Genomic DNA, 70653 nt, shown 5'->3' with positions numbered 1-70653 from the left:
AATATACTGATTTGCAGTGGCTGGCTGTCAGCAAGGCCTTCTCTGCTGGCCTAAACACTATCGGAATTACTGACCCTGATCTTTTAATATTTTTTTTTTCCATGAATATGTATTCAATTAATCCTAATTCTTTAATTCTTTGCATTTCACAGCGTTTCTCTCGGGTTCTCTACTTCAAAAAGTGTCTGTTTTTGAGTTTTTATCCAATCAGATTGCAGCCATCACATAACACTTTGCCAACATCCACAATGTCATTTGGCCTTCAGGATTAGCAGTGTAGCCACGTTCAACGTAAAGTACATATCAGTTAAGCTGTTGATGTAATAAATCAGATTGCCAGTTAATGACTCCGTGTCCATCTTACAGTAACTGCCATTTTCACATTCTTTGATCGGATGGTGGAGAGTACACTAGTCAGAGCTTGCAAACCGAATCTGTATCAAAATGTACAAGCTCAAATATTTTCAATCAGATTTAATAGCTCATTCCACGATGGCTGACAGATTTTTAAGATGCACTTTCCAAGGAAAGCTGGACATTGTGAGGAAAGGTCAGCCAAAACATTTAAAAACTTTTGTTAATCTTTTTCTTAAACCATTTATAGTTTTGCGTTTTCTTTCCTGTACAATTTGCACAAAAACACAAATCCCCAGGAAAATCGTAATTCACTGAAAAAAATGTATGGAAACCCGAGGTCAAATTATAAGGTCAATATTGATGCTTATGTTAGAGATGATGTATGCGGCTGGTGCAGCTGTGGCTGCAGTGAAAGGAGAGTTGTTGAATTGTGTTCATTGGGTTTAATGTTTCATGGCATTCATTCCCGCTATATTAGAACCCTGTTCGATGCCGCGCTCTGTTATACTGCGTGTCTCTATAATATTGTTGGTTCCTATAGAAATGGCGGCATTAAGAGGTGAATTGATTGAGGTAAGACACCACCGAAGGCGTGATGCGCAGCCTGTTACTGCTGATTTGTAGTATAACGGATGAAAGGTAAAAAGCACCAACGTACATTTTTATTCTGATTATTGAATTCGATTTGTATGTGTGTAGTCTTGGTGGCCAAAACTTCTAAAAACATAAAAATAAATATTTGGTGACTTCCATTTGATTAGAGTTGGGGGATGAATAAGGGGCGGAGATTATCCGAGTTGGGGGCGGTGTTTGTTTCTCTGTGACGTCACGACTGTTAGAGTCTAGTCTTCAGACTGGTGTGCCCCGTGCCATTCACTGAAGATTCTCTATCACTGCCCGAGCAACACAGGTAGGTTCATTTATTGTCTGATTTCATCATATCAGTGATATGCTTCATACATGTCAGATCATATTCAGTAATCCCCAAGTGAGCACAGATGGCGTGATTAGTATCATAACACTAGACCGAGAACTGAGACCCGAGAATCTCGCCTGTAGTTTTGTCTGATGCAATCTTACACGTCAATTAGGTTCATTTTCGATGCTAGCTCTAGCTTCCTAATGTTGAACTGTTCACATCACCGATTCGTTTATTTTTATTTTTTAATATATTGAGAGTCGAATTGCCCCTTTATGCTACGGCGCATAATAATAAAGGTCATAGGAATAGAATGGCGCTTCGATGAATAGATGAATGAATGCGTGCATCCGGTCTCAGCCATGTGCTGTTGTTATTGTTATAGATGTTATCATCAGCATCAGTTTGATGTATAATGCTTTGACCCAGTGCATGCATTGTATTTGTTGAACCAGTTTGCGTTTTACTTTTTTTTCGCATTCAAAATTGCATACGTGGTAAAAAAAAAATCTGGGTGAATCCGGATTTCATAAGACCTCTTGCATCATTCTGATGTCTTTGATCATCTATTGCTTCTGCATCCAAATGCAAATGCTGCTTTCGTATGTTTGTCTTCTATTGTGTCTATTTTGATTCACACTGACTGTAATGTACAGTAATATGTAGCCATTGGTATCCTTTATATTATCATATATGTTAATGTGTCCCTATGACTAAATAACCAAGATATATACATAGAGAAGGAGTGAGTAATATATGTATATGTATTTGTAAGAAGAGAGAGAGAGAGAGAGAGAGAGAGTGTGAGTGAGTTCCCGCTCAGAGTTGCATCAGCTCGAGAAGCAGGAGATGCCAGGTCACTCTTTATATGGCCATGATATATTTGCACTGTGGTAGGCAGCTGACGTGTCAACATTTACTTGATACTCCCATTTTTCCAGCGTTGTAGTAAAAAAAAAAAAAATGTACATTTATATATTTATCTAATCATCTGGTCGCTCGATATACCTTCGATATCGCTGCTTTGTTCATAACTCCATAGTGCCAGACCCAGTTGTGCCATGCTGACATTTTACTTCACAGACTATCCAGCTAAATTAGTTTATAACCACAAGCACATTATCCATCAGTAACCCAGGCTCTAAATGAATGTAGGTTAGATCAAATATCCCAGAGTTTAATCCTCTTATACCACAGCAAATTGCCAATATTTGCAGTTACCTGAAGAATAGCACGCCATCATTTCCTTGCTTGTAATTTGTCATTTCCAATATCGCTTATGTTATAACAGCTGTAATCATTCGCATTCTCTTTCGCTTACTCGCAAAACCTACTGATCGCACTACAGAAAACCTTCCAAGTCCGTTCCCATGATAAACAAAGCGCTAACACTGAAGACTCCTTTCAAAAAGGAGTCTGTTTCTGATCATGTATTTAGCTTCAAGGCAGGAAAGTGACCTATATTTTATTCTTGTTAGTATAAGGCAGGGTTTGGGCGGCGATCACGCTCAGTAATCTGAAGGTGAGGACAGATGGCGTGATTAGTGCTGCGGTTAATACACCAATAACAGTAAACAAGAACCTCGCCTGCAGTTCTATTTGATGCAGTCTTGCATGTACTTTGTTTCAGGGCATAATAGTGACCTAGTTTAAGACAGGATTTGGAGACTAATGATTATAGTAAGGGGGAAAAATGCAACACGAACGTTTATGCACGATGTCCTTTTATTACTCAGATGTAAAAAAAAAAAAGAATCCACCAATTTACTGATGCGCCACGTCTCAAATAAAACACCAAAATCCGCCATGGTGCACACATCCGGCAATTAAAACCGTCTGTGTGGAAACAGCAAAAGTTCCGTTTGGTGTCCTGATGATTTACTTGATTTAAAACACCATAATTACTTTAAAACATGCACAGGACTATTTTGTCTTCATTTTCTATATTGAGTATTGTTTCACTAATAATAAACATACATTTGCATAAAGCATCCATATTTGTCCATGCTCATGTTGATTAGACTATTAAAAAAACATTTAGAACAGATAAAAAATGTGCTAAAGTTGTGATTAATCACGAGTTAACTCATGGCAATCAAGCAATTAATTGTGATGAAATATTTGAATTTATTGACATCCCTAATATATATGGTTTGGTTTATTTTGTCACCACAAAAACTGTTTACTTTATAATTAAAAAAAAAAAAAAAAAATAGTGTTAGATTGAAAATAGTTAGATTGTTGTGGATACAGGAACCTAATCATGTTGATGTTCGATTAATAATGTTTGACTTTGCTTTAGTTTCGTAATGACGCATGAAGACACAGGAGTCGGCGATGTTTTGCGACACGGGCGAACCACCCACGTTACCTGTAGGAACTCTCAAAGCTGTAGGCTACGTGTTATGTTTCGGCGACATATTAAGTCATGGGCTCGAGTTACACAATTTGTAATCAAGATTTTGATATTTCAGGATCACAGCGTAATGATTTATGGCGATTTAGGCCAATTAAAAATAGTCATTTGTTGACATTTTTACTCAGTTATTTCCATCCAAGACGCCTGCAATGGTTCCTCTCTCAGTTGGTCACTCTTAATAATTTTCCATATCTTACCATGTCATTACTGGATTATAAGCTTTAGAGTTTGGAAAGGCGTGTAATGCAGAGGAGATTAGAAAGCCCCCCTCTGGACATGTTTCTGGCGTCGTTCTCGGGAATACGTGCGTCTACACATCTTACCCGAATCAGGGTTACTTTCCTAACTTTAAACAGCTGAGTGCTTGTAAGATCATGAATCAGGCTCTCATGCTGTTTGCATGTAATTTGGTACCAAATGCAAATGGCACCTGCGGCTCTCCAAACAGTTTTTTTCCAGCGTAACAAAATAAAACGCAAATAAAATCCTACGCGTTCTGTCACGGCACAAGGCTCACGATGGGTGTGTGCTTGTGCTCGAAAATGTCACGGCCTCGTATTTCTCTGTGTCCTGAGTTCGCCCATGAGTTCATCGAACATCAGTGGTACGGTCTACTGAGTCGAGGCATTACCGGCCTCGATTTCTGGAGAATCAGACTTTAGAAAGCAAGTTCCAGTGTAGGATTTGGATTATCCTGTCTTGCAAACATACTGCATCAAACCTGAATGGGCAATTTATATACAGCCGCATAGTGTTTGTTTTCCAACCTGTGAAAATGGTGAAAGTGTGTTCTTTAACCACGTCTTTTTTTTTTTTATGCAGAAAATTTTTTGTTCCCCCTGCAATAACAATAATGTTAAAAGGGGCTTTTCGTTTTTTGTTTTTCGTTTTCTCCAATTTCATTCCGATGCAACTGGGTGGTTTTTGATAGTAAAGGTGTAGGAAAAGGAACCAAAACACAACCCGAAAGCTCTTGTTTATAAAAGTCCAGCAGGTGGTTCTTTATGTAATCAGCTTAAAGGTGTATTGCAGTATTTATTTTGAGCAAAGCTCATCAATGAGGCACTCTACAAACTCACCCCCTTCTCTCTTTTTTTTGCACGCCATCCTTATTTACTCAAGACATACAGCAGCATCTGTACTGACCATTTGCTTTCTATTCATTCTAATTTTCCTCCACATACCTGACTTGCAGGTTTACTATTGTAGAGTAGCAAATGCACCATTCGCAGAAGGTCGGAATCGTAGAAATACAAAAGACGCTTTGTTGTTAGGGTAACGGGGGCCGTTAGTGGGTATTGTCAGTTAATTGGAACAGTTTGATGCATTTCTGAAGATCAGCATTGACTCTGTGGCACAGTTTCTCCCGGCGCCAGGCGTATCAGCTGGATGACCTCGTGGAGAACACAAGAAAGAGATTAGCGCCATTGTGCCCTAGTGACGCACTGTGGCGCATCAAGCCCCCCACCGTATTTCTTACAGCAGAACGGCCGTACCCCTGCGAGAGCCTCTCACACGCCAGAGACTCCTACTGAAAAGAATTTCTCAAGGCTTTGCACAGATCCCTGACTGTGCACTCCCTAACCTTTAGCTCTAAAATCACAAAAATTCAAAAAGCACACTACAGGATCATTTGTATAGTCTAATGGAGGTTTTGAATATTAATAATAGCATATTACGCAGATTGTGTGCGTTCAATCATGGCTGCCTTCTCACTAAACCAAGCGAGCCAGTGAGCAGTGAATGAAGGCAGTCATTGTGCATGTTGTCTGTAATCCAAGTGGTGTTTTTTTTCTAAACACTAAGCTCTTGCCTTTACCAATTTAGTTTTCTCCAGATTCTCCGCCAAGGTAAGCAGTCCATCAGAGATAGATAAAAGGGGTCTATTTCAACCTCTCCATTGTATGCCGAATTACGGAAATGCTTTTGTTTCTTTTTTTTTTTTTTTAGAAAAATTCCTTCTTTGTCCCACCTGTCTTTGAAGTATAAACACAGAGTACAGATGCGGTACTGTACGAGACATAATGTTTAGGTTTTCACATCCGCACCTCGGAACAGGTCATGTTAGGTTTTTGTTTGATTGACCTCCATATTTTCCGCAGGAAATCCGATTATTTTATTTTTTTTTCGGGAAAAATGGCAGCTGTGTTTGTATATCTCCAACAGTACCTGTTTAGCCCCACCCATTCTTACTATTCCAAATAATTTTGTTTTTGGAATGGGACTTTCTTGATCTTGGTGGAAATCTATATCCCAATCTATCTATATCTATGTCCCAGTCAATCGTTGAAAGAATGACGCACAGGGAAGGTGTGTTGCTATTATACATCGACCCTGACCGTGCCCTACTATTGTAAATATCAACACCAGGAACATGATGGCCTTGGTTTGGAACTAAGCCCTCTCGCTTTCGTATCAATTAGCGAAGACTTGAGATAACACAGCTGTGTCAAACAGCTTCTGTTCACATTTCCCATCCTTGAACCTCTTTATACAAAAAACAAAAACGCTCACTCGCTCACTATTATCACAGAAAAGAGTGTGTTCACTGATAGCATGAGCCAGGCCTGGTGTTAACGTCAGCGTTATGGTTCCACCTGATCAAATATCTGTGATGAAAAGGTACACCGCGTTGTGGAGACTGCCTTTGTAGCAGACTGCTCAGGTGACACGTCGAGTGCACTTTTTTTATGAACGTGAGGTGGATTATTTGTTTTTATGGCGAAAAAAACCCATAGTGTCTGACAAATTATTGAAATGTACAATACAAATCAAACTCTTGGGTTATAATGGCAGTGGTTTAAGTTTAGTTAAAGAGTCAAGTTTGGTGTGATTCAACTCTTTGGCTGGAATTCGGAACATTACAAACTGGCGGCCAGCCTGGAATTAGTGACGCTGATCCGTCATTCATGTGACGACTAGATCCGTTGTGTGTTAAAAAAAAAAAAAAAAAAGGCCCATGAATCATTTAGCAAATGACAGGCGTTCACACACCGCCTACACACCCACACTATCTGTTTCTTTCTTCATTCCTAGGTGTGTATAAACGAGCCTAGAAGTCTCGAGTACATTTTTCTTCATTCATTCATCACCATGGTGGATAAAGTGGCTTCTGTCGGGCGCATGCTGCTGCGGCGCCGCATTCTGGATTGTTCCAGTGATGAGACCCGCTTCGCCCGCTGCCTATCCACCTTGGATCTGGTGGCTCTGGGGGTGGGCTCTACTCTCGGCGCTGGTGTCTATGTGTTAGCTGGAGAGGTAGCACGGGAGAAGGCAGGACCTGCTATTGTTCTCTGTTTCCTGGTGGCAGCCCTGTCGTCCATGCTGGCTGGACTTTGCTACGCAGAGTTTGGGGCTCGGGTGCCAAAGACAGGCTCAGCTTACCTGTACAGCTACGTGACTGTTGGAGAAATCTGGGCCTTCATTACTGGCTGGAACCTCATCCTGTCTTATGTCATCGGTGAGTTGTGTGACTTTAAGGGAATGCTGCCTTAGATTGATATTTGAGACAGTGACATTTGAGAACAGGTCTCAATGAGCATCTTGTGATCTTTAGGTACAGCCAGTGTTGCCCGAGCATGGAGTTCCACCTTTGATAACCTGATAGAGCAGCGAATCTCGAGCTTCTTTAGGTCAGCCATGGCCATGAAGGTTCCAGGCAATGTCCTCGCTGAGTACCCAGACCTGTTTGCTCTCGTACTTATTCTACTGTTGACTGGTGAGTAAACTATCAATATGGAGGCTTGTTTTTGTGAATGCATGCAGAATGTCACTGAATTTCTGAATAATTTTCTTTATAGGTCTGCTTGCTTTTGGTGTGAGTGAGTCTGCGCTCGTCAACAAAATCTTCACCGGAATCAACCTGGTGGTGTTGAGCTTCGTTATGATCTCCGGCTTCGTAAAAGGCAATACAGCAAACTGGAATCTCACGCTGGATACCTTTGTGAATGACACCAACATCACAAAAATAGAGTGAGTTCGATTATGTTCATGATGCCGTTTAGCGTCTTTGTTTTTTTACACATTGGACGTGTGAATTCTATGCCCATGGTGTATGACTTGTTCTGATATCCTCAGAGATGTGGAGAAAACTTTTGGAACTGGCGGCTTCACACCGTTTGGCTTCCAAGGCGTCTTGGCTGGTGCGGCCACCTGTTTCTACGCCTTTGTGGGTTTTGACTGCATCGCAACTACAAGTGAGTCATTATATTTGTCCGGTTCTTACAATGTGTGGCTAATTTATCACACAAAATGCTCACTGAACTAACTCCGAACCCCTTTTTCTGTAGGTGAGGAAGCTAAGAACCCGATGCGCTCCATCCCTGTGGGGATTGTTGTCTCTCTGCTCATCTGCTTTTTTGCTTATTTCGGTGTGTCGGCTGCACTCACGCTAATGATGCCCTATTACAAGCTCAATACACAGAGTCCTTTGCCAGAGGCCTTCAGCTATGTAGGCTGGGCTCCAGCACGATACATAGTGGCTGTGGGTTCGCTATGCGCCCTTTCTACCAGGTAAGACGACCAAAAAGTTAGAAAAGGGCTTTGTTGGTGTGGATATTTGCTTTGAATTTAATGTTGTTATGGGATTTGATGAGGAAATTACATGATGTGGTAGATCGTTTAAAAATCTTACAGTGAGTGTCCGCTTCCCGTTTTGCTGTCATATCATTAAAAATTGAATTCGGAGAATGTTTAGGCTGAAGGTCCTGCACCTCTCCTTCTTCTTCTTCTTCTTCTTCTTCTTCTTTCGGCTTCTCCCATTAGGGGGCGCCAATCATCCGTCTCCATACCCCTCTGTCTCCTACATCTGCCTCTTTTAAACCAACTATCTGCATGTCTTCCCTCACCACATCCATAAACCTCCTTCATGGTCTTTCTTTTTTCCTCTTTCCGGGTGGCTCCATCCTCAGCATTCTCCTACTGATATACTCCATGTCCCTCTTCTGCACAAGTCCATACCATCTCAATCGCGCCTCCCTCACCTAGTCTCCAAAACATCCTACATGCGCTGTTCCTCTAATAAACTCATTTCTAATCCTGTCCATCCTCGTCACTCTTAACGAAAATCTTCAACATCTTCAGTTCTGCTACCTCCAGCTCCACCTCCTGTCTTTTACTCAATGCCACTGTCTCTAAACCATACAACATAGCAGGTCTCACCACAGTCCTATAAACTTTCTCTTTTACTCTTACAGATACCCTTCTATCACAAATCACTCCTGTCACTCTTCTCCACTCACTCCACCCTGCCTGCACTCTTTTCTTTACTTCTCTAACACACTCTCCATTACTTTGCACTGTTGACCCCAGGTACCTGAACTCCTCCACCTTCTCCATCTCTTCTTCATGTAACCACACCACTCCACTGCCCTCCCTTTCATTCACACACATGTACTCTGTCTTACTCCTACTGACTTTCATTCCCCTTCTCTCCAGCGCGTACCGACAGCTCTTCAGGCTCTTCTCAACCTGCTACCTACTCTCACCACAAATCACAATATCATCTGCAAACATCTGCACTACAGAGCTTAATTGTAAACCAAGGTGTCACATTGAACACTTTAACTGCCATGAACCTGATGGTTAATATATGGTATTATGGAGAAGCATGCCATAAGACTTGTTTTAATGGCCATATACAGTTAAACTGTTTTGTTTAAGGACAATATCATTATTAATGCTGTTATTACTATTATTGATACGTAGTAGTGTTTTTTTTTTTATTTTGCAAGGGAATGTTGTCCATGCTTAACCTGGATTAAAAGTGTTTCATCATGATTTGTTTGGTGTGGGAGTGAAGCATTGTGGTGGGAGGGCGGAGCCACTGGAAGGGGGTGTTGATAAGAATCTTGCTTAGGGTCCCAAAAAGCCTAGAAATGGCCCAGAGTTTAACAAAGTTCTCTACGATGTTTTTTTTCGCCATGCTTTAGTCTGCTGGGCTCCATGTTTCCCATGCCACGTGTAATCTACGCCATGGCTGAGGATGGGCTGCTGTTTCGCTCTCTCTCCAGCATGAATAAACGCACCAAAACCCCACTTCTGGCAACCATAGTGTCGGGCTTTGTAGCAGGTGAGAAACTAGTGCTAACGCACTTTGTGTACAAATTGGATGTTGCAATATCATATAATATCAATAGTGCTTGTAAGAAAGGATTCCTACTCAGTTGTATTTCCAGGCTTCACCACTAGAGGCAGACATACAGTTTACCAAGCTATTTAATTGGAATTTCTAATAAAGTTATAGATTTTCATGCCACTCATATATGATGCCACACTTATATAATGTTAATATCTTGGGCAATTATATGCAATAATTTCAGTTAAACAATAATAATTGTTACATGTGCAATAACTTGTATAACTATCATTGTAGTCTGACTTTTTCTGCCATCTGTTTCACTAAGGCTACACATTTATTTCACTTCAATCTTTACTTTAATCTTTAGTTTCAGCTGCAACCCAACAATTTGAAAAGGAATAGGATGATTTGGTTATAAAACTTTGTACAAAATCCTTCAAATTTTTTTTTAGACATTTAAAAAGCATCAGTTTTTCCACTTAATTTTAATGACTGTTTTTCTAATTTTAATTTTCATATTGTGTATAATGGAAATGTATTTAAAATATTAACCCCTCACCCATTGTAAAATGGTTTGGCTGCAATGATTTAATGTCCGTCTTTGACTTTTTTGGTAGCGCTCATGGCCTTCCTGTTTGACCTGGCTGCTTTGGTTGACCTCATGTCCATTGGGACATTGCTGGCCTACTCTCTGGTGGCAGTGTGTGTTCTTATTCTCAGGTAAGCCTCAAATTCAAATCCGTTCGAACCGTATTCGTTGAGTATGTGAATTGACCGGCTTGTGTGTTTGTGTAGATACCAGCCGGGAATGCTTATTTCCTCCAGTCAGAGCGAAAAACTGGTGGAGCTGGTGGGAGGTGAGAAAGTGGCAGTGGCAGGAGACAGCGGAGATGAATATGGTCTCGACTCCGAAGATCGTCTACCCAGAGAGAAGTTCTCCTTTAAGCTGCTCCTGGTTCCCTCCAGGGACACGCCGACTGAAATTTCTGGATTAATCGTCTATGCTGTAACATCAATTATCTGTAAGACTTGCTGCGATTGTTTTTTTGGTTGTTTGTTTGTTTTTTGTTGCGACCAGTAACGTCAGAGTATGCAAATGAAGTTTTTTAAATATTTCGCATGCAGCCATTCAGTGACGTACATACGGCTTTAAATTACAATACGGATATCAATTGGTAACGTTATTAGGTATCAGTTATGTTACCACAGTTTGCCAATAATTAAATAAATAACTGGGTGGACGGGTTTAAATGGATGGAATAATTGGGTGGAGAGTTGATTTGGTTCCGAGGACAACTTGATAAACAGATGAAAAGAATGCATTGAGGCTGTAAAGGTGGAAAGAAAGTGTGGGGGCTGATTAGATAGAGGGATTGAAATGATAAATGAGGTGATTCGAGGGGCAGGATGGGTGGAAAAAGGGAGGGAATGGATGCACGGATGGATGGGTTGAAGTTGGTGATGGAGATGACAAGACAATGGAGAAGTAGATATAGTGTTAAATGGATATAAAGATCGAAACTTGGTTGCTATGGGTTCAGTGTATGTTTTCAGAAAAATACAGACAAGGTTTAATTGATCAATATAAATAGAAGTTTAGAAGAAAAGCAGAATTTGTTCTGACTTATCATGGCGATGAGATGTTGAATGTAACCTGTGTGCGTTCTGTTCTCCTCAGCCGTACTGATCACTGTGCTCTGTGCCGTTTTGGCCCAGTGGCTGGACGAACTAATGGAAGGTAATGTTTTGCTGTTGCTTGTGTGCATCCTCCTTACGCTGCTGTGCTCCTTCTGCATCATCATCATTTGGAGGCAGCCTGAGAGCAAAGTAGCGCTCACCTTCAAGGTATGATAAACAATTCTATAAAATTCATTATGTCTGTGTTGTTCAGTAGTAGTGCTGATAACCTGATGCTTTTTTTTTTCCTCTTTGCAGGTGCCCTTTCTGCCCTGGCTGCCTCTGTTCAGTGTTTTTGTCAATATCTACCTCATGATGCAGCTGGATCTGGCAACGTGGTGCCGCTTTGCCGTTTGGATGGCTATTGGTGAGCTCTTTATTTATTGGTTCAACGTTGCACACTCGTACACTACACACTGTAACTGTGGCATGTTTTTTATTTGTTTCCTCACAGCCTTGCTCTCGTCCAGCTTATAACAACTACATGAAAAATACTGACATAAATAAATAATAATAACAGTAGCGATAATAATATAATGACTGTTATAGAGACATTATTCTCTGGAAATATCTGTCTGAGAAATAACCCCAATTGTATTTCATATTTTGTTCATTTTTGCTATACACACACACACACACACAATCACACACAGGGACGTTTTCCTAGCATTTTCTTTTAGATTTTTTTTTCTTCATTTTACTGCGATGTCTGACTTTATACCCAAACTGTTATAAGTTTTGTGCAGTTGCTATTTAGGAATGAAGGAATTGTTGTGGAGATGAATCAGTAGCAAGTGTAGTAATGTATTAACTGATAAAGCCACGCTGCTATAATTAAGCTATTTAAGCTACTAAATTAAAATGAGAATGAAAAATGAAAGCCTGTTTAAAAGCAGGCTTGTCTGGCTGTTCCTAGAAAGGACATGTGTGATTGCAGGCCACTCTCCCTTAGCCTGTTCAGGTGTGACTGATTGGAATGAAAGCCTGCTCCCACACAGACACACACACACACACACACACACACACACACACACACACACATATTAGACCAGTCTATTCTATACACACACTCAACACATATATATACATATATGTGTTGAGTGTGTGTATAGAATAGACTGGTATCATGGAGTATATATATATTGGTAGTTCCGATCTTACGATTTTCCAATTACAATAACAATATTTTAAGCTTCACGCGGCAGGCAAAGTAGAATAGCAGTACAAGAGCGTTTACTGTGGTGTTTCAAAGCCCTATTTTAGCTCTTGTTTCTGATTAGTATAATCAGCTACAGGTGTGCTTCTTACCACTCGTTTCATCCGGCTCCGCCCTCCACTTGCGTACCGCCACTCGTCCACGCACCCACTGCCACATGCATATATACCGTATAGTTTACAATTTACAGTACTGTACTGCTCTGTTTTGCTATATTATGTACTGTAACTTGTTAAATTAATACCATACTAAATATATTTTATTTTATCACTCTTATATGTAATTCTAGGGCATTCACCCACGTCATTATCCATGTATCGGTGTTATTGTTGCCACATTTACAGTGTAGGTGGGGTTCAGTATGAATGGAATGTGTATTTCAGCAGTTCAAACATTAAGAGTTTGAGCAGACAAAGGCACACAGAAAGACAAGGCACCTGCTGACTTCACGCTAGGAAGTAATTAAAAAAATGTGAGCAATGCAATGGAAAGTGAAAATCCGGTATAAAAAACAGGTTGATTTCAACTGAATTTCATTCAGGAACTTTCCTAGATAGAAGTTGTTCACGTAGTTGTTGTGAACACGTGTCACAACTACTCCTTTGGCTTGTTGATTTATTCCAGACCTCCTGTTGTTTTTCATTTTTTCAGGCTTCATGATCTATTTCTTCTACGGGATCTGGCACAGCAGCGAAGGCCTGAACAGCACCCAGCGAAAAAAGAACAAGAAAAGCCCCATCTACTTAGGAGGTGATGAGAGTGAATTGGAAGGCATGGCTCCTTGATAAGCTCAGAAGGCAGTTTATCTCTAAACATGAAGTACTACACAAAGGCTACAAATTCAGTGTTATACAATTGAACGTCTTTATTGTATTGGTTTTTGTTGAGCGTTTTGTTAAAAAAAAAAAAAGAAAGAAAAACAAATGTGTGAGAAAGAAAACAAAAAACAGACTGTTCTCAGTACATTAAATGAGTATGATGTAGAAAGTTTTACTTGACGTCGAGGGTCTTGGTGCATGGCAATAGAGGAATACAGTAGCGATAAACATCTAGCAGATGTACTCTTTTATACAGTAGAAGCTGGTTTGAGTATACAGGGTATTTGTGAACATGTAATGATTTGTGAGCGGGTTCCATAATCTTGTCATTAATACAACGTCGTAAAAAAAAAATGAATATATAAATAAATAAACACTGCACACTTTGGGGACAAAGCTGCTACGAAGACCAGAGTGGGGTCCAGGCACATTGAGTGTTACTCGATGTGACGTTACAGTACCCTCTAGTGGCTAGTGTACAAAATGCAATGAAGAAAACAAAATCACTACATTTCGACTTTACTTGTTTACGCTTTAACGGTAATTGCTGAGAGCAGGCAGTGTTTATGCATTTTTTAGTATTAAGGCAATTTTTTTCGATTATATGTTATTTGGTTTCCTTTATTCTGAAACAGTAAGATCTATTACTGAGTTAGTACCCTAGAATGTGTGAGGTCACTGAAAAACAACATATGTTCTGTTGTACAATAAATTGATAATCTTTTTTTAATGTTAATGCCCTTTTATAACCAAAAAGTAAATATGTAAGAGATTAGACAGACTCTTCAAGGGGTTTCAGTGGGAAACTGGGAAGTCACAGAAAGAGAATGAAAGGAAAACTAATACAAAATCCTGCACTGGTATTTTTATATTCTTTTTATTGTTAATTTTGATAGCTATCATATTTAAACTGAAATGAGAAGGACTAACACGTGTGTGTGTGTGTCTACAAGTTGTGTGTATATATATATATATATATATATATATATATATATATATATATATATATATATATATATATATATATATAGAGAGAGAGAGAGAGAGAGAGAGAGAGATACATTAATTTCATTGGTTGGGAAAATTGGAAAGAACTACTCATGCTTTAGATCTCTCCCAGCTATATCCTGGTTCCATTTATCATCTTGGTCAGATAAACTAATTATGACTAATTATGATCTTTAAAAAACATCCCCCTAATTCTTTTTTCACTCAGATGTGTGATTTTTTTTTTTTCAATTATTATCATAATTTAACTTTTTTGTACAGAAAAGTTTGAGCTTTTTTTCCCCAAGCAGAAACGGAAAGATCTCAGGAGTGAATTTGTTTAATTTTTGGACCAATCTTTTGTTGTTAAGACTCTTAAAAGCACCATATTTTCCATTTTGCCTTTTTTTGGCCAGGAGCACACACACACACACACACACAATATATGTATATTTATATATATATATATATATATATATATATATATATATATATATATATATATATATATATTCTACATATAAACCTCTGAAATGATTGGGTATTGACTGGAATGTCTATTATATCTCACAGTAAAAATACTTGTGAGGGAAAATATATTATATATATTTTTAGTTTCCATTGAAACTTTTTTTTTTTGTTGCTGTGGTTGAATGAATCTTTTTCCATTCATATTTTTTTTTGTAGAATTATTTCTAATGTAGTAGAGGTGTAGTGTATGTCTGTATATAAATATATATAATAAGCTTTAATATTGTAACAAACTCTTTTCTTGCTTTGTCTATATTTGATGCACTAATTATTCTTGCTTTTATGTATTTTAAGTTTAGAAATGTATTTTTGTATAGTATTACCATCTTACTGTATGTACAATATATAAAATGTGTCTATTTACATGATCTATACATGTAAATGTTCAGTGTTCTGAGATACATTAGTGTCAGGAGTTTTCAGATTGGATACAGAACAGTGCCTGAAGTTTAAATTCCTCCTTGTAGATCCTCGTGGCTGGGGTATGGCCTGGCATACCAGCCATTTGCCTTTCAGCATCACTTTAAGTGTATTTTATTATATCTTTACTACAGTCTCTACTTTTGTTTGTCACTGGAATTTTGTACACTGTAAATGTCATGTAAATTTTTTTTTTAAATAAAAATGTAATTCTTTAATGGACATATAAGTTCTAAGGCTCAAATCTTTTTAAAGTCAATTTTGGGGCCAAATCTGAGATTTTTGTGTCTTTGTTAGACGTACAGAGGGTGAATGGACGGTTCCTAAATGTGTGGTTCCCAATGTGAACCATGAAGGAGTGATGGTGTGGGGGGGTTGCTGATGAAGTGGATGGGGAATTGAGGGCACACATCACAGCATTTTGCAGAGACACGCCCTCACATCTGGTTTGCACAGTTGGTTTTCCAGCAGGATAATGACCCCAAACACACCTCTAGTTTATGTAAGAGCTATTTGTCCAAGAAAGAGAGCAATGGAGTGCTGTTATCTAAATCCAAATGAGATGCTTTGAGAGTGAACAAAAAGCATCCAACAAGTACTCAACTTCTCTGAGAACTCCTTCAAGATTGTTGGAAATTCCAGGTGACTACCTTGTGAATCTGAAGAGAGAATGCCAAGAGTGTGCAACGCTGTCATTAAAGCACCCAATCCCTGAAGCCCAATAAACAGCTTGGATCGGATGTAGTCTTTCATTAATAATCTTTCATGACACATTTTTTATTGGTATTACATTTCATCTTTCATACAAGAGCAATAAATACATAGCTAATAGTTGGTTCAACCTGTTAAATGACAATGTATTGGTTAATAGTCAAACAATAAATTTTTTTAAGGATATGAAAGAGTTAAAGCTTTAAAGAAGATCCCATTCCGAATGTTCGTTTTTAAAGACTGGATCAGAAAAGAAATGAGACGAGATGCTAGAATAATAATAGTGAGGATAAATAAGACGCCATTTTGTGTAAAATGTCTGTCAGATGACCTGGTGTTTGCTTTACACTGTAGTCCTTCTTCAAATGCCTGAAACGTTCCAACTCACGATTAATAGTAAAAACGTCAGAGGTTACTGCAAGCGAGGGAATCGTTTACGATTAACCAAACGATGGCGTTTTGTATTCATAGCAGTAATGGAGTTAGATATGCAAATCAGACTCAGTGGAAAGCTCACTGCATGCTTTCTATAAAAACAGATGCCATTTATTAAGATGATTAAAATGAAATAAATAGAGAATAGATGATGATAATGTAAAACACAACATGGCAACCCAACCTATGGTGATACTTTGACATATATGATTCTCCCCTTTCACTTCTCTACAAATCATTTAAATCGCAGGAAAATGGGACACCGATGTCTAAATTTGTCTTTTGTTCGGGGTTTAAAAGACCACGACTAGGTCAAGGAGGCAATGCATTCACTTATATAAGCATTCCTGACTTTCCTGTGCATAGTCCTTCCAATTTAGTCCAGAGCTCTTCACTTTGCACTAACAAACAGGCTTTTGTTAACATAAAACAGATTTTTGAACAAGATCAAGGCCTGGGTTTTGTGCAGAACTACTCAAGAGTGAGGTCGAAGGAACCTAGAACGTGTCCTAAAATGGATCTGGGTTCTGCTATGTACAGCTGTGTACAGGAGCTCACCGGTCAAGAAGGCAGTGTAAGAGGCCAAGCTGAGGGAACACAATATGACTGGGTTTGCAGAGGAGAAGCATGATGCAGCTGCAGGGCATGGTCAATCAGCACAGGCAGCGGCGATCACTCTTGGTCACTTCCTCAGACGAGTGCACCACATTGGGCACAAAGCCACTCTTCACCCCCTCCCAGCCTTCTTGGATGGTGATGTCGCCCTGCTTGACGAGCTCGAAGATGTCACGTGTCAGCTCGGTGAAAGCCCGCTCGACGTTAATAGCGTCACGTGCCGATGTCTCCACGTAGCGCATGCCGTAGGCCGCTGCCAACTTCTCCGCTTCCTGCTGGCTCACCTGCCGCTGCGGCTCCAGGTCACACTTGTGGCCCACCAGCAGGAAGACGATGCTGTGTGGCTGCACATGGCTGCGCGCCTCCTCCAGCCACTCGTGGACATTCTGGAAGGAGCGTCGATTGGTGATGTCGAACAACAGTAGGCCACCTACTGAATTACGGTAGTAAGCTCTGGTGATAGACCTAAAAATAAAAGGGAAGTTAAGAAGATCAGAACACAGAGTGGAATTTCAAACAAACGTTAATCGTTTTTCCACTTATAGGATGAAGAACCAAGTCAAGTCAAGTCAAGTTTATTTGTATAGCGCTTTTCACAACAGACATTGTCTCAAAGCAGCTTTACACATATCAACAGTGATGGTGAATGGTGTGAATTTGTCCCTGATGAGCAGCCGTGGCGACTGTGGCAAGGAAAAACTCCCTTAGATGTTATGAGGAAGAAACCTTGAGAGGAACCAGACTCAAAAGGGGAACCATCCTCATCTGGGCGACATCAAGAGTTTGATCATATCACCAAACTGACAACAGCCAGGTACAGATTAGGGATGTAACCTTTTACTGCCAAAACAGTCCTGACCCGTCGAGCATGAACAACATTACTTCTTCGGACCACACAGGTTTATAAGTGTGTACAAATAAAAGTAGACCCTTTTAAGTATTGCTCTTATTTTATGAGGAAAAATGCGTTTTGCTTTTTTGCTTGACTTGACTTGGCGCATCAGTAAAACAAATGTTTAGTGATTAAAAATGTTTCTGTGGATTTTTTTACACACACAAGTACCTAGATGAACCAAAAACTCATACAACTCATACAAGGGGGCACAGGATTGCACAGATATAAAGATTGCAGGACAAACAAAGATCATGTTCATCATCACAGATATACAGTCTCTTGTCAAGAAGTGAAAATCAGATGTTCTCTGGCTGGAAGGGATGGCATAATGTCTCTCCTGACATTCACAGTGGCCCTGAGCGTATGAATTTGGAAGAGGTATCTAGCACTTTATTTCAATCGTGTTACACCCTTTGACGAAACATGAGCAGCAGTGCAGTGGGGGTTGTCTGGCTTCATGTGTCTGTGAGGAACCACGTGATAGCCTTCAGCCACCCCAGATGGTAGCTGTTGTATGATAGGGGAGAGCTTTGTTGTATTTCAGTGGGTGAAAATTGACAGGTGATCAAAAATATAGGAGAAAATGAAGATTTAAATGGAGAATTGATCTTTACAGCGTTAATTCGTTCATCTTTAGTACCTGACTGGTCAGGGTCCTGCTGGGTTTAACTGGTATACTATTTAAGCAAACAAATCTTTCTGTTTTAAGGACACCCACTTAGGGTTTATATAAGAATACAGATTTGGTTCTTCAAATCACTGAACATATACAAATAATGACGTTTTACATCCATAGAGTAAATCTTAGATAAGCTTAAAAGATCTTACAAAATATTGCTAGAATATTGCATATGTCTGGCTTTTCACCTGCAGTATTTCCAGCAGTATCAGGAAACCATATTGTTTTTTGTACTCAGGCTCTACTAACAGTCATATATATAATCAATATCCTTGATGATGCTCAGTCATACCTGAACCTCTCTTGTCCAGCTGTGTCCCAGATCTGCAGTTTGATGCGTTTGCCTGGTTCGATCTCCACCAGGCGGGAGAAGAAATCCACTCCAACAGTGGGGTCCGACACCTGTGCAAAACGCCCCTCTGTGAAACGTCTGATCAGACAAGATTTGCCCACGGTCGAGTCGCCAATGACAATCAATCGGAACTGGTATAGCCATATAGCTTCCATATCTCATGAGATCTAAAGATGAAAAAGAGTCAAATGTGCTTTTAGAGTAATATACAGTATTGTAAATGAATCTTTTTTTTTTTACTTCAATTCATTGATCAGTAAACAGTACAATCAATAAAAACTATATTACATTCATTATTTTGGATTTTTTTTTTATCTCTTAGACCATTATCTCATAAACCATCAGTTTGGATGTGGTTAAAGTATTTGTGCAGAAAATCTTAGACAGCCTTGATTATGATTTCATTAGAAAAATGTCAATGATTTAGTATAAAATAAAATGAAAAAGAAAAAAACATACATTAACATGAACCTTTTCTTTATTAATACATCAACCATAAAAAAGACCAAATGCATTATTGCATTTGTGGTTTTCAGAGATTTTTCTTCTGTATGTTCTAAAATTAAATTCAAATGGGAAATATTAGTGTTACATAATCACTCATCAAGAAAAAGCTGCAGTACTGGGCCAGTTAAATTAACCTGCCAAATAAAAAATTATCCATTGGTCCATCGGTGAAATGACAATGTAACCTCTAGTTCTTTTTTTTTTATTAAGTTTGTCATTTCGCCTCTTACTACTAAGATATTAAATAATTTTACACTATAATTCAAAGGCCCAGATGAACTCTTTTGATGAACTTTTAAACTATCCATCTCTCTCTCTCTCTCTCTCTCTCTCTCTCTCTCTCTCTCTCTCTCTCTCTCGCTCTAGTAACTACAAGCTTTTCTACATCGGAAAAGGTTCCAAAGAGAATCCTTTAGGACTCATGGTGGCTCAGGTTTTGGGTTGACGATCAGAACTTTCTCCCCCTGGTGTGCTGTATCATGACTGACTAAGATTAACTTCGTAACAAGCTGGTATGTGCAAAATGCTTAATATGATTATTTTCAAATAGAATATGTGTCCAAATAGGCTCCTGAAAAGCAAAGATTTGAAAAGAGTGCACAATTCTTTCCTACTGCTATTTTTAGTTACTAAATAACAGAACAATAAGCTGTGAGTTTAAGACATTGTACATCATTGTATGTGTAATCACGATCACCGGTGGACACTCCTGGGTTCTTCTGTTTATTGATTTATTGTTGTTGTTAATTTTGTTTGGCTTTTCTCTTTTATTTGTACTTATTGATGCCTGTTATATCTTGACACAATAAGCTAGTAAACCTGTGTACAATACCATTTAGATAATCTATTGACAAAAATAGAAAATAATTCAAGGGGGAAAAAATACAGAGGTAACAAAACAATAAGAATGGAGTGCATGTAGAATAGCCCAATGGTCCTGAAGTGTCCTGCATCATTTCTCTAGGCTTCCCCAGATTTCGAGCTACAAGCGACCACTAATCTGCACCAGCCATGTTTTGGCTTGAAGATCAACCAAGCATCAGTATCAGTAATGGCATTGTAAGTGTTGTGATGAAGCTGCTACACTGGAATGATGCTGCAATTTATTTCATGCATCAGTCATTCTCCTGCAAATTGCAGGCGGTTACACCACCACAGCACTGCCTATTCCACGGATACCAACAATTACCCGCGGATGGGGTGGGTGGGTGGGGGTTGAGGGGGCACGTGGCCCTTTGGTGAGTAGATAACACTGTATTGTCTCGTGGAGGCCTAGGAATTGAGTGCAAATCTGTGAGTCTTTAGCATATTCTGCCAGGCTAAACACCACACACACACACGCGCTACACACGCACGCACAAACGCGCACACGCACGCACGCACACGCTTTTTTTATTATGTCCCACGACCCCATAATGACACGCTGCAAATACCTCAGTCGAGCTTCTTAATGTCTTGCAAAGGCCAAACCCATGATCTTCATTGTGGGTCGGTGTGCAAAACGAGCGGCGTCCCTGAAGCCAAGCATCCGCACACACACACACATCCGGGCACGTTTGGTTACAAATAAAAGCCGATGCTACTAGTTTCGTGCAATCACTCCACGAGAAGCATAAACACTAAACAAACGGGTGAGCAAATATTCTCAATTTCGATCAAAAATCCATGTACCCAATCGAAATCTTCGACCTCATGATAATGGATGAAAGAATGTTTGTAAAAATTTGCTGATGAAATGGCAGCATCATCAGCATCATATAGCCTGACTCATCCCTCATCAGTACCACTACCGTAAAGCGCCGAGTGATGGCGCAAAACGCGGGGGCGCGCACTGGGGCGCTGGCGGCTGCTGCGCGCACACTACAGCCTTTACAGTGTGTAGGAGGATCTCGACGTCCAGGCCTACTACAAGAGGGTCTCCATACACCAGGAGAGACGGAGGAGGCTCTGAGGAGGTGCAGATGGTGCAATCAATACACGTTTAGACGTGTCCTGTGGGTGCAGGGCTCATGAACTGTGCATTCATTCACAATTAGCTGTTTAAATAATGGATAATAATGAATCATAGCTGATTTCTGTGATTAAGAAAAGATGCTCCTTCTTTTGGTCTCTGTACAGTAACAGTTACATTGATCAAATTGTTCAAGCATAAATAATAAACTGGGAAATACATATCATTTTTTGTGTAATTTGACAAGAGTGCTTTGTGTTTCACAAAACAGTATATTATTTAGTAGTTATTGTGTTTGCCTATGTACACCTACTCATTATTCAGTTATTCAATCAGCCAAGAACAAAATTGTGAGACTATCATGGGATTTCTTTTTTTTTTTGGTCCTGATAAGTCATACCAGATTCCTGTTTTTGTTTCAGGACTGGAACCCGGTGTCTAAAAAGGTCTCCTGCTGTTGTAACCAATTCATTCTAAAATCCATTGCTTTCTGCTCAAGATGGTTGTATAGAGGGATTTATTAAATTCCTGGGAGCTCAAACTAATTATTTAATCCTTTGACCTATGTTATCAACAAGTTGTTTCCACCCACAGATCTACCACTCAGTCATAGGGTTTTTTTTACCTTTTCATGTGTAAACTCTAAAGAAATGTTGTGTATGGAATTCCCAGGAGATCAGCACATTCTGGAATATGTGAACAAACCCATTTGGCACCAGCAATCATGCAATGATTCAAGTCACTTTGTTCTCAACCCATGTTTGAAAGGATACGTGCATAAATGTGCAGGTGTACAAAAGTATGTGCATTTAAATGCATGGTGTTAGAGCAGGGAAAACACTGCAATACGCAGAAACAGATAAGGATGAAGAGATGTCATTTTAAAAGAAGAAAAAGATGAGGAAGAAGAAAAGAAGAAGAAAAAATAAAAAGGAAAGGGAAAAAAATAATAATAACAACAACAACAATAATAATAATAATAATAATAATAATAATAATAATAATAATAATAATAATAGTAAGAGATAGGAAGAAGAAGAAACAAGAAAACAAACTAATTTATAATAATAATGTTATTATTATTTACAATAAAAATAATTACAGTAATATAAAAACTAATAATAATAAAAGTAGATATGATATAAAAATAAAAATATGATGATGATGATAATAATAATAATAATAATAATAATAATAATAATAATAATAATAATACAAGGAGAAGAGGAAAAAAAAGTAAAGAAAAAAAATTAATAATAATACTAATAATAATAATAAGAGATAGGAAGAAGAAGAAAAAGAAAACTAACAAACAAATAATAATAATAATAATAATAATAATAATAATAATAATACAGTTTTTCTCAATTGCTAAAACTCTAAACCCTATTGTCTGAACCAAATGCTCAGTTGCCTGAACCCACTGATTGAATTAATCACTCTTTTGGCAAAACCATAAGCACTTTTCACCTGTTTAGACACAACTTGCCAACACATTTTCATTGTGATGCACCCGTGCTGCATAATGGTGAGCACAGGTGACAAAAGTCAAACACAATTAAAGCACAAGTGTCACCACTTGAACACAACAACTCAAAATGGATCACACTTGTGGCTAATGATGTGAGGAAACATATGCAGTAAGCCAGTTCAGAGAGCACTGGTTTGTGAGACCCTACAATGGATAGAAATCTGAAAGAGTTCGTGTGAGAGGAGGTCGAGGTGGTCACCAAAGACAAGGAACAGTAATATCTGATGAAATCAGAGCAACTGTGATTGACCATGTTCTTGTCCATGGTATGAGCATGAGGGAGGCTGGACAAAGGGTACAACCAAACATCAGTAGATTCACTGTGTCCACCATAATCCGAACATTTAGAGAAGAGAACAGGTAATTACCTTTTTTTGACATTATAGTACAGTATGTAAATGTTGACAGCATTTACTGTATGACATACTATATACTGTACCACAGTATACTGTAAGTAAATATATGTTTCAGTACATCACTGTACCAATGTACTGTAGTACTGTAATGGAGGGTTGGTCTAACTGTCTGTAGGCCTAGTATTCCATGTATATTTTTTGTAACTCCATGTTCTCTTTTTGTAGAATTGAAAGACTGCCACATGGGGTGGGAGGACATGTATGTTCTCCCCCCACCAAGAGACCCTAATTGTTGAGATGGTCAATGAGAACAATGCCATTAAACTAAATGAAATTCAGCAGAAGATCATTGAGGACCATGCAAAATTTGAGGGTATCAACAGTGTCAGCCTCTCTACTGTTGATCGTGTCCTCAAGCGCAACAGACTGCGCATGAAACAGCTATACAGAGTACCCTTTAATCGCGACTCAGGCAGAGTCAAAGAGCAAAGATTCCACTATGTACAGGTTGGCGTATATCCAGACACATTCAATGTTGATTACTCTAAGTAGTGATTTACTGTAGTGGCCTAAATCACTTTTTCCGTATCACTTACAAAACTATATCTATTTCTACAGAGGGTTCTTCAACTGGATGCAATGGAAAGACCCCATGAATACATGTACATGGATGAAGCTGGGATTGATCTCACCGAAAGGAGAAGAAGAGGCCGTACTGTGATTGGCCATCGAGCCATTGTTGGTGTTCCTGGGCAGCGTGGTGGCAATGTCACATTATGTGCTGCCATCAGCAATCATGGAGTTGTCCACCATCATGCCAACCTGAGGCCCTACAACACTCACAAGCTCCTCATTTTTCTCAATCACATGCAAGATGCTCTGTTAGGGCAGCAGGATGAGCATCCCATCTATGTTGTTGTTTGGGACAATGTGAGATTTTTTACAGAGCCCTTCAGGTTAGAGAGTGGTTCAATATGAACCAAGGTTTTAACAGTCTTTGCCTTCCACCGTACTCCCCTTTCCTAAACCCCATTGAGGAATTCTTCTCCTCATGGCGATGGAAGGTATATGAACGCCAACCTTACACCAGGGTACATCTCCTGCAAGCCATGGGACTTGCCTGTGGTGACATAGGTGTAGAGGCATGCCAAGCCTGGATACGGCATGCCAGGGTTTTTTCCCCCGGTTGCCTGGCCGGACAAAATGTGGCCTGTGATGTGGATGAAGTCCTGTGGCCTGACCCAGTACGGACACATGATGCTGTGGCTAAATAATGCACTTATTTGTATATTTTTGTACTTTATTTTTACATGGGCTTACTGTACACAAGTGGCAAACGCACAAGATTTCTGTTTGTTTTTACAAGTGCTACATGTAAATGCACAAGATTTCTGTTTTGTCTTTTTGTACAAGTGCTAAATGCACAGGTTTTTTTTGTTTTGCAACATGCATTTATCCTACAGTGAACAATAAAACTTTATTTCTCCAGCTTCATGTCCTGAGCATTGTGTTTTCTATTTTTCTACGTAGTGTTTAGTGACTGTTCCGTAGTGATTTTAATTTTGATTGACTCGGGGCACGATTTGACAACATAGTTCAGTTTTGAGCACAGATTGAACTGTTTTGAGGTGAAAGTTTGGTTTTGCAAGAAGTGTCTGAGGTTTTGTGAATGTAGCTTGAGAATTGGGTTTTGTGTTCACAGTTTAGAGAAAAGGCGAGCAGCTTTCAAAAAATGTGTCTTAGCAATCGAGAAAAACTGTAATAATAATAATAATAATAATAATCAAAGACAATAATAATAATAATTACAGTAATATAAAAAAATAATGACAAAAAGTAGAAGAAGAAGTAAAACAGAAAAATAAGAAGAAGGAAAAGATGATGTTGATAATAATAATAATAATAATAATAATAATAATAATAATAATAATACAAGGAGAAAAAAAAGGAAAAGGGTCAAAAATAATAACAGCATTAAGAACAAAAGAGGAAGAAGAAGAAAGAGAAGAAGAAATGAAAAATAAGAAAAAATAAATAGAAGAAAATAATTATAGTAAGAATTACATTTTTTAAATAACTTTTTTTAATGAAGAAAAGAGAAATAAAAGGAAATAATTATAAAAGGAAAAAGAAAAGAAGAAAGAATAAAAGAAAGAAAATATTAATACTATTAAGAAGAAGAATTTAATTTATTATTTTTCACCATGTAATGTGTAAAGTCAAAAGATGAGAGAGGGAGAGAGAGAGAGAGAGAGAGAAAGAGAGAGAGAGAGAGAGAGAGAGAGAGAGAGAGAGAGAGAGGGGGGACTGAGAGAGAGAGAGAGAGAGAGAGAGAGAGAGAGAGAGAGAGAGAGAGACTGGGGCTGCTCCGCCCCGCCCTCAGAGTGCACGAGACCGCAGGACGGGGTTTGGCTGCTACACACTACGGGAGCCGTGAAGGTTCACATTCCTCTGCGCTCTTCACTACAGCAGGGTGGAACCGCACTTCGGGGAGAATGTAGTATTTTATAAGAGCTGATTGCTTCATTTAAATAATCAGTATTTAAAAAGTTTTAGCTTTATTAGTTAGAGGTTATTAGTCTCAGTGCTGCCAAACGCCAAGTCAAATGCCTGTCTGACTTAAAGTTGTTTTTTTGTATATTTTTTCTAATTGAGTGAAGAATGTATAAGTTTATACATTTTGCTGTAATGAAACAGTAAAAGCGGTCCAGAGCTCGTACTTGTTGTGGGAGTGAATCTGGGAGTCATGCAGCGTGAGCATTTATTTAAAGTTCTTGTGATTGGGGATCTCGGAGTTGGAAAAACGTCTATAATTAAGCGATATGTTCATCAGATCTTCTCTCAGCACTACCGAGCCACCATCGGAGTCGATTTTGCGCTCAAAGTATTGAACTGGGACAATCACACAGTCATCCGCTTACAGATGTGGGACATTGCAGGTGAGACTGGTGCATTTATATAACTTTAATAACATTAAACAGTTTAAAAAATGTTCTTGGTAAATGTCAGTCATTACATTGTATCTGCATAAACACTTGATCTGTGTTTATATCCTGGTGTCTTGTATTCCTAAAAGCGATCAGTAAAGTAGAGGCTTATCTATGTACCTTTTTTACATGTTAAATGGTGAAGCTTTTCTCTGAGTTACATCACATCACCTCATGCTGCATCATATCATCACAACAAGACACATCACATCAAGTCACACCACATCACGTCATTTAATCACACCAAGTCACATCATGCTTCATCACATCATGGCATATCATCACATCAAGCCACATCACATCAAGTCACATCACGCTACTTCACATCAAGTCACAGCACGCTACATCACATCAAGTCACATCACGCTACATCACATCAAGTCACATCACGCTACATCACATCAAGTCACATCACGCTACATCACATCAAGTCACATCACGCTACATCACATCAAGTCACATCACGCCACATCTCATCAAGTCACATCACGCTACATCACATCAAGTCACATCACGCTACAACATATCAAGTCACATCACGCATATCATCACATCAAGTCACATCACGCCACATTACATCAAGTCACACCACGCCACATCACATCAAGTCACATCACGCCACATCACATCAAGTCACATCACGGCATATCATCACATTAAGTCACATCACTCCAAATCACACCAAGTCACATCACATCAAATCACATCAAGTAACACATCATGCCTCATTACATCATGTCACATCATGACACATCACATAAAGTCAGATCATGCCACATCACATGAAGTCACATCACGGCATATCATCACACCAAGTCACATCACATCACATCAAGTCACATCATGCTACATCACATCAAGTCATGCCAAATCATGCCACATCAAATCACATTACACCACATCACATTACTCAACATTACTCACACAACATCGTATTATGCCACTTCACATCATCACGCCACACTATATCACATTAACTACCGCCACATCACATCACATCATCACATCACATCACATCAGGTCACGCCACATCACATCAAGTCATGCCACATCACATCACATCAAGTCACGCCACATCACATAAAGTCATGCCACATCACATTACATCAGGTCACGCCACATTACATCACATTAGGTCACGCCACATCACTTTACATCAGGTCACGCCACATCACATCACATCAAGTCACGCCACATCACATCAAGTCGTGCCACATCACATTACATCAGGTCACGCCACATCACATCACATTAGGTCACGCCACATCACGTCACATCAATTCACGCCACATCACATCAAGTCGTGCCACATCACATTACATCAGGTCACGCCACATCACATCACATTAGGTCACGCCACATCACGTCACATCAGGTCATGCCACATCACTTTATGCCACATCACATCACGCCACATTGCTTGCCTAAATTCATCTTAGGAATGTAGAACAATAGTAGATATGTTTAACCTCAGCTTGTCTCATTCTTTTCTAGAGTCACATGAGAGTTAGGAATAAGAGCCAAGGGCCATTTTTCCCCTCTGTGCCCCTTTGTCTCTCTCTTTCAGTCCTTCTCTCTCCTTGCCTCTCTTTTAGCGCGTTATAACATGAGTATGATTTCAAACTAAAATTTAAAGCCATAAGTCATTGCTTTATTTTATTATTTAAAAGGTTGATTCAATGTGGGTCAATTTTATAGCATGGCGTTCTTTACAAATTAGGTCTTATACATCGTATTAATATAATATATGTGTAAATGTAAAAAATAGAATACACTTTTTAGTTAATGAAATATAGTTGACCTATTTGTAGACTTAGAAATATAGTAGTATAAAACAATACTTTATTGCAAGTGAATGGCTTTTTGAATGACTGTTTAACCCACAATTAATGAACATTTTTATTAATGAAATTAAGTCATAGTTTATACGCTCATACTTCTGAATGCTGTACTGTAAACATATTTTACTCTACAGTGTCCTTGATTACCAGGAAAAAGCTGCTTATATACACTGTTATGATTATTTTAAAGAAAAGCAGTGGATTATCACGAATGTAAAATCATTTCATTTCATTATACTTAAATGGGGTCATTGCTTTTCTTTGCATGTGCATAAGATTTTGCACAGTATGAATAACTTTGTTTCATGAATAAGAAAGTTTGAATCAATGCAGGTTAACAGTCATTTGTTTTTATTTAAATAGTTGTTTTATAACACTGTGCTTTTCCCTCTCCAACCATTTTAAAAAAAAATCCTATCAAACCTGCTAAAAAAGCTGGTCTATGATATCGATAGTAACTGTCCACTTACAGATCACCATCCAAGTGGTCACATGACAGAAGTGTGTTGTCTCAGGCAACTTTACACACATGCTACACTGCATAACAAACAGTACTCTGCTAAACTCTTAGGCACATGCCAAGAAATGCTGTAAAGCAAACATGCCTCCTTTAAAGCAGAGATGCCCAAAATAGGGCTCGTGGACCAAAGTCGGCCTGTGGTGACTTTTTGATTTGGCGCGCCATGCTAAACATGAGAAGAGAAAAAAAGTCACTGGTACAGATCTTCATTTATAATTTAATACTTACTCTATGTACCATATTTTGTGCTACATTGACATGTAAAGTAGAGAATATAAGCGAATTTGAAATTAGTCCTCATTTTTAAAAAAATTTAAACGATTTTTTTAAAATAAGGAGCAACTTCATTTCTCTCATTAGAGGTCACTGATATTAGAATCATCTCGCTTATGGCCTGAATAACTGCATTAGGGATTAAACTCCATTGGGATAAAAAAAAAAAAAAAAAAAGGGGATTGTTTTTAGGTTTATATTGTAAACTGTGTAAATTTCATTGAACTAGAAAACATTTAACATAAAACGGTATTAGAAGCATATTAAAGAGCGATGTTTTTAAACGTATTGTTTATTTCTAAATATTATGAAATCATAAACAAAAATAATAAAACAACATTTGAATAGAACACAGATAAGTATAATGCTATTTTGTTTACTTTCGGCCCATGGCTGTTACTCATGTTTGATTTTTGAACTGAAATGAATCTACAGTGTAAAAACTACTACAGAGAACATAATGTATTTATATGCACCTTTCACTTAGTTACTATAAGTAAAATATATTATCATACACTCAATGAATTATGTAGAAAAATGAGTAAAGATAAAGAAGTAGGGATAAAACTATAAAAAAAAGAAAAGGGAAAATCCAGGTGCGTAATTCCCACTATAGCAAAAACATTGTGAGTTAAGCAATAAAGGGCTGATGAAATAAAGATAAGATCTGCCACAGCACTTCTCTTTTTTTGGTTATAAAAGGCCCAGGGTTTTTTTGTTTTTATTTTATTTAAATTTGTTATTATAAAATGGTACATTACACTGATTCAATAAAGCCGAAAATAAAAAAAAATAAATGTACAACAGGTACAGCTATTGCACTATTGCACAGCGCTATATGTCCACAAATCAGATCTGAATTCAAATTTTTTTAAATCCAGTCCAAATCTGTACACTTTTCGAACATTTTAAGAGAAATAAAGCCCAGCATGCCTGTTATGGGAAGAAAAATCATAATATTGGTGTGATGTGGCCCAGTGTAAAGCAGATTTACTGAATGATTTCTTTTAACAATTTGCCAAAACCTGCTTCTTGGTTTTTTTTTTTACTGATAAATAACTACTTGGTTTTAATGATAATTGTTTAAATTTAATGTAATGGAATGCCTGTGAGTGAGGTTAGTTCACCTCATCCCTCACCTGCCTTTTATCACCTTCTTGAAATCATTAAAAAAAAAAATGCAGTTTGTCGTGTGACTGAGTTTCCACAAATCCCTCGATCCTGAAAACCAAAAGTTGCCTGATGCATGTAATAAACACAGTAACGTGTAAATCAGGATTTGCCCCTTTTTTCTAGGTCAGGAGCGCTACGGCAACATGACACGTGTGTACTACCGCGAGGCTGTAGGAGCTCTTATAGTATTTGACGTGACCAGAGCAACGACGTTCGACGCGGTACCAAAGTGGAAAGATGATCTGGACACAAAGGTTACTCTCAACAACGGCAAACCCGTCCCGGTTGTTCTGCTGGCCAACAAGTCTGACCAGTCACGGGACGGCTTGTCCACGCAGATTCCCAAACTCGAGACGTTTTGCAAAGAAAACGGATTTGTAGGCTGCTTTGAAACGTCAGCCAAGGTAAGTGGAGGATAATCGCGCATGCAAGGAAACCGAGAGTGAGCATTTCATTCATTCGGGGTTTATAAGGTGCTTCACAAGGCAATGTGTGTGTTCTTTTGTAAATAACATCCAACCAGGTTTAAGCTTTTATATATTATAACCAGATAGAACGATTCAATCCTGGTTGTTTTTCCCCCATATTTGGTTGAAATAGTGAAATAGTTTCGACTGATCTTTCCCACATGTTGCCGCACCTACAGTATAATTGAAGCTTGCGATTGGTCTGGCAGTTCCGTGTATTGACACTGAGATGACTCAGAGGTCAGTGTTTGATGAGTTTGTGTGTGTGTGTGACTGTGATATGAACCACATGGACACATATCACAGTTTAGAGAGGGCATGGGTTTCAACTCGCAGCTCCTTTCTAATTAAATACACTGGGATGTGTGAGACAGGAACTGTATGAACAGGGCCCGAAGCAGCTTCTCAGATAAATATTAACACCCTGCTGTGTGAACTCTGGATGGCAGAGCTGCTTCGAATCCAGTGTGCTCTGCACTGCGGCTTCTATGGCTTATATCTGAAATATAACGAGAGTAAAAGGTAAAATTATAAAGTTGAATCATAAAGCAGCATGAATCAGTACAAAAGTAACACCATGCTTGCTGGTTCTTATACCATGTGACTTGTCTGCTGCTTAAGTGCTGCGGAAATTGCTGTAGTCACATGATTGTCATATAGACGGACTGGTGTTTATGTAGCACAAGTCTGTGATTCATTCAGCACAGAACACATGAAGGCAGAGAGATTAAATGTCAAGGGTGAAACACTAAATTTGTCATGCTTGGTCTTAGTATCATAGTATAATCTGTAGTTTTTTTTGCCACAGACCAAAAAAACCCTGATATATTACATTGTGTAGCGTCTATGAGAGTCACGTGATAAAAGAGCGAACAACTCGAACCAGAGAACTCATGAGATGAACTACTCAATTCTGATTCCTTTGTAATGCACTGCATAGTGTATACGGGAGTCACGTGATCAAAAAAAGAACGACTCAGACTAGAAGAGTCGAGAGGTAAACTACTCAATTCTGTTTCCTGTACCTACACTAACCTACTGCGATTTTTGCAGTGCTTTGCTCATGCGTGTCCAGTAGAAAATGAACCAATCACTCGATTGATACGAATTGTTAATGAACGACCCACCACTACTCCTGCATAGCATCACATAAGCTCCGGTTAAAAGCCTTACTCTCACTGTAGACTCCTGACTGTCATTTGATTCTCGTAATAAAAGACGTTCTAAGATAGCTCCGTTTCCCCTCAAGAACTTTGTTCCTTCCCTTTCCTTCCCTCCCTGCGGCAGAGAAGTGTTTTCACATAAAGCTGTAGTCACGGCTGCCAAGTCCATGACAAGTCCAAAACCAGGACTAGTCAAAGATCGATTCTGAGCGAAAGCATTGTCGTATTTCTGCAAGAGTTTTATGAGTATGTTTTCCTCCCTTACGCGAACGGCATTTATTTTGTGTATGTGGACAGAGTTATGCCAAAAAAACGTAACTGATCATGTAAAAGAACCAAAAATATTCATTTCCCTCTGATTCGGACCCCTGCGTGTTACCTAGCCTGCTTCTGTTCTTCTCTTTATGTGCTGTGTATCTGCGCAGTGGCCTTCAGCATCCTGAGACGCATTTAAAATTAAAATGCTATTCTAATTATTACATTAGGTAACTCCCAGGTTCTCGCAGCTTTTATTTGTCTCCTTACATAAACATAAGAATGGGTAGAGTTTACTGGAGACTTGTCTTACTGCAGGTTTAAACTGCTTTATAATTAAGTACTAAATCCATAGCTGAAGTTTTATGTGTGATTTTTGCCTGTCGTAGGAAAACACCAACGTTGAAGCAGCAATCAAGTGCCTGGTGGAAAACATACTGGCCCACGAGGAGAACACTCCCAGCAACTCGGACCCAGACACGGTGACCCTGTCTGGCAACAACAACACCAAAGATCGTGGCAAAGCCAGATGCTCTGCGTGTCCAAAATAGCAAGACTGATGGCGAGGAAAAGCAGGAAGGAGAAAGAGAAAGAAAGAAAGAGAGAGAGAGAGAGAGAGAGAGAGAGAGAGAGAGAGAGAGAGCATGAGAAAAGGGCATAGAGTTACTGGCTTTACCCTTAAAAAAGCAATTAAGATAAGGCACTGCAGTAAAGCATCAGAAACAAAAAAACACACTGCTGGTTTATATTCCTATAGCATTTCATCTACAGTACCGACCCAATAACTGCTGGAGTGTGTGCACAGCAGGCCCAAAGACCAAAAGAGCACTGTGAAGAGCAATGACAGAGCTTATTTTCTTTCCATATTTGAGATCCGCATAAGGATTGTACAAGCTAGTGGAGCAATACATCAATGATTAACCCATGAATGCATTAACAGTTCACCTCATTTGGTAATGCAAAATATAATAGAGACAATTGAGCAGGTCAGGTCCAGAGGATTTACAGTACTTGTGGACCGAACAGTGGTATTTGACGGTGCTGGAAATTGAAAACCAGGAGCTTAGTAAAACAATGAAGTTACTAAAGTTACTACTACGTTACTATTTCAACTACTATGAAAAAATATGATAAGACAGTATGAAAGAGTCAGACATGCATAGAACAAGAGTTTGGAAAAATTCTATGCAACTCTATAGAAGTGTTTACTGTTTACTACCAATTAATTGTAGGGCTTTATGCAAAGACATATTGAGGTTAAGGCAAATTAAACATGATGGTGGAAGGAAACCATATTACCCAGACGATACTCACATGGACATGAAGAGTCAGCATAGACAGTAACTCCAAGCTCAGGATCAGACCAGTAATAATAATAATATTCTGAATAATTATTTGTGCCTTTTACAATCTTAGGTGTGCCTAAACTATCAATAATGGGACAGTAGTTACAGAAGGTACCATGAAAATCCACACTGCCACAGCATCATGAAAACACCAAAATCTAAAGCACAATCATGTGGAGACAAATCGGAATGTAGTGAACAAAGCAATAACACTTGCAAATGCTTGATTTTTGTACCAAACCCCAAATGTGGGTTTATATGTATGAAAAAATGAAGGCTGTGAGAGGTTTTAAATGGTGCTAGGGTGGATAGAAGTGCAAGCGGGCCTGATGTTTTTTATGATTTGTATGCAAAAAAAAAAAAAAAGGTTTTAAATGCAAAATGTTTTAAAGGTTTGTAGATACAAACCAGGACACAGTGTTATTTGGTTTGTAGGATTACGAATCTATGGTGCGAAACAGCTCGCACTAGAACTACGGTATGCAATAAAACAAAGCAGAATGGGGCAGTGAGCATGCAGCCCCACTATTACACAAAATCAATGAGTTTTTATGTTTGATAAATAATAATTAGCTATATTGTTTCTTGTGTGTGTCCTTTTCTTTATTCTTTGCTGATATGCTGTATTTATTGCATTTATTTATTGTGCCACACGAATTGACATGGAACCGAATTGAAGAGTTTAGGATGGAAGATGCATGTAGCTGGAATTGAGCTGAATAAAGGAATCTGAAACCCAATGAACTGGTAATGAATGTTTCTTGTGTGTGAGAGATGTGGCCCTCTGGGATGGATTAATTGAGTTTTCTAGTGCAGAGTGAAAATTTCACTTTAAGATGCCCACCCCGGATAGACAGACCTCCTCCTTCTCCCTTTTCTCCATTCTCCCTTCTCCCTACTCCGCCTCCTCTTTCTCAGGTCACCTGATTCTGCCATTTTGCGTTGAGCATCCGGCTGTGAATTTCGAGGCAAAGGCAGGATTTCTTCATCTCTGCTATCATGATGCTGAAATGCTGAGATTTGGCTGCGGATGGACTTTGGTGTGAGTGCGACTGGGTGAGGTTTTGGATGAACTTGTGCACGTTGCAGTATCCTCATGAAGTCGGCTAAAGGAATCTGACAATGATAACTGAACAGCTAGCCCGATCCTGATCCTGAACCTGATCCTGATCCTGAACCTGATCCTCTTCGTGCTCTGCTCTGCTCTGCTTTACGACTTACTGATTTTATCGGGCCGTCCTCCTGCTGCAAGCTTCAACGATTTTTACCTGCAAGGAGAAGAGGAAGAAGAAGAAGAGGATCGCAAGGTGGTATCGGAGCAGCAATTACATGGTTAACCGGCGGCGCGGGAGGGTAGCAGTCACCATAGTGATGTCCTATTGCGGGTAGTAACGCAGGGTCTGCTTGCAATTAACCGCATTTCGATCGCGCAGTTCAGGACTCGGTCGTCCTTGGTCGGTACGTCGTTCGTCTGAATGTCAGCGCATCCTTACCGATATCTGCACGCATCCAGTTGCGCTCTCTCCACCCCTGCAGTGAATACGTCCATTGATTGAAAGGCGCTCTCTCTCTTGCTCGCTCTCTCTCTCTTTTTTTACATACACACACACACACACACACACACACACCGAAGAGCCGATCATGTCGGGACAGTCCATCACGGACAGGATCGCCGCGGCGCAGCACAGCATGAGCGGCTCGGCCATCAGCAAAGCAGTGTGCAAGGCCACGACGCACGAAGTCAGCGCGCCCAAGAAGAAGCACCTTGACTGTAGGTTAAGTCCATACATCGCCCTTCACATCGCCAACATTCATTCATTCATTCATTCATTCATTCATTCATTCATTCATTCATTCTGTATCCTGGCCTTCACATGTCGTTTGTGCATTTTGCTTTCTCTCTCTCTCTCTCTCTCTCTCTCTCTCTCTCTCTCTCTCTCTCTCTCCGTGTTTCTCTCTTCTCCCCGTTTTCTTCTTTCTCATCTCTTTTAACATCGCGTCCAAACGATCATTCCTAGGCACCAATTATGATCCTATCCAGGTCTACTCAAGGTCAGGCTAGCAGAGCTTTTTTTTTTTTTTTTTTTTGAAGGACCCCCTTTTCAGTAGGCACACACTAAACACCCTGAAAAACACCAACCAGGCCTCACTGCAACACTGTAAATACTGATGCTTAGGAATGTCCTGCATACTGCATTGGTATATTTCAATAAGCCTCAGATTCTGATTGATGCAGTTGATGTGTGTAATGATGATGATCATGATAATGTACATTAAAGCCTGTGTGTGTGTGTTTGTGTGTGTGTGTGTGTGTGTGTGTGTGTGTGTGTGTGTAAACGAGTTCAGATCCCCACACATATACAAGCTGCTTGATTAGAGTGAAATAACAATAGCCCAGGCCCACACCATGAAGGGCATATGGAAATTAATAATTATATGATGTTTGTATATGACGTGTCATTGAGGATTTTGTTTGTTTGCTGCCTTTCATTCTTCTGTGCTACCCATAAGCAAATGAATATCAGTGCAGATTTGAGGGTTTATTCTTTACTGTATATCTGTATCTGTTAATGCTGAAATACCCAAAAGGTATTTCTTTTACATTTAATGCCGCACACTTGCTATTCAGGGACAAATACCATGATACAATCCTGTCTCTCTGCATAGTGAACACATTTCTCATGTTAAGGAACCACACTAAGAATTTATGGCCGAATGCAGTTTTAAGGACTCCACCAACTTTAAAAACGTGAAATGTTCTATAGGTTATTTTTATATGTGCAATGTGTTGGTTGATGCTTTGTTGTTGTTTTTTATACTTAGGTTTCTAAAAAATACATAAAAGAGCACCATTAATATTCATTTCCATTTTGCAAGTTCCAGTATGCAGAATGGCAGAGATTCACTATCAGCAAGTAGTGTATAGTAACTTTTGTGGATCACGTAGGAAAGTAGTGACCAACGTATAATAGAACAACGTGTTGATCAAAGAGGTTTAAGCTAAAACTAATGTTTCAATATATATGTAGGACACTATAAGAGGCCTTGTGGGAAGGTTGTAGTTCATTGGTTAAGGTATTGGACCTTGAATCAGAGGGTTGTTCAAACCCCAGCACCACCAAGCTACCAGTGCTGGCTCCTTGAGCAAGGCCTTTAACTTTCAACTGTCAGTTGTAAGTTGATCTGAATAAGGGGTTTCTGCCAAATGCTGTGAATGTGTTACTTATAAAGATATGCAAAATGTTCAGAATAGGTATTTTATTTAGGATTGGGTAGCTAGGTATTTCTGTTCTTTTAGGAGGTAATCATATTTTAAGTTCTTTGAGGAACTAGGAGGGGAACCAGGAGCTATTTAGGATCTACCATAAAGCTTTTGCTTTTGGAGCATAGGTCAGTAGATCAATTGAAAAGCTGTACTCAGGGCTTTCACTCTCAAGCTTGGTGACAGAATGCACCTGTGCTCTTGGCTGTTGGTAGAAGATTTGGGGTTATAAGGTCCTGCTTCTTACACTGTGGAAATAAGGTTATGTGTTTGAGTAAGATCATTAAACCTGTAAATGCTTCAGGGTCCAAGAATATTGTAATGTTTTTCCTTCTTTAATTCCTTTGGCCTCTGAAAAAGTCCATAATCAGTGGCTGTTCCATGAATAAATAAACCTTAGGCCAATTTAAATATTACTAGTCATTCTCCAAGAAGGAACCTGTAAGATATTTCAGACCGGTAGCTGGCCAGAGTAAATTAAATCTCCTTTTAAAAAATGTAATTTTCACTATTCACCGATGGCATGACTAGAAGAGTCGGCTGTGGAAAACAGCATCCACTGACCTCAGGAGGCAAGATGAGTTTTCCTTTAATTCACAAATAACTTCTGAGCATAGTTGATTAAGGGGCAGGTAATCAATTAAGTGCTTAGTTAACACGTTTAGGACAAGCCTTAGGGACATTGGAAGGGAAATTTGTGCTGGTGTTCTCAGCAAATACACCAAAATATGTATATGTGTGTTTTTTTATTTTCCAAAAGCATCCTTGAGTTACTGTTATGAAGCGAGTTTTATTTGTGTCTTTGTGTAATGCCCAGATCTGATGCATTGCACCAACGAGCTGAGTGTGAGTATACCTCATCTGGCTGACACGCTGATTGAGAGGACATCCAGTCAAAGCTGGGTTGTGGTGTTCAAGACCCTTATCACCACACATCATCTTATGATGTATGGCAATGAGGTAAGAGGCATGGCTCTCTTTTTTTATTTCATTGTAATTGTATTTGTAACCCTATAATAACATTAGGATAACATTAGGAAAATTTAACTTATATTATTATTTTCTTCTACAGTCACAAAATTAATTTTGAGATTTCTTTGTTTGTAACATGCACTGTTTGAGCTTTGACCTACAATAGGTGTCACTGATACATGACAGTGGGTAACAGTTTTCATGAAACAGGGCAATTAAATTTAATTTAATTTAATTAAATAAAATAATGCTTTTAGCAGTAAACATTGTCCCAAAGCAGCTTTACAGAGTTAAATAGATTTCAAGGATAAAGAGGTGTGGATTTAATCAAGAAAAGGCCTATTTTTTATTTTTTTAAACATCATTCCACTCTATGAAATGTGTTCTATGTTTATTGGTTGTATTTATGTTTACTTGTAATAAAAAAAAATACTATAAATTACACATTTCTTAACTTAACTTGTCTTTTCTTAATTAGTCTCTGAGCATATTCGAGTGAGGTTATCATACCAGAACTATTTAATCAACTTCTTGCTTTTAAGCGAAATTAAGCTAAATTTCTCAACATATATTCTTTATAGTTATTGATTAATAGTAAAAAAATGGGAAACTGGAAGTACTTAAGAAATGTGGGCCCTTTTATTGAAAGGTCCACACTCTAGACAAAAACTCCACATTAATAATGACTATTTTACCCTTTTCAAAATCCGTTATCTACACCCTCCTTTCATCAAACTGATCTGAATTGCTGATTCGAAAACTGAATAAGGCATTCCTTTAAAAAAAAACACAATGTAGCTCAGTCACATTTACTGTCACAGAGATGCAAAAATGCACGTCATATGTATTCCCTAATGCACACTTATTTTTCTATGCGGTTTCTTAATCCAGTTGAAAACCACCATTTTTAATTACTCCACATGCAGTGCATCGTAATTATCGTACAAATCATAGTGTAGCAGAAATGATTATTATTTTTTTACAAATGAGCCTTTTTGGCATTTAAGTACTCAAGAAATACTCACCATGCTGTCCTTTTGACCATGTGTCATAAAAGCTAATAGTGCTTGTCTAGGTTGCCATGGTAACCAAAGAGTTTAAACAAGAGGCAGGAAAGAAAATTTGGATTGCATAAACCAGTCCATTTATAGGTCTGTACAGGGTTAAGTAACATTTTTCAGGATTCAGTTTTATTTGAATTTGTGAACATGTTGGAAAAGATGTAAATAATGATATCAGTGTCTTTTTTTCCTCCAAGCAACATTAAATTGAACAAATTAACCAACCTTCAGAGAGTTTGACTCACAAGTGTTATTTTGTTCCTTCGAACAGAGGTTCATCCAGTACCTTGCCTCTAGAAGCACACTCTTTAACTTGAATAATTTCATAGATAAAGGGGCATTACAAGGTGAGTATGAGTTTAAATCACCACCACACCCGTGATGTTTATCCTCAGGCGAATACAGAACAAAATGCTTATAATATATTTCCTATAGGTTATGACATGTCTACCTACATCAGACGATATAGCAGATATCTTAATGAACGGGCAATGTCCTACCGGCTGGTAGCAGTTGATTTCACCAAGATGAAGAGGGGGTGAGTAGAGATCAATTTCGTTCTTTGAAAACCGAACGAGTCAGAGGACATACTTTCATTTACAGCTTTTTGTGAGAGCTCCTGTAAGTTTTCACTGTTTCCGTAGGGTCGATGGGGTGATGCGCACCATGAGCACAGAGAAGCTGATGAAGACCCTCCCAATCATTCAAAATCAGCTGGATGCACTTCTGGATTTTGAGGTAAACTTTCTTGTAGTGGTGTGGATTAAAACTTAATTGAGGAAAGGAGTTTGTTTTGGTTGCAAAACAACAAAATTGTGAAAGAACTGATTGATATCTATGTTGTTATTGCATAGGGTACAACAAAAATAAGTTTCAGTCCTTATGCTGCATAAAAAAAATTATAATAAAGTATTCAAAATTTTACCATAAGTGATCAGTTAAAATGTTAAGGTATTGCAGATTCAGGTTGGGATATTGCACATTTAAATATGGAGATATTGCACATTTAAAATCTTACAGATTGTGGTTGGGATTAAATAAATATGAGGTAGACGTTTGTGAAGTGCATAAACGCAAGTGTGTGTAGTGCAAATAGTTCACTGATAGTGTTCCTTTATGTTCAGTTCTCTAGCTTCAGGGTCAAAACTATTCCTGAGTCTGTTTGTGCATGATATAAATAAAGATTTATACACAGTGTGTAATCAAGATTATATGCAGCATTTACAGATCTTAAAAACATATCTTAGACATTTGCAAGTGGAAAGTCGTGCATAGAAATTGTGATTGCAATGTAATAAATTATTAAAAATAATGTACTGTATATGCACATGTTTACATAATGCACCTGAATGTGTTTAGGTATATACATTTTTTTACTGATGTGAGTTTAAGTGGGCGTGCTGACTTGCCTAGGGGAAAAAAGCTGTTCTTGTCTTGTAGTTTTGACGCTTGGTGCTCAGTAGTGGCGGTCATAGGGGAGCAGTTCAAAAAAGTAAAAGCCTCCTCTATTAGTTTGTCAAGAGTGGGCAGAGGAGCACCAATAATCTTCTCAGCCATCTGGGCTGTCCTCTTTAGTCTTCTAATGTCTGATCAGGGGAGCTAAACCAAACCAGACAGAAATTGAGTGTACACAGGACAGATTTAGTGACGGCTGAGTAAAACTGTATCAGCAGCTCTTGTGCCAGGTTGAACTTAAAAAAAAAGAAGAAAATACTATACGGGACTAATAAGAGTAATGAGGTGGTCATTGGGTGTTTCTGGTCCACAGTATATACTGCCTATATGAATTCAATGCCAAAACCTTTAAACATTTACTAATGGGCAGAATGACATCTGTTTTCTAATTATGAACAATTGTCTTATTAGCTGTTTAATAAAGACATGTGTGTAATGCCTTAAAAATTTTGTGAGAGGGCTAGTAACAGCAGTGGAATTATCAAAACAATGTGATCCAGTGTGATCTAGTTGACTATCATTGTAGTGGACATAATATTCCCAGCACCACTGAGCTGCCACTCCTTGAGCAAGACCCTGAACCCCTTAAACTGCTCAGTAGCTCTGGACAAGGGTATCTGCCAAATGCTATAAATGTAAAAGTAACTGTGGAGTAGCCAGAAAAAAAATGTAGTAGGCCTTGAGCGGAGAAACCATGATGGAGCATCTCCAAGTCAGAAAGTTCTGAAATCAGCATCTGTTGTAGCTTCATAGCAGTTTATATCCTAACTGCATCCTGGTCATTTAAATGTTTCAGATCATTACCTTGGCCTTAGAGAGTGACCCTATTATACTAAAAACATTCTTAAGAACTACTTATAATTACATGTACACTATCTGACCAAAAGTATGTCACACCTAACCATCACATCCATATGTGGCCCTTTCCCAAACTATTGCCACAAAGTAAAGCGCACACTTGTATAGAATGTCTTTGTATGTTTTTGTATTAAGGAACTAAGGATCTCAGACATGTTCCAGATTTACAATGCCCCTGTGCATTAAATAAACTCCATGAAGACATGGCTTGCCATAGTTGGTGTAGAAGAACTTGGGTGACCTGCACAGCCCTCTGACCTCAACCCTGCTCAACAAATTGAATAAACTAAAATGCACTGCACCCCACACCTCCTCACTTGACATCAGTGCCTGACCTCACTAATGCTCTTGCAAATACCCACGTTCTGAAATCTAATGAAAAGCCTTCTCAGAAGCATGGAGGTTATTATAACATCAAAGGGCAACTCAATCTGGAGTGGGATGTTCAACATTTTGACTGATTGATTAATACATCATGTATATACAGTATATAGGGTTTTGGGTTTAAAAAATGAAATAAAAGAAAATATCTAGAAAAAAGGTGGGCCAGAAGCTCTGTATAATCCAAGAGACTAAAATGCCTTTAAGCAGGAATTGTAGTTATTTGTCTTCTTTATTTTTTCCTAAGGACATTCGCGATCCTAAATTTCTCACCTAATTGTATTACTTTGATGTTCCCTCTAGGCCAGCTCTAATGTACTGACCAATGGTGTGATCAATGGTGCCTTCATGCTGCTCTTCAAGGACTCTATCCGCATTTTTGCTGCTTACAACGAAGGTGTTATTAACCTTCTAGGTAATATAATACATTCTTATGGTTCAATGTGTTGTCATTTTAGTCATTTCCTGTGTTTATGTTGCCGTTCATTTAAAATACATCACCAGTGACGAGGTGGTGCGATGCTACCCGACATGAAGCAAAGTCACTCATACCGCTACAGTGTAGATTCATTTAAATAAAAAGTGTTTTATTCCTCTTATACCACAGCATTTTCCCTTTTCCATCTTTTTTACGTTTATAGTAAAATTTTAGGTTGTGGAACAACTACAAAAAACGTCTACTGCTGACATTATAGCAGCTGTAAACAGTTATTATCCTCTTCTATTTTTTAAGAATCCTGTGGTGGAAAAGTTACTGACACTGGAGACCCCAGTAATACCAGTGTAAAATAGTCATTCTTTACAGAAATCTTACTTAAAAAGCAATGCTTGTAATTTTATTTAGATTTAGATGTGGAGCAGTTGCCATATAACTGCCGATCAGCTGTTATTTTAGAAATGAGAAGGTAAACTTTTTAAAATAAGTTCAACAATATAAGGCTGTGATTTGCTGTGAAATTACTGTCCGAACTACTGTTATAGAAAATGAATTGACACTTTCTGACCAATCCTATTCGAGAGTTTGACAGTGCTGTGGTATAAGACATGTTCATGCAAATGCAAATGTGTGTATTGGAAGCTTGTGTGCTGATGCAAGAATTGTTGTACTAAATGCCTTGTTTCGTTTCAAAGAGAAATATTTTGATATGAAGAAGCACCAGTGTAAAGAAGCCCTGGAAATGTACAAGAGGTTTCTTATCAGGATGACCAAGCTCTCAGAGTTTCTCAAAGTGGCAGAGGTAAAATGTTTCTGAATATACTCAATGCATGGGTTTGGTCGGGGGCTCTTCCACACAGGCCCTTTTTTTGATTACTGCCCTTCTTGGCTTTCGGTTCAACTTTTACCTAAGGTTCTCCCCTTCATTCTGCCTGTTCTGCTGCCTGCACTGCATGCGTTAGCGAGATGTCTCTCAGTCTATCTCAGCAACAATAAGAACAATGATGTGTTATTCAAATGAAGACCAATTATTTCAGCCCCTTGGCTTAAGTTTGCAGAGACAAAAAAAACCCAAAACAGTTTTGCAGTCCAAATGCAGGGCACAGTTGTCAACGTGGAATTTTCTGATTGTGATCAAACATAATTGAGGACTTTGTAGTGTTTCGTATATAAAAGGTTGATGGATAAAGCTGCAGTAATAGTGTCCTCTGCCTTTGGAACATGCGTATGCATTAAAGCAAATACTATTTCTTGACAACTGTGCCAGAATATAGTCATTCCTTTTATTTATTTGTTTATAAAGCATAATGTCTTGCTGTGTATGGAGGTATTTTTTGGGAAAAAAAAAAGTCCTGCACATCCTGCTTGATTTTTAGATTATGTTTTATTTTTGTCTTTTTTGGCTAAGTAAAATGTCTCTTCAGGAACTGGGTGCAGTGCTATCCAAAAACAGACTAAAGTTGACTTTAAGAGCGCATTTCTTTATTTGTATAACAATGTGTGTATGCCATTTTTTCTTGTCCTTTATTTTTCAAAGTCAACATTAGTTGTGTGTTTCTTTTGGATGTTTCTCACCTAGTCATAAATATTTCATCTTCGTTCACATGATCAAAAGTGACATTTCATTGTTTTCTCACCCATTAAGCCAACATCCAAATCCTTGTTGTCTATCTCTTTGTACATGCAGTTGTCCATATTTTCTTTAACACTCACACAAACGCCGCATGGAGTAATGGCTCTTTTTCTTTATTCTTCCTCCCTCCTCCACATACCTCTTTTCTGGTTTTTCCTTTGTTTACCCCTTTTGTTCCACATTGGTTTTTTTTTTTCTCCTCCCTCTTTTTCCTTTTTTTGTGTCACAGCAAGTTGGAATTGATCAGGTTGACATCCCAGATCTCTCACAGGTTAGTGGCACATTTCATCTCAATTTCTGCCATGTGGCTTCACTTGAAATTCTCATCACCACCTCACCCCATAGCCTTCCATCCCCAGCCTCCCCATTTCCTCTATGTTTACCCCTCATCTACCAGACTTTTAGGATAGGGGCCTCCAGAAACTTACTCCATACCCGCGCTCTTCCTGGGAATCTGATGTGCTGTTTTGCGTTTTCTGTTTTCATCCGAGGTAAATGGGTACTAAAAGCTGGTCACCTTTGACCTCAAAGAAGCTCTCATTTATGAAGCCTTATGCCTTGAATTTTGCCTTGAATATTGTATTAGCACAGCATTTTTTTAGTAGGAATGAAAGGCCGTTCAAGGCTATTGAGGTTTGCGGTGTTGTCACGTTAAGATTAAGTGCTTGCTCTTCAAGCCACCATTTCTTACTGGTAAAATCCATGAGAAATTTACAGCGCTTCTATTTCCAGTGCAGACTGATATATGGCTGAATGGTGTTTGTGCTTAAGGGATTGTGGGTAGAGTGTTTAGCTTTTTTTTACGCCGCAGCCACTCACCATTGTCATATATCTCTGCATTGGTAGGGTATTTTTTGCTTTAATAGCTTTTGGGAAGAGTTGTGAATGTGCACAATAAATAGAATGCCTTAAAACTGGAGCAGGGGACAGAACTTTGCCTGGCACCATCTGAAGTTTTTTAGTCAGCAACTATGCCAAACATAGGCATCCAATTTATGCTGGTCTTTGCATTTCATGCCAATTACGCTCCATGCCGACTGACAGAGGGGTGCTGGGCACACATCTCCCCCTTCAGTTTGCCACCATTTAGCTTTTTTTTTTTTGGTTGACATTTTCATTTACATCAGACAGGGACTCCTGAAGGTGTTGGGCTGGCATACTACAAAGTGGTACCTAACCATGTCGAAAACATTTTAAATGGAAGGAGTGCCTTGTTTACTTCTGCTGAAGCAGTATTCAGAAGGCCTGCATAATGTACCATCATTATTAACACTCAGAAGTTGTTCTTCACCAACATTCATTCAAAAGAAAATGCTATATAAACAAATCCACAGGTTGACTTATGTTGTGAAAGATAGTATGGCCTTTTGTACACTCCTACAGCCATGTTATCGTTTCCTTAACTTCTCGCTATCTTTTCGTTTCTTTCCTTTTTATTAAACGCTCTATTGTTTCGTCGCGTATGTTTCGGATTTCTCAGTGGGCTTTTCCTTATTTTGTCTCCTCTTAGAGTGTCTGAGAAATCTGTTCCTTTGTTATTCATGGAAATCCTCCTTCGAACTGGCATGCAGAGTGGACCTGTCTAGTCCTTGAAAGGCAAATGTTGTGTAAGAACAAAGCCATTCTCTTGAAGAGTGAATGTTCATTGTCGGCCAGTACAGCTCATTGATTATAGCCTATAGAGGACAGAAAAATGCATTTCAGTGAGCGAATGCACAGACCCATGTTCTCATCCAGCATTTGCCTTTCTCTGTATAACCTGCTTTGGCTTCCAAATGTTTTTTTATTTATTTCTTCTTTTTTTTTATAATAAAAGGGCATGTGTTTGCTGAATTATTCCAAAGACACAGAATATGTCATTTTGCTACATTGCAATCATGAAATTGAACTCCAAGTGGAATCCAAAGTTTAATAGGTTGTGCTTTTGGCTTTTTTGTATTTGTGCTTTATAAAGTGCTCTGCATGGTCAGACAAAAAGGTCTCCCTTTATTTTTTTATTTGTTTGTAGAAAATCTAGTAATTTGTGTCTCCCACTTTGAGAAGTCCTTGATCTCAGTTTGCTTCACAAGCCGTGTATGAAGTGTCAGAACACTTGCATGGGAAATAACACATGTTTTGCATGTACAAGCATCTCCTATTTGAATCTTTTTGCTTTGTCTTCCTTTTCTTTTAGAGGCTCATGAACACTATTAGGTTATGTCAGTAATGCAAACCTTCCCTTTGTGACTCTGTATGTGTCTGTTTGTCTGTCTGAATGTATGTGTGTGTCTGCTGTCTGTGTGTGTAAGTGAGTGAGTGAGTGTGAGGTGTGTATGTATGTCCATGTGTGAAATATCTATGTTGGTTTATGTGTGAGAGCCTGTGTGAGTGTATGTCTGTGTGTGTCTGTGTACTTTTGTGTTGCACTCATTAGCCACACATGTGTCTAAAATATCTCTTTTCCTCAACCTGCATCGCTTCCAGGCCCCAAGTAGTCTCTTACAAGCTCTTGAACAACACCTGGCCTCTCTGGAAGGCAAGAAAATCAAAGAACTGTCCTCCGTCAACAGGTACCTTATGCATGTTAGAGTAAAAGGTTCACCCAGTTATTCTGATTTTTACAGTTGTACCCACTGGTGCTCCAAAATAATATCTATGTGGCACAGTACAATGTTATTAAAAGCATCTGCTTATTAACAGATCTCTACCAGACAGTACATTTTTATTATGCCAGTATGAAAGTCCTGCAGAGACTCTACATTTTTTTTTTGTTTTTTTATTAAACTGTCTACCCCAGAGCATTTACAGTGGAAATGATTTACACCAAACCTCCTCCTTAAAAAGCTATTAATTTTTATCTCTTTTGTAGAGCTACTTGTTTAGCTTCGATTATAAAACAAATACAACAGATGCACAGAAATGCAATTTAAAGCCACTACAATATATGGACCACAGAAACAAACAGTTTCTTATAAATTTTTTACATGTACATTATTATGGTTAACTTGGATCAATGCAGTCACCTGGAGAGCTTCATTAAGAACACATGTACTCCTGGTCATTTGTGCAATCATGTGACAGCTGTACAATGTCCATGACAAGCAACAGAACACGAAATAAGCCAAGATCAGTGATCCCAGTGATTTTGACTATTGCAGTAGTACCAGATGGGCTGCTTTAAGCATTTCAGAAACTCCTGATCTCCTGGGGTTTTAATGCACAGCATGTCTCTAGAATTTACACAAAATACTATGAACATGCTTAGTGAGAAGCAGTTCTGTGGGTGGATTCACCTTGTTTGACCTGTTTGAGCTGACAGGAATTCTATGGTCACTTAAATGATCACTCTTTACATCTATAGTGAGCAGAAAATGCACAGGATGCAACAGCAGACAAACATATTAGGTTCCACTGCTGTCACCCAGATGATACAGTTTAATTCAACTAAAATGTATTTGTATAGCAAATTTACCCATTGTCCCAAAGCAGATGTATTGAAATACATTTCAGCATCATAAAGTAGTCCCTATACATTTATCCCTAAGAAGCAAACCAGACTCAAAAGGGAGCCATACACAGGCTCACCAAACACCACCTTTATCCAGTTAACGCTCCAGTTTGTTACTCAAATTACCAAAGCAGCCTATCTAGCACCAACAACCATGCCATGGTCATGCCAAGTCACTGAGATCTCTCTTTCCATTGTATAGTGTTTGACATGAACATGTTTAGATGATCTATTTATTAGATTTCACAATATTAATCACAACTGTTTATTACATTTCCTGTTTGCAGGGATGAAAAACAGCAGGCTCAGGAGGCTGAGGGCAATAGATTACAGCCTACAAAGGTGGGGCAACTCAGCGATTTTATATCTCACTGTTTTGTTTATATTTATAGACAATATTTAGCTTTTACAAAATGTAGTACCTGGTGACTTCTCTTAAGCCCAGGTATCAAAACACATTATTTATTTACTCATTAATAAATATTATTTGTCTTACAATAGTATTAATACACATTAAATATACAAATAAAGCAATAATTTTTTTAGACTTAATACTGAAAACACGTGACATATTGATAAAAGTATATGTTGCACAATTCAATGGATAAAAAATGAAAAACAACCTCTTTCCCAGTCTGAAAAGTCTAATAAATGAAAATAAGAACAGAATAAATAATGATAGAGGAATATAACAAAAATTCCAGTTACAATCGCTTTAAATTGCAGAAGTTATAATATCAGGAAAAAAAGGTTTTAATAAAAGTGTGACATTTTTACAGAGTACCGTTCTTATTGTGTCTCGTTCAACCTCACCACAGGGAGTACAGCTCAAAGATATTGGCATGCAGACTCCAACAGTGTCCCCCAGCGGGCAGTCTGTGGGCAGCGCCAACAGCAGCTGCACCAGTAGTGGTGCTACCGAGCTCCTCTCCAGTCCACCAGATCTCCCCATCACAAATGGGTACTGTTTACTTTATGACTTATGGGATGGCTAGAGATTACTGTTGCTATGTTGCTATCCATTTCGTAGCTTTTAAATAATGATGTTAACCTTAAAGGTGTAAAAATGGTGTATTTCTGTATCTCTTGAACCTTGAACCAACAGAGTGCACAGCTTCCCCAGTGATCATTTTGACCTCCAACACAATCACACCACCCCTGTTCTGACTAGCACCCTGCCTGCCACTAACAACGGCTGGGGAGGTCAGATTTACATCGTCAATTTGATCATACATCATAATACACCAACATAAAGTCACACACGCTTAATGAGTCAATATATGTCTTACTGATATAATCTTTACACAGTATGTTTGCCATATGATGTAATATTTTTCCTTTTTTTTGTTTCAATTGCTGTGCATGACCGGACCTTCTCTTGGTGAGTCGATGATTTATGAATGAATGTGTAGAGTTTATAATGACTGCAAGGACAAAAATTCTATTTCGTATTCTTCTTTCTCCTGCTATAGGTTGTGTCCCCTTAGGACCCCTACTCAAACCGTCTTCACAGGTCCACGGCCAAGGCACACAACTCTATAATGGAGGAAAGTTGCTGACTAATGACCTGGACTCCTCTTTGGCCAACCTAATGGGCAGTAGGTCTTTTATTCAAGTTGCCTTTATGTAGATATCATCATAATTTATTGCCTGTCTGATCAGGATTGTTGTTTTTCTCATAGATTTGCACTTTGGAGCACCTCTGGCCAAAAAGTAAGATATTCTCAGTATACTCAGTTTCACCTCACCGCCAGATACCGTATATATCTACTCTGTCTACTCTACACCTGTATATAGCCTAGCTGCTATATCAGATGCCCTATATCTATCCCATCTACCCAAACAGATGCCCTATATCTATCATGTCTACCATATTTTAGACCGTACATTGTATAGATATCAGTATCTAACATCTAACTAATTAAATGTCCTACATCTCTCTTATCTAACATTTTAGATACTATATACAGTATACAGTATTGGGTAGATACTCACATATCTACCCATTTAGATGCCCTATGTCTACCTTGTCTACCCAATCAGATATCCTATATCTATAACAATAAGCATCCTATCAGCATTATACTTTATACCTCCCATGTCCATCAGATACCCCTTTATATACACCTATATTTATAACCACATTATGTGGCCTGTATCGAATCAACACACGCCAACAGATATCCTATATTTACTCGATACCCTATATCTACCCTTTCAGATACCTTATATCTACCCATACTGTAGGTGACTACTGAATATACACCCATATGTGCATTTCCCAAACTATTACCACAAAGTTGGAAGCAAACAATTGTTCACACTGTCCGGTATGTGAGCAAACTCAATTCGCCTGCAAAAAAAATTCTAACCTTAACCCCACTGAAGTGAACTGGAACATCAATTTCACACCTGGCCTTCTCACTCAACATCAGTGCATGAATTTATTTGTTCACTTGACTGAATGAACAAATCCCCATATCTACATTCCAAAATGTAGTGGAAATCCTTTGCAGAAGAGCGAAGGTTATTAATATGGCAGAAAAAATAGGTGTGATGGTCAGGTTTAATGTTCATCTATGCTTTCTTATTAGGCCAGAGATGCAATGGACCCACCTTGAGAAGAAAACCACAGGAGGATCTCACTGGCAGTCTAAAGCCATGAGTGGCACTGTACCATGGGGACACACACCCCTAGCCCCTGCCCCTATTCCAGTACCACAGATGGTAGGAACTTTGAATTTTTTAAAAACCAACCATCCGGTTTCTCTGGGAATACAGACGGTTTCATAAACAGTGCAAAGTGCAAACAAAAAGCTGCCTTAATGGCTAACTGTACCATTTCTTTTCCTCTTCCATCTGTTCACTGCAGAATGGAATGATTTATACTGGCTATGTAAGTCTCGTCATTATATCTTTGTGGGAAATCATTTTGCAGTCATTTGTTTTTCATATTGTGTACTGATTCATTTCTTTTTCAGGCACCAGCTCCGGTAGCATTTCCAATGACAACCCCCCAAGTGCCTGTATATGGGATGGTACGATTACATGTTTAAAAAAAAAAATCACCAAATGTTTGGATTTAGAAAATCATTGCAAGGGAGAGTTTGGTCAAATTTAGATATGTACACAATATTTTAGATTTGTACATTTAGATATTTAGATATGTATACAGTTTAGATATGTACACATCTTTTTTACTTTAGCTCATATTGAACATGTTCAGTGTTTATTATGACAGGGTAATTGTCTGATAATTGTCTTTTTGCTGTCGTGTATTGTCCTAAATACCTATATAATATCACACTTTCAGAGGTTACATGACATTTGTTTGCTTCAGAAACACCAAACATTATAGGTAGGAATGGATGTGCTGTTATAACAGGGTAGTGTGAGACTAAAGTGTGAGACTTCAGCAAACTAAGTGACTCCACTTATTTATGCAAGTCAGCCCTAAATGAAGATTATTAACTCCAAATATTGTTCCACCATGACTGATGATCATTTGGAAGTCTGCCTGAGGCTGGCTAGCAGCAGCTACAGTTCAGACTATGCAACACTGCCTGATTTCATTAAGTGCAAGTTATCAGAAAAAGTAGTGACCATAAATGTATTGAATTGTATTGTGCTATAAGGGTTAATGCATATATAATGATTATATAAGATATTATATTATTTATATTATATATATATATAAACTTTCTTTCGGCTTCTCCCATTAGGGGTCAGGGAACCAACCCCAGCCATTAGGGTTGCACAAGTCAGTGCACTCTTAGTGCCAGTCCCAAGCCCGGATAATTGGGGAGGGTTGCGTTAGGAAGGGCATCCAGCGTAAAAACGTGTCAAATCAAACATGTGGATAATGAATACGGATTATCCGCTGTGGCGACCCCTAATATAATTATATTAGACTTGGGCACTTTAAAAGGAGCTTGCAAGCAGAAAAAGTGTGAGTACCCCTGATCTATATAGTGTTGGTACACTATATTGCCAAATGTTTATGGACACCTGATCGTAAGTATAGTATGCGCTTTTTGAGCATCGCATTCCACTGTTAGTTGCTCTTATAATTCCTTTCACTCTTCTGAAAAGACGTTCCACTAGATTTTGGAGTCTGATGTAGGATGAGTAGATTAGAGTGCAGTCAGTGTTACAATTCATCCCAAAGGTGTTCAGTAGGGTTCAAATCAGAGCTCAATAGCAGGCCACTCAAGATCTTTAAACCATGTAAACCATATCATCATGGAGCTCGCTTTGTGCACAGGGGCATTGCCAGGATGGAACAGCGTTGGGTTTACAAGTTCAAATGAGAGCCCAGTGTATTTTGGCGCAAAAGTACATTTGAGTATATTATTATTAAAATAAAAAGAAACTATACTGCTGTCATTTTCAGTTATTTCTCTGATAAGATTGCATTGTAAAATATTATGGAAAGTCAGTGTATATTTTGCTTTCTAATAGATCCCTCCTCCCATGGGCCAGATGAGTTCAGTACCCTTGATGGCACCCCAGCCTGTGATGTACAACCAGCCTGTTCTCCGCACCACCAACCCCTTCACCCCTGTCCCTGGGACTCAGGTACTGCACTCATGCACCCATACTTTACATAATATTCATTTCTAAAAATATGTCTTGAAAGTCTTGTTTTTCCATAGTTTGATTTTCCAGTGCAAACAGTATGCTGAAAAATAATTACTGAAATTTTTTCAGACAGATATTTATTTCAAATATTGCTTTGAGTAGACAGATGTTTTTTCCCCATATTTCCAGATGCACTTCATGTAGCGCTAAGGGGGGTGTCAGACTGACAGTAGCGCCAGAGGAAAAACATCAACCAACCCAAAACCAAATATGACAACAGAGATGTGAGAATTGGTTGAGAGACTGACATGTTCATGTGCCATTTTTGCCCCCTTGAGCTGTGTGTTTGTAGCATCCCCTACCCCCGAGAGCATAACATCGTCCTGTCATTTTACACGTTCTCTTTAAGTTCCTTAGTGTCAGATCTAGTGTTTCTAGATGGCCCTCTTAGATGATGTCACTGGCTGAATGTGAATGGAGTGACAATGTATAGTGATTATGCGGTGGAATGAAACAATGTCATGATGTCAAGTCCCCTGCCCCCCGAATTCCCCCCGGTTTGGAGAGTTTGTTGTTGTAATTGTGTGCACTTGAATCTTTAATGTTTATAATGTCTAAACCAAGCCACGGTTTTGTATGCACATTGCCTGAATAGTGTTTTGAATCAACCACTGTCAATGTTGATGATCGTGCCACAGTTGATGGCCTTCTGAATTCTTGAATCCTGGAGAAATGTGTACAGGTCACTTTTGTACATTTGTCTTGTCCCTGAACATTTTGGACTTCACCTTACAAGTTGAAGCTGTGTTTATGCATACAGTAACTTGTAACATTTCATTCAGGTATGGTTAAGGTATGGCTGTATGGATTAAAAACAAATACAGCATTGTGCTTGTGTCTATATATATTTTTTTCTATCTGAAGATATCGACTCATTAATTTTCCTTACTAGCAAACCTAATTCAAGCCTAAACATATTAAACAGTTTGCTCTTATTATAATACAGATTATCCCCGAGTTACGATGATTCGACTTATGATTTTTTCGGCCTTATGATACAATTCGGTAGCGATACAACAAAATTGTAAAAATATAAAACATTTCGTGCAACAGGTACAGGCAGCAGCGTATGATGTACGGTACGTTGGACCTGCAGCTGGGATGAGCGTATCTCTCGTCCTGTGAGATGCCCTACTCTCGCTAGCGGTTGACGGAGTAAAGTTGTCTCAGTGTGTATTTTTTTCTGTTTTAAACGGTTTCATTTTAGTGCTAAAAGCATGTCTGGCAAAAACCCAAGTATGTCTCCTGCATGTAGTAAAAAAAAGAAGAGGAAAGCCATCAGTTTATAGCAGAAAATTTAAATTATGAATCAGCATGAAGCAGGAAAGACTGTCACAGTCATGGCACCATCTTCGACGATATTTGTGACTTACGATGGGGTCGTTGTAACGTATCTTCATCATAAGTAGAGGACGACCTGTATATCAAACTGTTTGGGAAACTTTTGATGAATATGCAAATTAGACCATACAAACTCCACCCACTTTCCATGGTACTATGCATGGTCTGCTTTTGCATACTGTAAAATGATTTGGCTTTATATGCAATGGCATAATAACACTTAATTTTTAAGATATTAATGAGATATTATTCTTTTTTTTTAATTAATGGGGAAGTAACAGTCTGTTTATTTTTTAATCAGTGAGATCAGTATAAAAAATAGCTCACATTCAAAATCTAGAAGTCCATAAGCAAATCTGGGTGTTGTGTTTTTCAATCATTTTATTCAGTGATATACTGAAATCACAGGCTGAGTGTGTCACTGAAGCGAGCAGGCCCCAGTTGGCAAGAATTCATCAACATACACAGCTACAGCTTTAGACAGGTAGGTCATGCTCCCAAACCGGCCACTGGGTGAGCTGTCATAAAGTAACCTGCAGATACCGTTGGACTGATCCCTTTCCAGAAGTGTATCATCTGCTCCCAAGTCTTTCTGTAATAGAAGAGACACAAACATATGACAGGGCATTTTGTGTTTCCTGAAAAATGTCCCAATGATCTACTTTCAAAAATATAGTAGTTTTCAGAAAATAACAGGGCTCAATTGTATGTAATGTTTTCATTCTTACATAGGATATAAAAATCTTTTAGCATATAAAATTAAGCATTGGTAATATTTTAAACAGACATCTAAAACATTTTGATATAAATTTGCCATGGTTTATAATCGTGTTTGTAAAAAAGGCCAGAATTTGGTTGTCTCTGCTATTTCTCTACAATCAATGCCTGTCTCTATATTTGACCTCTGCTGAAAACAGCATTTACAAGTGCCTCTACAATGGTTAGACATTACAGATAATGCTTAGTTCTCCAAGGGAGGCTTTATTAATTTTTTTTTCATCGGTGATATGTACTGTAATGACACTAAACACTTCCCACGTTTAGTTAAAAAAAAAAAAAACCCTGCATCTGCAGTATCCTATTTATGCACCAAAATATTTTTTTTTTCATGAAAAGAAACCTGATCTTTGTAGAACATGTCGCTGGCCATGTGCACAATCTTTTCCACATGAATGATGTCTCCTATGCTATTGATGTCCACTTCAGCCAGCATGGTCAGGACTAGGATTGCCTCCACAAGCAGCTGCCTGTACTCAGGCTGTGAGACACGGTTCAGCACACTTTCCACGCGTACAGCAAACTTGATCTCACCGGGAGTCATCTGGTTACGTTTTATAAAGAAAAAAAATCATTATGCTAATAAATAATGCCATAACTAATTACAGTATCTAATGAATATGCATGAAAACCAACAAATTCCACTTGTGTATTACCTCTTTTGTAATTGATGATGAAAGGACACACCCTTCAATAGACAGTCCATGACACTTTCAATCAAAAGGGAAAGAAGTTTCAGTAAAAAAAAAACCTCCACAAAACAAGTGTCAGTGTTCACTGAAATATGGATATGCAGACCTTTTGTAGGATTTTCCAGACCTTCTGGTAGAAACCAATAGGCACTCTATTCAGAGCTCCATCTAATCGACGACGGCGAAGCCACTGGCCTTGTGTGCTGCCCTGCACTGTAGCTCCCAAAGCCCCTTGAAATGACTCAATGCATGGAAGTCTATACCTCTGACAGAAACATGAGAAATGAACAAGAATTCTTAACAACATTAGTGAAGAATAGACCTTAAAGTTTTATTAATAATCTATTAAACTCTGTAAAGCTGCTCTTGGACAATCTACTTTGTTGTCACTGTACAATTAAAACTAATTTAAATTAAATTATTCAGTACAGTTCTCTTTGAAATACTTATCATGCACAGTACTTACCCCTGACTCGATGTTGTCAATATCCAAGGAATGCACCGATAAGGGCTTAAATGTTTTTTCATTTAAAGAGGACAAAATTAGTTTGGTTTCTCAGCCAGTAGACGGAAAGTTAAAAAATGTTGCTAGTTTATATATTATACCAGTTTAAGGTCATGCTTGAGCTGTGAGCTTGCTATTAATTGACCTTTTGCAGAACCGGATTTGCTCTTGTCTTGAATAGAAATGGCTGGACTTATTCCAGTTCCAGCTGAGCGGACTGAAACACACATATATGCTAGCATCAGTACAAAAATGTACTCTAAAATCTGATTAATTAATCAAACAAAAGAATTGTCCATAATTCATTTATATTAATATTTATACATGAAATTTTATATTAAAATCTTGTTAGTTTTTCTTGTTAGAAAAACTGTTAGCTTCTGAGTTGGTGTAAATTTACACATAAGGACACAATAATGTAAAAATGAATCTTCAAATAGGCGATTGCTTACTGCAGTTATAAATGTAAACAACAGTGTCAAGTTTAAACATCGTATTTATTTCAATGACACATGCAAATTGTATGTACATGTAAATGACGATTTAGTGAATTTTTACATAATTAAAGATGTATTAAAATACGGAAAAACCTCATCCAGGACTAAGTGATAGATAAGTGAGCAAACTGCTGAGTGTCAAGTCACAATGTACTGTAAACTGCCTAGTGTTCTGTGTGCCATTTTTGTATTAATCACTTCTTTCCTGCTTTTCCAGCATGGCATTAGAGGAATGCACAAATTTCAGTTTGGTTTGGGTTACAAAAATAATTTACACTGTACTTTACTAAAAATGTATGTACGAATAAGGTAAAAGGAAAGCAAAATTATGAACAAACTCACCACTTCTCTGCACTCGAAACTCTTTGCCGCTGAGGATCTGAAGGAGAAGATTCTTCAGTTCAAATGGACTCAAGTTCATCAGACTTTCAGTAGCCTCTTCACCTAATTATAAAAATGACATCTCATGTCTCAAACGTGTAAAAAAAAAATTGTGTGCGTGTGTGTGTGTGTGTGTGTGTGTGTGTGTATATATATATATTTACCAGTAGCCAAACAACAACAAAAAAAAAAGCTATACATTTCCTACATTAGCTAGCATTTGCTAGGTTGGAAAGTTAGTATTTAGCTTAGCACACAATATTATGGGCCATATGGGAATCACAAGAGTCACAGCTCACACATTGTGTTGTTCACATTTTTATGTTTTTTCCAAGTTTTTTCCCCCTATGGTTATGTTTAAGTGTTTGTTTTTCCAGATGGAAGTTTAATATATATTATTTGAGCTTCTTGTGATTCAAAATGCAACTTCATCTGTTTTTCCACACATGAATTTGATGCTCAAATAATCACATCAAAAAATCATTATACATAATTGCAATTTTAATTTAGAATCAGACAGGGAGTGGGAGTTAAAGCATTTATGTCAGCGTAGGGATATTTTAAATAAATCTTATTTAATAAACTCAAAGTAACTTTAATACCTGCAAAGCACTTAATATTTTATTGGTCAGTAAAAACAGAGAAAGCAGTGTTAATTCTTTACTACATGCTTTCCATATTATGATATGAAATTATGACATTTTTCATATCATGGTACATGCAGGTCTCTAAGTAAGGACTGATTTAGTACCAGAGCAGCTGAGTGACTGTGCCAGTTCAGTGGCCATGACCTGGATAATGAGGCCAATGCGAAGCCGGAACATTTCACTGAAAAGTTTCGGCTGCGTTCTAATACACATGGCCAGATACACCATAATCTCCTGCCAATCATGAACATGGGTGTCAATACAAACACATTCCAAACATCTTTAATTGTATTATTTAAAAAAAAAGTTTATAGAAGATGAAGAAAATGAAGCAAACCTGAGTGAGGATTGCAATCGTGAGATTATTCTCACTCGCCTCATCAATAAGCCTGGCCAGCTTGTCTGGAGGCATGGGGCTATGTGGAGACAGGAAAGACTTATGCAGTGGTATTTGTATTCGTATGGCAGCTTTATCTGGCGTGGATTATTTATTCTGCAGACGAGGCAATATTGTTGGTGAAGAGGCTGTTGTGTTGATTTTGGGTAATGCTGTGTTGTGGTGTACAATTTGATTTGTATTTTAGGAAATAAAAACTCACAAAACAGTGACCTTTGACTTTTCACTAGCATGTCTTGGTGTTTAGGACTAGTGCATCCTTAAACCTACATTCAATATCGGTCAAATATCGGCACACTATATATGATGGTGTGTAAAGCAACATTGCGTGCACAGGAACTCACGCTGATATGGTTTTCTCTCGAGGCTCAGGAGGAAGACCCACTGTCAAGTGCTTCTGATGAGCAAGCAAATCTGTGCAAGCCTGTTATTAAAAATGGACAAAACAATAGTGTGTTACATAACATGCTAGTATCAATGTTCTGCATATATTATTATTGTCTTTTTTTTTATAGCATCAAGACTGAAAAGGTTCTGGCTAAAAAACATATCACAGGTTTATATTAATGCACATAAGTGTCATTGTTTCTAAAGTATTTAATTCAAAACAAAAATATTTAGCAAAGAAAAAATGTATACTTGTCAAAATCGATACGTTTTCTGTAAGGCGATGTTCAGTTAACAGGTTTCCCCCGGGAGTCTTCAGGACAGAGTACTTCCTTTTTTTTGGTAACATTAAAAGCTGTATATTTTTTCTTATTTTTATATCCAAGAGAGAATTTAATTAAGGTTTGAGAACAAAAAACAGTCTGTTTATCGCTGCACAGGGTAAAGTGTTAGCTCACATGTTGAACTTCTAATCAAAAGGTCATGCTGTCAAATCTAGCACCACAAAGCTTGATTAGCCACTTCTGGGCCCTAGAGCAAGGCCCTTAACCCTCAAATGCTCAGTTGAATAAATGAGATAATTACAAGTCACTCTGCGTTAAGGTGTCTGCCAAATATTGTAAATGAGTAAAAAGTTTTGTGGATGTTTCATGACATTAACTATGAATTACCCAATGCATGTCATTATTTAATAAATTAAGCATTGAAATCATTTGGGGAGTTGCTGCTGTATAAGAAAAATTAAACACAAGAATGGACCTGAAATATTTTTCTATTACAGCACATCTTTTTTTGTTTAATTCCTTATCTATGCTAGTTTGTAAATGTAAACAAATTCATTTAACATTGATGATGTTTGTGTGTGTGTGGATATATTCTTTTGTAGAGAATGACATTAGGTTTAATAAATTAACTCAACAACTAGATATCATTTGATAGAAGTTGTGTTCAAAATGCCGGTCACCTCATCTAGTTCTTCCACTTTCCTGCGGAGCAAGCCACAGACCATCCGGACAAGTCCCCAGTGTCTCAGGCTGCCTGCTTTCTCATACAAGTCACTCAGGAGTCGCTTTACCGTCCAGCCTTTTCCATGCAGGTTGGTATCCCAGTCCATACCTCTAACAACACATTTACTCAACATGTTTACTCAAATACACACGTTTATTTTTTAAACTGCAATTTCCTGTGAATCATTCAGACTGGACAACACAATGTCGCATATTGTTTGTCCATTGCAATATTTGCTATTGCAGCATTGATATTACCATAATCTGAATATGCAAATTAGTAGTGAACAAATCAGGTAATGCAGGTTAGTTTTCTGTGGGTGTTTTTGTTCAATCGCGGTAAGTTCATTCGTCTGTGTCGTGTGGCTACAAACAAGAACTTCATAAACTATTCTTTTACTTCCCACAGAGGGTCGTGTTCGTACTTGTCCTTATAAAAGATGTACAGGATATCAGCCTGATCTTGAAGGTTTTGGGATTGTTTCAGCATCTGCACCAGGGCTAGATAATCAATTCCACCGTGCACATCTCTGGGTAGATTCACTGAAGCAGGAACTTCGACCTGATCGATGGGAAATGATTTTATAATTAAAAGCATTATAGTGCCATTAATCTATTGTCCCTCTACAGCATCTGTAGTGCATGAGACATTTTTCTGTCATGAGAAAGGACAAGGAACTCAGTCCAACAACTGCCCTTAAACTTTCTTCACTACCAAAACACGTGTTCCCCTGCTTGCTTCTTTACAGTGTCAGAATTGTTTAAAGAACCATATTAAGAGCTATTAACCTATTTAGGCTTAGTAAGTTCCTTGTATTTAGAGACTGGTGTATATACATCACATGCGTAAGTTGATTTTCAGGGTGCTCAAGTCCCACTATTATACTTATCCCACTTACTTACTCACATGTAACCGCACTCTGAATACAGACCCAAATGTGGTTATAGTTTGGTTTAAATGGAGTTTAAAGAATGTTTGAGTTGCTAGTGTAATTATTAAATCTTGTTATTAACTTCCATGTACCTGAATTTCTTTAGTTGAATGGTGGAGCACTGGTGGGTCACGGAACAAATTCGTTGGGAGATACAGACTCACATCTGTGAACAAATTATAATAAATGTGATCTTTAAAGAGTTCTATCTTGAAGGTGTAAGCGCTTGTGAAAAAGGCTGAACTCACTATGTATGTTCAGCACTTTGGCTTTGTGCACCAAAGAGAGCATCTCTCGAGTTTTATTCGCTGCAGCTCTAAAGCGGTTGAGTCCTCCTTTAGCAGTGCGGATGGGACTCTGCTGGGGAATGGCAAGTAGCTGATCGAGATACTCTGCCAAGTCGTCCACCTCTGTGAAATCCATTTCAAGATTGAAGAGGGGAAAAAAGCAGGCAATCTTGTAGAAGCTAGTCTCTTTTATTAGAATAGGTTTTACAATGAGGAATGGCATGATTTCATTAAAAATCCATCACAGCTGAAAACCAAAAATTCCATAGCTTAAGGACACTCATCGCAAAATGCAGAAAATTGAGTTCACTTACCACAATCCATAAACGTGAGGTGAGTGCAACAGGATGTATCCAGGAATGAGTCCAGTTTCCCAGTCTTCACTCTAAATGTATGAGACATAATGCTTAGGATTCATTCAAATGAAAACTTAAACTAAAATTCAAAAAATATATTTATATTGAAGTATTTATCCGTATGTGCTCAGTAAAGTTAGCAACACTGGGACTTATTTAAAAATGCCTTTTTGTAGTCAATGCTCTTATTTCGTTATTCCTAGGCAAAGAGTAGATTTATTTATATAATTGCAATAACAATTTATTTTAAAAAATCCATTGCAGGAATGAGTTATGGCAGATTTGACTCAGCTAGCAGCTAGCGTGTGATCTATGAAATGATAAGCATGATGCCATCGGTGGCAAGATCAGCATTACATTTGAATCTTGTGGATCTGAATTGTTTGAGCAGAGTTTAGTGATGACGATGTAAAAGAGGTGGACAGACTAATGAGCAAAATCACTACAGCATTACTCTCTTTTGGTAGAAATGAAGCGAGGGCTAAATCCCACTGGTGTAACTAGCAGTGGGTATTCGATTGGCGTTATGCTTGATGTTGGAAACCATTAACTTCTTTAAAGTTCTTGCCTTGCCCCACCGTAGTAGCCATCTTGCAGCTTTTTTAAAGTAGCTAGTACTGCAGGATCAATTTCTTTGCCATTATTAGCTGAAACAAAGAAGAACATCTCTTAAACAAGTCTTACTATTAATGTTTCAAATTTATTCTTATAAAATGTTTTTTTTTTAAATTAAGTTTCCAAATTAAAGTATCTTTGAAGATAAATTAAAAATTAAACTCTTTTTAACACTTACTAAGCATGCTTTGAGAGATTGGAAAAGTGACAGTAGGCCTTCCGGTCATCCTCCAGTGTGAACAAAGGTAGGAGAAATCAGTACGGAGCATTTCCACAATCATTTTGTTATCCAGGGCCAGGTAAAAATGTTGATGATCTATAAACTAAACAAATATAAAAATAGCTTGGATCACATTGGAAATAAATTATTATATTACTTTCTGTATATAGAATTTTGTACCATCATATCAAATTCACTCACTTGGGGTGTAAAGGAAAATATGGTGTTGCGTATGATATAGAATTTGGATGTCCCCAGTACACCAATACTGCGGTATGGCCTCCCGGTCAAACCTAGTCTCTGATTACGTCCTTTAAGATAATTTAGAGTCGAGATAGGCAATGTGGCATGTGAAATCTTATATAAGAAATATTTTATAAGCGCTCATCTTACCAAGTCTGGCATAGATGTGACTAAGAACTCTAGAAGGCTGAACTCTGATTGGATGAATGTCCTCCATGGTCTGAGATTCGATGCCCTGGTCTTGCAGAAGCTGTTTAATGCCCTCTGTTTCTGCCAGAATTGACACTGGAAACAAGATAGAAAGTATGCATAATGTTCAACCTCAGCCTGTAGTTACAAGGCCCTCAAACATTTAAAACTATGTTAAAACTGCAGATACACATCTACAGTGTGTACACACATGTTGTGTACAACTTACCCTGAACCACAACATTAGGCTTGGGTATGGTGGACAAACGTCTGTTAAGGGGGTCTATCTCTCCAGGTGCTAGAAAACCCTGAGAGATTGTTTAAAAATAAAGAATGGCTTAGTTAGTGTGTAAATTCTCAACATTAAATACTTTATTCTGTGCCATTCTTTTATTTTTGACAGACTGGAAATCCACATTCGAAAATCTACTAAAAAATAACCTCTAGTAAGCCCTGTAACATTTACATTTATGGCATTTGGCAGACATCCTAAACAAGAGCATTCATACCACTGAGCAGCTTTGGGGTTAGGGGCCTTTCTCAAGGGCCCAGGAGTGCAGCTTGGTATAAGTGGGATTTAAGCTTGCAACCTTTGGATCCAAAGTCCTATGCTTAAACTACTAAGCTAACACCTCTCCTGGACTTTCAAGAAGCATAGAGGCAAAATGTGTATTTAACGAACACAATCCATTAGGGAAAAATTTATTTGAGAGAAATTTTTTTTGAGAGTTTTATTTTTTATTTCATCTTTTAATATTCGTGCACATTTACATTCAGAGATTTTTAACATCCACCTAAATTAACAAGGAAGACTTCATTTTGCTTAATTATACTGAATTATAATTCTATAACTCCGGATATCAATGTAATATATGTATATAATATAATAATATTAATATAATGTAAATAAGATATTATATATATATATATATATATATATATATATATATATATATATATATATATATATATATATATTAATGAAACTGCCATACCTCTGCCAACAGATTACCCAATATGTACAGAGACTGGGCCCATTTCAATGGACAATTGCCCAGTGGCACTCGTTCCACAGTATGGGGATTGATATATTCTTCATCCACCTTAAAAAAACACACAAAGAGTTAGAGTTCAGGGTCTAATGAAATAACCCAATGTGGCTCCCTGTCTCATACAGTTCAAGGCCATAGGCCAGGGACATTCAGACTGTAGCCTGTGAAAAGAGTTGCGAGATATTAAATAAAACATGGAAATAAGGAGCATTGGAAGTGTTTTATAAAACTTGGGGTAAAAATGAATCAGCCCTGCTAGCTTTTTTTCCTTTCCTACTTTCTAATGCTACAGATGCTAATTCTGTATGTCTACATTAATGTTTAACAAGCTATCAAGCTTTTAGTGGACTCAGGAGGGCCCATAGAAAAACATGCATATTTATTCTGACAGGATTATATTGCAAAAAATCTTTAAGGAAACATTTATTTTCAGACATACATAAAAAGGATCCATAAATTGCAGTTCAATCATGGACAGTTTGCTATAATGTGGGCAAATTGTTATTTCATTTTATTCTATTTCTTTTTTTTTGCGTTTTTCTGAATCTTTAGAAAGAAAGACCCCTTTAACGGAGTCATTTGGAGCATTTAGCATTAAGATTGGCCTTTTTCTGAGGTACCTTATCCAGAGGAACACTGTAAAGCTCAGGAACAAAACGCACTCCATCTTTCCCTTTGATCAGAATTGCATCTAAGGCATCTCGATACTCCTGTACCTGCAATTTTTACACAAAACCAAATTGAAATTGTTACAATTTTGTCGTTGTGTTTTAATCTTAACTCTAGCAACATACTGCCAATATGTGACATTAAGTTGAACGTTATGTTTCCAACCTGCTCAGGGCTGTTGATAAAAATTCCATCAAGGATGAGGTAAGTCCAAAACAGCGGCCATTCACACTCAATATTCTCAAAGAGCTTCAGCTCTGATGACTCATAGTATAAACGATTTGGGTCCTGAGTGATAAACACGTGATAAAAGCATCGCTCATTGAGCAAAACAAATAAATGTTTGTTTTTCTTTTATTTTCATTGTTAAGTTTACACAAAACGTATTTTGACCTCTTTCGGGGTTTTGTGGCCATCTCTAAGAAAACGACAGCATCCGTATCTGCCCTGTGAAGGAATAAAAGAATGGACATTTTGGAAATATAAAGAACACCAGTCCTTATAAATTTTACTGGATGAACAAAACACATTTGGAAGTTATATCGGTCGTATTAAACCAGTGCTTCTCAGCCTTCATTATCAGATCACCTGCAGTCTTGAGATGATCTCCTCCTTAGTAGTGTTAACAATGTCAATGTCCTCAACTGCAAACGCTGGGTAGGAGATGATGGAAAGGACTCCAGCATCCACCTCTTTAGAAGTAGAGGCTCTTGGCAGCATGGAACTGAGGATCGACTGTTGAGAGGGACATTGAGTAAGGTAATAACTTGTGTCACCATAATTGCACTCTTGTGTAATTAAAAAAGATCAGCAAAAATTATGTATTATATTTTTCATTATTCTGAATTTATTGGCCAAGACATTTGGTGTCCAATGATTCTTATTTTATAGTTTGGAAGGTAGGGTCTAAGGACAGAAGCCATTTGTAGGCATCTGTGAGAGAGCAGATATCACTTTCCTCAGAGTGTGTTACACCTGCTTGTGATGCAGGATGCAGTTTGGCTGGATTCATATGTCCCAGAGGATGCATGTTTTAGCCTTCATGCTCCCTGAATGATGACTGGAGAGCTGGTTGGTGGGTGAGAATGAAAAAAGGAACCAAATTTGGGAGAAGATAGGAAAAAATATATTTTGTTTAGGTTTATAGAAGACTAAGAAGTTATAGAAGTCTTTTTGTGTCTCAGAGTTCCATAATATGTTTTCAAAGGGTTTCATTTGTAATAGGGTTTAAAATGTACTTAAATTGTAGTATGGGGAAAAAAAGAATCTGGCTTCTCTTCCTTTTATGTAATGGGACAAGGCAAAAGTCACTCTTACTTGGCAGCGCTGTATGTCATCAGCCAAAGCGTGAACAACAGACTCTGGCCCACCTTTGGCACCAAAAAGGTTTAATCCATCCAAGGCCTCAAGGGCTGCCTAAATACAGAACATCACAGCTGGCGATCAATCAAATACATTCATTGATCTACTCTTTTTTTATTTTTTTATTGTATTTCCCATTTTAATGATCTTTTATGACAAATTAAATCTCTGACCTTAGCCATTCCGATAGAACTAGCATTGATTTCTGGGATTCCTTGATTTGTCTTGTCCCCTCGCTCCCACATTCCAAAATCCTAAACACCATTCCAAAGAAAATCCACATTATTCTGAAGAATATTGTGCTATTGAAGAATATGAATGCACAGGACACTTACTGCTACTTTGTATGCTGTTTCAATGTAGAACATAAGATTCTGGACAACATCGACCTCGTCGCGTGTGTACACAATGTTTAGCCCTGTACACCGTAAAACAAATATTAACTTATTCTGTTCAAACAGCTAAAAAGCCTTAAAGATTTTACAGTCTCTCAAAATGATGTTACAATAAAACATTTTGAAAAAAGGCAATCAGGAAATAGAGATGTTAATAAAGAAAAAGAATGATACAGAAGAAAAAACATTGTTTGGGAAAATTGTTTAGATTTTAGTGTAATGAGCTTATCACTGTTGACCTGAAGCTGTCATTTGAGCCAGGAACAGCAGAAAGATGGATGTAGCGTCCACCTGTAAATGACCCCATTCTTGATCGCCGACCACAGTAGCACATGTTCTTGTGTCATACTTGGCATGCAGGCAGTCTGCAGTGCTCTTGCTGTACTTGAACTTCTCCACCTTCTCCAGCTAGGAATACATCAGGATTTGTACAACTTTCAACTTTGCAACAGTACAAATTTTTTGTGGAAAATTCCTGAGGAAATCCCAACTGAATATACGGCATATGTTGAATTTTAATAGCAGAACTCCCTTATATAGTTATAGAGCAGAGTGTTATCTATTATGGAATGGCCTGCCTAGTCACCAGACCTGAATGCTATTGAACTGCTCTGGAATGAACTGTATCCCAAGGTCAAAAAGAAATATACAGCTAGAGCAGAACACCTTTAGTAAGTTTTACAAGAGGCATGGCAAAGTATTTCTGCTAAATTATTGGAGAAACAAACTGTCTGGATTTACTGTCTGTAAAGCTGTTATTAATGCTAATGGAGGATTTTTTTTAATAAAATTACTATCTGTACATGTATATCTTTGTTTGGTCAAAGTAAATCTACATATCAAAAAATGACCAAGCTTGTTAAACATTAACAAAAGGAACATGCATGTGTCTCTCAAAAAATAAAGTCTAGGTGTTTCCAAACTTTAGACAGGCAGTCCATCCAATAGGAATTTTATAACTAATAGTCCATATTCTTATAACTAGCCTATATATATTTTCAATAGGAACCTATGACAAAACAGACTATATTAAATAAATACAGCTAATCCAATCTGGTGCCTAACCCTTAAAAACCCAAATGAGAACACCACTGGAATTAGACCACAATTCAAAATCTAATCAATAAAAATCTAACAGGAATCCCATTATATACATTAATGCATTAATACATTGTACTATGAACTAATAAACCAATGTACTATGAAGTCCAAGTAACAACCCATTTCAATGTAAACCAAGTCACTATGCCCAAATACAACAAACTTTTATGGGCCTTCTTTGGGAATTTTCCATAGGAGATGATACTGTAAATATCAAATGTTGATAGTTGAATTGTGTATTTGTTTTCAATACAATGATCATACCTGCCTCATCAGACACTGCAGCAAGCTCCGCATAAGCTTTACTACGGTCTATACAAAGAAAAGAGAAAGAAAGCTTATGAGAGCTGCTTTGATTCTTCTTCTACCCTCCCCAACCACTGTAATTAAAAGAGAAACATGAGCATAGCAACTTGCCCCTTGGCATTTCCACTTGGACATTCACTCTCACTAGCACAGGACACGTACATTATTAATAGCGCACATGACTGACTATGCATAAAAAATACGTGTTACATGGTGAACTGTTATGTTTGGTGGTTTATTTTCTAAATGAATGTCTTATTTGAAGATGCAAATGCAAATACTTACAGTGTTTGTTGACCAACTGATTATGCTAGAATTTTATAGGCACCTGTTAATCTTCGATTCAAAATACAGATCTTATTAGTGTTATAAACTAGATCAACAAAAAAAGAAAAGGACCCAAATAGCCAAGCACACTTATATTACTTAATAAATCAGTAATTAAATGTGTTAATTACAGGCTTCATTTGAAGCATAATTTAGACATTTAACATTAGCTAGCTAGTTTTTGGTGTATATTTTAAGTGGCATGTTTAACTAGTAAGCTAAGCCTGTTAATTTCATACCTAGCAAGCTGTTTTTACTGAAATAATAGGTAATTACTTAGGTGATATGATATGTGCACTGTAAAGACAAAACTTGGTGAAATTATTCATTCTGTTGGGTCATTCGGGGGAAGAGAAAGGATTGTCATAAAATTGGAGTTTACCTTTCAGCCAGCAGAGGGCTAGAGGTTCCTATAAAATGCCAACATATGTTTTGTTTGATCTTAAGGAAATAAAGGTAAATGCACTGGTCACAGAACATGATTACTTCTACCTGCTCCATTTCATAAGCTTTGGCCTTATCCTCATCTCGGTCTGCGTTCTTCCTGTAGGCCAGACTCATACCCCACACAGACAGGATGCTGTACACATTGTCTCGGACCCAGGCATGTGGGAGATCAGCACTTCCTGGTAGTAACCCTGTTACCGGATTCTTGGAAATTCATCCAAAAAACAAAAATATATTATTGTACATCAATAATTTGTGATTTGTTATATATTGCATTATACATTATGAAACTGTACTTTACATGTACAATATTTATATCAAATACAAATAACCTAAAATATACCCTCAATTGGCATTCACATTCACCAGGGCACATTTCACAGTCCATAATGAAGATTTGATGTAACTCAGGCATGTTTTATGAGACAAAATGTAAGTGTTAGCACTTCAACTCTGCTAATCATTGCCCTTTCTTGAGTCATCAGTCTGATAAACAAGGTTTCACTTACCTGGTGACAGAGAATTGTTTTATGGACCATTCTTGCATAATTGTCAAGCTTTACTCCTGAATTACTGCGACTCCTCATGATGTTTACCCTCTCAGTCTTGCTAAGATCCAGTCTAATGGCTTCTCAGCACCTAATGCTATGCTGTCATTAACCGGGCATGTAATACAACCAAATGTCAGCGTCTCAAAGGAAGGGGAGGGCAGCTGCTCTTCTACAGGCCTATCTGTTACACTCCAGTCCTGCTGAGAAATCTAAATGAATCAAAACTCAAAAATGCTCTGTTTTAGAAAGCTGAAAGTTAACATGTAAATATGGCTATGATATTTTGCATTGTATAATAGTTAGTTCTGGTCCCATGATTTAATTGGAGATGCACATGCACATGCTGGGTAGTTACATGGAAACACATAACGCTATATCTAACTGTGGCTTCTTGTTCTTTGGGAACTATTTTTGTTGCTGGAGCAAAATATTTAAACTGAATTGTGTCCATATTGTGTCTGAAATGTCATTTACTCAGTCTTTATTTCCAGCTTAAGCTTTTATCGTATAAAAGTAGTATAACATGCCAAAATGTGCTGTTTTGTTATAATATTATAAAATGCTTTTTCCGCAGTAAATACACTATATAGACAAAAGTTTGTGGACACCTGACCATAAGATTTGTATGTGCTTTCTAAACATCCACTTACACAATTCAGTCCCCATTTGTTATAATAACCTCCACTCTTCTTAGAAGATGTTCTGCTAGATTAACATATTAATACAAAGAAATTTCACATTTTGTTACCTAAATTAATTAATGCATCCAGGCTGAACAACCACCCTTATAAAACAAAAGCAGAGAAAAGAAGATGATGATGATAAGGTGATCAGGTATGCCTTTGTTCTCAGTCATGTTTACATCACTGACTCCCTCTGTCTCATTAATGTTAGCCCAATATTTCTTGTTGCCTTCTGCCTTTTTTGTTGTTCGCTTCGTAAACTTTGTCTGTGGTGCGTGATAACCAGGAAATTATACATTAGTGGAAGTTCGAAAAAGCCACCAAATGACAAGAAATCTACATAAGTACACTAACAAAGTATTTGTATTTAGTTACTTCTCACCTCTGATTACTGCAACATCAAATAAATGAGCCAATTAGGTTTCATGTATTCAAATATATTTTTGGCAGCTTGAGGAGAGAATATGATACCTTATACCTATTTACTAGGTACCATGTGTGTAGGTGTGTGTGTGTAGGTGTGTGTGTGTGTTAGTGGGGGGAGAACAATTTATACTACTATGTACTTTGAACTATGTACTACTAGTATATTTGTTAAATCTGGATTTGTTAATTACAGAAGTTGCAGCTGCTTCTTTGATATTTTCCATTGTGTAAATGTAGTTAATGTGTGGAATGTCTAATGTAGCTCTGCAACACCCAGTGCTAAAAGAAATACATTAAAACACTAATAATTTTAAAAGTGTGGGTGTAGCAATATTTTAGCAAAGACAAAAAAGTAATTTACACTATTTTTATTTGAAAATGTTTCATATATATATAATATAAAAGTAAATCTTAACGATAATACAGTATTCATATTCTTGGTAACCCAGTAATTATTCAAGTGCAAATCATTAGCACATGCAATAAACTTGTAAATTGAATCATGCATTGTCAAATCTGTGAACAGTACAAGTTTTTACAGTACAATTTTTAGGCAGTTACAAAACACATCATTTGATCTAGAGCTACAAAATACCTAGACATCCAATCATTTGGTAGAGGCATTTCTGGTTCAATTTACAGAAAATGGTATAAAACAATACTTTTGAGTTTTCAAAAAAAAAAATGGGGGGGTTGGATAGTCACCATGAGTGTCAAGTGTAGCTTGGACAGTTTAAATGAAATAAAAAGTGAACAATTTTGTACATATAATTTAACATTGTGTATAACACTTATACAAAAAGACATGTCCTCTTTTGTGTAGCTGTGTTGTACACTTATGGTTACAGTTTTGTGAATATGTTTGAAAAATTAAGAAATAAATATAGGAATGCAGTTAGTATATTGTTACTGTAAAAACATTAATATTTACATATTGTACATGCAACATTTTATAGAAATAGACACATATACATAGACATACATATAGATTTTTTTTACACTAGCTCCAAATTTGCATAGAAACAATTTTAGAGTTTATAATTAAATGCTTTTACATTTACAAATACATTTTGCTGTTCTAGACAGTTTCAATGAAAATTTATATTATTTATTATACTGTAATATAATATTTCTAAATTGCAAATGGAATTTAAAAAATGTATTCTTATTTTGTGCACCTCTGTTTTACTTGTGTTCTTGTTGTTGGTTTGTGTAGTTTGACATGGGATCAACACAAAATTCCTTTTAACTCCAGATCCATTAGGAATGAACAGGTTCATCAAAAGAGCAAAAGCCATTCCTGGGCAAAGTCAATCAAATCAAATTTTGTACAAAAACATTATGTATGTATATACAGTAAGTAATCTATACTGATGAATTTGTGTTGAATTGATGTTTACCTGCAGAGTCCTGTTGAGCACTCGATATGGTCGTGACAGTAAGCACCATGTGGTTTACTGGACAGGATTCTCCAGAGAGGAGTCATACGAGCGTTGCGGTGCAGTACAGTGTCTGACTGCTCTATACCTAATGTATCTTCATGCGTTTGTGTTGGTGCACCAGAGGCCTAAAACATAGAGGTTATTGATACCTAGGTGTTGCCATTAGCCAACTTGATTTAGCAATGTATGTGTCAATCTAATATAGCAATAATATGCATTAATAATTTAAATGTAAAGAAAACTAGCGTATGAGTTTAAACAGCATAATCCACTTTACCTGGTGCAATGTGAAAATTAAAGCCAGAAGGTACAATATGGTTATTTTTAGGTTGAACTTCTGCATAATGGTGGCAATTCCTTTCTTCAAAGTTTAACACCGGCCTGGCTGATTGTGAGTCCAGGAGTTCAGTCAAGCTATATAAAGCTGACGGGTTTCATCCCACTGTCACTGTCACTGTCATGGCCCAGTGAAATCGCTTTGGTCAAATATTGACAGTTGAGATAATCTCCAACTTGGCAGCCATTCATTTCTTGTTACTTGGTCTTTGGGGGCATAATGCGAAGTGTAAATCTTCAAATTCTGTGAGCAAAAATGCCAGCAATAGTTCGATAATTATAGAAAAAAATCAGCAAAGACTAAATAATTCAAGATATGACAAGTTTATTTTTATACAGAAAAAAGTATTGCAAAAAAATTAAGAAAGAGTTAAGTTGAACTGAAATAATACATTAAGTAATATATCATGATTAAAG

At 37.8% G+C, this 70653-nt stretch overlaps 6 protein-coding genes across 9 annotated transcripts; 3 read left to right on the top strand and 3 right to left on the bottom strand.

The window, feature by feature from the left end:
* The first annotated feature begins 1173 nt into the window (after positions 1 to 1173).
* On the top strand, positions 1174 to 14503 carry slc7a3a (solute carrier family 7 member 3a). The gene is made up of 12 exons (XM_046867776.1): positions 1174 to 1267; positions 6732 to 7155; positions 7252 to 7413; positions 7496 to 7667; positions 7773 to 7891; positions 7985 to 8207; positions 9626 to 9765; positions 10392 to 10494; positions 10570 to 10796; positions 11453 to 11619; positions 11710 to 11818; positions 13319 to 14503. The coding sequence occupies exons 2-12, from the start codon at positions 6789 to 6791 to the stop codon at positions 13450 to 13452; spliced, it is 1923 nt and encodes a 640-aa protein (XP_046723732.1). The 5' UTR covers positions 1174 to 1267; positions 6732 to 6788; the 3' UTR covers positions 13453 to 14503.
* A 1662-nt stretch (positions 14504 to 16165) lies between these two features.
* On the bottom strand, positions 16166 to 21401 carry rab39ba (RAB39B, member RAS oncogene family a). The gene is made up of 3 exons (XM_046867777.1): positions 21051 to 21401; positions 19051 to 19277; positions 16166 to 17649 (listed from the first exon to the last, which is right to left on the bottom strand). Exons 2-3 carry the CDS (start codon positions 19263 to 19265, stop codon positions 17223 to 17225), a joined length of 642 nt encoding a protein of 213 aa, XP_046723733.1. The 5' UTR covers positions 19266 to 19277; positions 21051 to 21401; the 3' UTR covers positions 16166 to 17222.
* Positions 21402 to 25901: 4500 nt separating this feature from the next.
* On the top strand, positions 25902 to 34220 carry rab38c (RAB38c, member of RAS oncogene family). The gene is made up of 3 exons (XM_046867447.1): positions 25902 to 26394; positions 30373 to 30653; positions 32524 to 34220. Exons 1-3 carry the CDS (start codon positions 26202 to 26204, stop codon positions 32683 to 32685), a joined length of 636 nt encoding a protein of 211 aa, XP_046723403.1. The 5' UTR covers positions 25902 to 26201; the 3' UTR covers positions 32686 to 34220.
* Positions 34221 to 34359: 139 nt separating this feature from the next.
* LOC124397729 (phosphatidylinositol-binding clathrin assembly protein-like) lies at positions 34360 to 52494 on the top strand. Of its 4 annotated transcripts, none has more exons than XM_046867442.1 (19): positions 34360 to 35251; positions 37560 to 37702; positions 39047 to 39122; positions 39211 to 39313; positions 39420 to 39513; positions 41773 to 41884; positions 42601 to 42707; positions 43768 to 43809; positions 46002 to 46087; positions 47313 to 47367; positions 47844 to 47986; positions 48131 to 48228; positions 48513 to 48620; positions 48708 to 48738; positions 49620 to 49752; positions 49898 to 49921; positions 50007 to 50063; positions 51487 to 51603; positions 51796 to 52494. In XM_046867442.1, exons 1-19 carry the CDS (start codon positions 35122 to 35124, stop codon positions 51808 to 51810), a joined length of 1674 nt encoding a protein of 557 aa, XP_046723398.1. In that variant the 5' UTR covers positions 34360 to 35121; the 3' UTR covers positions 51811 to 52494. The 4 variants fall into 4 exon arrangements, with proteins under 4 accessions (XP_046723398.1, XP_046723397.1, XP_046723400.1 ...); XM_046867441.1 differs by having other exon boundaries at positions 34362 to 35251; positions 48513 to 48623; XM_046867444.1 differs by lacking the exon at positions 43768 to 43809 and having other exon boundaries at positions 34362 to 35251; positions 48513 to 48623.
* An 870-nt stretch (positions 52495 to 53364) lies between these two features.
* Positions 53365 to 67445, bottom strand: phka1b (phosphorylase kinase, alpha 1b (muscle)). Its single transcript, XM_046867440.1, has 32 exons — positions 67308 to 67445; positions 66844 to 67002; positions 65983 to 66030; positions 64857 to 65025; positions 64558 to 64640; positions 64396 to 64476; positions 64178 to 64276; positions 63449 to 63595; positions 63254 to 63307; positions 63026 to 63148; positions 62812 to 62907; positions 62135 to 62242; positions 61369 to 61447; positions 61101 to 61235; positions 60909 to 61018; positions 60666 to 60810; positions 60441 to 60519; positions 59831 to 59901; positions 59478 to 59639; positions 59322 to 59395; positions 58723 to 58859; positions 58255 to 58408; positions 57248 to 57327; positions 56844 to 56922; positions 56611 to 56740; positions 55821 to 55922; positions 55083 to 55198; positions 54943 to 54987; positions 54583 to 54741; positions 54441 to 54494; positions 54128 to 54328; positions 53365 to 53599 (listed from the first exon to the last, which is right to left on the bottom strand). The coding sequence occupies exons 1-32, from the start codon at positions 67383 to 67385 to the stop codon at positions 53426 to 53428; spliced, it is 3531 nt and encodes a 1176-aa protein (XP_046723396.1). The 5' UTR covers positions 67386 to 67445; the 3' UTR covers positions 53365 to 53425.
* A 1372-nt stretch (positions 67446 to 68817) lies between these two features.
* si:dkey-22f5.9 (liver-expressed antimicrobial peptide 2-like) lies at positions 68818 to 70314 on the bottom strand. The gene is made up of 3 exons (XM_046868143.1): positions 70178 to 70314; positions 69859 to 70025; positions 68818 to 69758 (listed from the first exon to the last, which is right to left on the bottom strand). The coding sequence occupies exons 1-3, from the start codon at positions 70241 to 70243 to the stop codon at positions 69719 to 69721; spliced, it is 273 nt and encodes a 90-aa protein (XP_046724099.1). The 5' UTR covers positions 70244 to 70314; the 3' UTR covers positions 68818 to 69718.
* Positions 70315 to 70653: the final 339 nt, after the last annotated feature.

This window comes from Silurus meridionalis, chromosome 15 (genome assembly GCF_014805685.1).
Source record: "Silurus meridionalis isolate SWU-2019-XX chromosome 15, ASM1480568v1, whole genome shotgun sequence".
Classification (NCBI taxonomy): Eukaryota; Metazoa; Chordata; class Actinopteri; order Siluriformes; family Siluridae; genus Silurus; species Silurus meridionalis.
Note: the sequence above shows the minus strand (reverse complement) of the source record. Positions and strands in the feature narration are given on the sequence as shown.

What these genes read in the sequence shown, in the direction of transcription:
- rab39ba (XM_046867777.1), bottom strand. Translation starts at nt 19,265, where the DNA reads ATGGAAGCTATATGGCTATACCAGTTCCGATTGATTGTCATTGGCGAC. An exon ending in GCTGGACAAGAGAGGTTCAG is followed by an intron (nt 17,650 to 19,050) that starts GTATGACTGAGC and finishes TTTTATTTTTAG; the next exon opens with GTCTATCACCAGAGCTTACT.
- slc7a3a (XM_046867776.1), top strand. Translation starts at nt 6,789, where the DNA reads ATGGTGGATAAAGTGGCTTCTGTCGGGCGCATGCTGCTGCGGCGCCGC. An exon ending in TGACTGCATCGCAACTACAA is followed by an intron (nt 7,892 to 7,984) that starts GTGAGTCATTAT and finishes CTTTTTCTGTAG; the next exon opens with GTGAGGAAGCTAAGAACCCG. An exon ending in CTATGCGCCCTTTCTACCAG is followed by an intron (nt 8,208 to 9,625) that starts GTAAGACGACCA and finishes GCCATGCTTTAG; the next exon opens with TCTGCTGGGCTCCATGTTTC.
- phka1b (XM_046867440.1), bottom strand. Translation starts at nt 67,385, where the DNA reads ATGAGGAGTCGCAGTAATTCAGGAGTAAAGCTTGACAATTATGCAAGA. An exon ending in TATTTTCCTTTACACCCCAA is followed by an intron (nt 60,811 to 60,908) that starts GTGAGTGAATTT and finishes ATATTTGTTTAG; the next exon opens with TTTATAGATCATCAACATTT. An exon ending in CGATTGCAATCCTCACTCAG is followed by an intron (nt 56,741 to 56,843) that starts GTTTGCTTCATT and finishes CATGATTGGCAG; the next exon opens with GAGATTATGGTGTATCTGGC.
- LOC124397729 (XM_046867441.1), top strand. Translation starts at nt 35,122, where the DNA reads ATGTCGGGACAGTCCATCACGGACAGGATCGCCGCGGCGCAGCACAGC. An exon ending in ATAGATTACAGCCTACAAAG is followed by an intron (nt 47,368 to 47,843) that starts GTGGGGCAACTC and finishes ACCTCACCACAG; the next exon opens with GGAGTACAGCTCAAAGATAT. An exon ending in CTATTCCAGTACCACAGATG is followed by an intron (nt 49,753 to 49,897) that starts GTAGGAACTTTG and finishes TGTTCACTGCAG; the next exon opens with AATGGAATGATTTATACTGG.
- si:dkey-22f5.9 (XM_046868143.1), bottom strand. Translation starts at nt 70,243, where the DNA reads ATGCAGAAGTTCAACCTAAAAATAACCATATTGTACCTTCTGGCTTTA. An exon ending in TAATTTTCACATTGCACCAG is followed by an intron (nt 70,026 to 70,177) that starts GTAAAGTGGATT and finishes TCTATGTTTTAG; the next exon opens with GCCTCTGGTGCACCAACACA. An exon ending in TGCTCAACAGGACTCTGCAG is followed by an intron (nt 69,759 to 69,858) that starts GTAAACATCAAT and finishes GACTTTGCCCAG; the next exon opens with GAATGGCTTTTGCTCTTTTG.
- rab38c (XM_046867447.1), top strand. Translation starts at nt 26,202, where the DNA reads ATGCAGCGTGAGCATTTATTTAAAGTTCTTGTGATTGGGGATCTCGGA. An exon ending in ACAGATGTGGGACATTGCAG is followed by an intron (nt 26,395 to 30,372) that starts GTGAGACTGGTG and finishes CCTTTTTTCTAG; the next exon opens with GTCAGGAGCGCTACGGCAAC. An exon ending in GCTTTGAAACGTCAGCCAAG is followed by an intron (nt 30,654 to 32,523) that starts GTAAGTGGAGGA and finishes TGCCTGTCGTAG; the next exon opens with GAAAACACCAACGTTGAAGC.